The sequence below is a fragment of the Carassius auratus genome, linkage group LG28B (assembly GCF_003368295.1).
Source record: "Carassius auratus strain Wakin linkage group LG28B, ASM336829v1, whole genome shotgun sequence".
Classification (NCBI taxonomy): domain Eukaryota; kingdom Metazoa; phylum Chordata; class Actinopteri; order Cypriniformes; family Cyprinidae; genus Carassius; species Carassius auratus.
In genome coordinates this window covers 6,342,215-6,414,112 of record NC_039293.1, presented here as the reverse complement: position 1 = coordinate 6,414,112, position 71,898 = coordinate 6,342,215, and the positions used below count along the sequence as shown (strand labels likewise).

The 71,898-nt window shown below is 39.8% G+C and overlaps 4 protein-coding genes across 5 annotated transcripts in view; 2 read left to right on the top strand and 2 right to left on the bottom strand.

Moving 5' to 3' along the window:
* LOC113067882 (interferon-induced very large GTPase 1-like) overlaps positions 1-18,992 on the bottom strand; it is a 19,338-nt gene extending 346 nt beyond the window's left edge. The window contains exons 1-6 of the mRNA XM_026240377.1: positions 18,474-18,992; positions 17,392-17,500; positions 16,236-16,298; positions 16,105-16,137; positions 13,516-13,583; positions 1-5,018 (exon numbers count right to left, since the gene is read on the bottom strand). The exon at positions 1-5,018 is cut by the window's left edge and continues 346 nt beyond it. Coding sequence (XP_026096162.1) covers positions 192-5,018; positions 13,516-13,583; positions 16,105-16,137; positions 16,236-16,298; positions 17,392-17,413 — 5,013 coding nt within the window. The 5' untranslated portion in view covers positions 17,414-17,500; positions 18,474-18,992 and the 3' untranslated portion in view covers positions 1-191. The remainder of the gene's footprint in view (positions 5,019-13,515; positions 13,584-16,104; positions 16,138-16,235; positions 16,299-17,391; positions 17,501-18,473) is intronic.
* A 12,375-nt stretch (positions 18,993-31,367) lies between these two features.
* LOC113067881 (caspase recruitment domain-containing protein 10-like) lies at positions 31,368-45,942 on the top strand. Its single transcript, XM_026240376.1, has 24 exons — positions 31,368-31,502; positions 32,929-33,150; positions 34,520-34,657; positions 35,428-35,614; positions 36,058-36,196; positions 36,290-36,460; positions 36,536-36,655; positions 37,345-37,470; positions 37,581-37,748; positions 39,004-39,099; positions 39,189-39,225; positions 39,490-39,530; positions 39,619-39,707; positions 39,848-39,894; positions 41,349-41,466; positions 41,578-41,734; positions 41,820-41,943; positions 42,112-42,352; positions 42,831-42,897; positions 42,996-43,098; positions 43,175-43,333; positions 43,527-43,633; positions 43,717-43,832; positions 43,947-45,942. The coding sequence occupies exons 1-24, from the start codon at positions 31,496-31,498 to the stop codon at positions 44,149-44,151; spliced, it is 2,985 nt and encodes a 994-aa protein (XP_026096161.1). The 5' UTR covers positions 31,368-31,495; the 3' UTR covers positions 44,152-45,942.
* A 922-nt stretch (positions 45,943-46,864) lies between these two features.
* LOC113067880 (alpha-2-macroglobulin-like) lies at positions 46,865-55,083 on the bottom strand. The gene is made up of 34 exons (XM_026240375.1): positions 54,814-55,083; positions 54,491-54,677; positions 54,265-54,421; positions 54,125-54,177; positions 53,991-54,011; positions 53,717-53,882; positions 53,548-53,632; positions 53,322-53,436; positions 53,111-53,231; positions 52,910-53,019; positions 52,657-52,827; positions 52,357-52,584; positions 52,052-52,264; positions 51,831-51,980; positions 51,483-51,608; positions 51,315-51,408; positions 50,757-50,898; positions 50,427-50,652; positions 50,228-50,351; positions 50,025-50,146; positions 49,900-49,951; positions 49,730-49,813; positions 49,470-49,646; positions 49,273-49,348; positions 49,045-49,201; positions 48,682-48,756; positions 48,429-48,591; positions 48,173-48,357; positions 47,873-48,094; positions 47,679-47,800; positions 47,501-47,582; positions 47,332-47,415; positions 47,147-47,252; positions 46,865-46,967 (listed from the first exon to the last, which is right to left on the bottom strand). The coding sequence occupies exons 1-34, from the start codon at positions 54,954-54,956 to the stop codon at positions 46,927-46,929; spliced, it is 4,380 nt and encodes a 1,459-aa protein (XP_026096160.1). The 5' UTR covers positions 54,957-55,083; the 3' UTR covers positions 46,865-46,926.
* A 1,735-nt stretch (positions 55,084-56,818) lies between these two features.
* LOC113067879 (trinucleotide repeat-containing gene 6B protein-like) lies at positions 56,819-71,507 on the top strand. Of its 2 annotated transcripts, XM_026240373.1 has the most exons (20): positions 56,819-56,960; positions 57,609-57,676; positions 57,790-57,811; positions 58,931-59,278; positions 59,363-61,234; positions 61,318-61,473; positions 62,531-62,706; positions 62,794-62,868; positions 62,951-63,103; positions 63,233-63,364; positions 63,452-63,574; positions 65,308-65,412; positions 66,140-66,329; positions 66,608-66,727; positions 67,064-67,198; positions 68,025-68,111; positions 68,210-68,413; positions 68,498-68,562; positions 68,803-68,942; positions 69,088-71,507. In XM_026240373.1, the coding sequence occupies exons 2-20, from the start codon at positions 57,632-57,634 to the stop codon at positions 69,497-69,499; spliced, it is 4,560 nt and encodes a 1,519-aa protein (XP_026096158.1). In that variant the 5' UTR covers positions 56,819-56,960; positions 57,609-57,631; the 3' UTR covers positions 69,500-71,507. The 2 variants fall into 2 exon arrangements, with proteins under 2 accessions (XP_026096158.1, XP_026096159.1); XM_026240374.1 differs by lacking the exon at positions 68,025-68,111.
* The last annotated feature ends 391 nt before the right edge of the window (positions 71,508-71,898 follow it).

Below are 71,898 nucleotides of genomic sequence, written 5' to 3'. Positions count from 1 at the left end.
TCTCTACACTGTTCTCTGATGTACAGTATTCTGAGAACTGATGATTTAATGTGAGACTCACTGGAGTGAGGAACAAAGTCACTTCACATTGTGTTTTGTAAAACAAAGACCTAAAACATAATTTACTTGTTCATCTAAATTTAAATGTATTCATCTAAGGCTTTTAAACAAAGTGACTTTCAAATGAGAAACTAAATGTATTTATCCAAACTCTCTAGAGAAATCTCTTTAGTGTATTTCTTCCATTCATCTGGGATCTTACCCTGTCCCTCAAATGTTTTACTGTAGTGTTTTTCCAGATCTTTCTGGAATCGACACACAAACCACTTCCAGTAGGGCAGTTCAGAGAGATCAGAGGTGATGCTCCACCTTGCGTACTCTTCTCCTGCTGTTCTGTAATCTCTCCAGAGGACTTTTTGTGATTCATTGGGATAAAAATACAGAGCACTGTTTGCTACAGCTGATGTGCAGATATGGATACACAGGTAATCTGTATTATAGAAATGTATTCCGTTTAGTCCACTGACACGATGAAAGGAAACACTGTGATCTCCATCATGGTTTTCTATGGTGTTGGTGCATATGGCAGTACAGAATGGACACTGAACCCAACAGCACTGACAGAAGTGATCAATCAGAAGCTTATCTGGTCTGAACTTATAGTCCAGATTTACTGGAAAAGTATTAAATCTATTGCTTATGTCTGACATTGTTGCAGGAAGTTCTTTCTCCATCACATCTTCTATAAGTTTCACGTCAACATCATCATGTTTGACTCCACTGAGGTCTTTTTCAGAGAAGATCAGCTCATCTGAGAGTTGCTGTGTGAAACTCTTCAACCACAAACTAACATCTCCACTGTTCACTTTGACATGTTCAGTAGATTCATCTCCACTGCTCACTTGAACATGTTCAGTAGATTCATGAGCTGCTTTCATGATCTTCTGCTGCAGGAGTTCAATGTTCTCCTTCATCTTTGGTAAAACACTGTCACTGAACTGACCAGTGATGTACTGACTGACTTTATCTCTGATGAAACTCTTGAAGTGATCTCTGGGATTATGAATGTAGTTCATGTATTTGTCAAAGTCCTCCTCTTCTGCCAGTGTCTTCAGGATGTGTTTCTCCAGATTTGATCTGTTTCCATTCAGAGATTCACAGTTTGATCTCATTTCATCTGCCAGATCTCTTGCGGTCTTCTTGTAGATGCTCTGCTCAATGGGCTCTTTCAGTTTCTGACAGATAAACTCACCAAAAATGGCAGCTGACGCAGCTCCACGACAGTATTTCTGGAAAATACTATAGTACTCTTCCCTTCTCCTCTCCAAATAGAGAACAGGATCATTGGCTTCCCTGAACAGTCTGTGTTGGTCAGTGATCTTCTTGTTTGCTCTCTTACAGATGGAAAGAACCAAATACACCAAGAACTGTTTCTTGAACACATATTTCATTTGTCCTGTCTGATGTTCTGTTACTCTTGTCTTGATGTAACCTGTGAGTTTTTGAATGCAGCTGATGTTGTAGCCCAGCTTTGAAATGTTAAATGACTGAATCATTTTGTCTGTCTGCTGAACAACATCTGTGACTAATGATCTGATCTGGGCTTCATCCTCTGAAGACAAACTTTGATCCTGCCCAAATGATGCGTTTACTGTACGGCAAGGATCCTTTACAGGGTCTCTAATCTCTCTTTTTGTCGACCTTTTGATAATAACATATTCAGAATACCTCAACACATTGAAAATACTGTCTTCAATGCCCTCTTTTATCTGTTCTACAGTGAGGTATCCCTGATGCATGTCACTGAGAAGCCTTTTTACATCTGTTATTATGTCAATGTCTTTGATTGCAGGACTTTCTCTGATGATATTCTTTACACTCTGTTCCCAAAACAAATCAAACTCTTTTTTCAGTGTTTCTTCGTCTTTTGCTTTCTGTTTCAGTTTTAAGGCAAGTTCTTTGCTCTTTTCATAGAGAGTATTTTCATAATGTGTCCTCTGATCATCAATCTTTTTCTTCAGGTCTCGCTGCTGAAGAATCTCATTTAATTTTCTCTTTGTTTCTTTCAAAATGCTTTCCTGAACATCTTTGATTTTGATTTCAAATGATGATTTCCAGTGAATCAGTATATTTGCATCATTGTCTTTGTCAAATAATTCTGACATTGATTTTTCAACTTCTTCACTTGTCTCCTTCAGTTCTCCTTGAAGATCAGTTTCTTCAATCTCATGAATTGCTTCATTTTCTATTTTGTTGTGCAGTTTGTTCTCAGTTTCCATCATGGCACTGCGTAGACTCCAGGCCCACTTGCTGTATTCGGTCTCCAGTTTCCTGTAGGCTGAAATCTCCAGAGAATTTCTGAAGCTGAAGACAAATCGCTCCTTCAACAAAGCCTCCCAGAGATTTTTAATACGATCTTTTAAGTCTATCAGCCTCAATCCATTTGATTTTAAGGCATGAGACATTATAGTTTTCTTCAGTTCTTGAATGTTCTCACAGTACTTTGGGTTTGGTGGTGCCATTGGTGGACTGCCCTCCCAGAAATGAGCAAAATACTCCACATCATGCCGAACATCAAATCTAATGACATCACTGAAACATTCTGCATCATAAACTTCCTCTTCAGCAGCGAGTTTCGTCATCTTATCCAGTGTCTCCTGCAGTCGTCTTCTTCCCTCCTTGTTTTTCTCTCCAGCTGTGACGTCTGAAACGTTCTGATGCACAAACACACAGCTGGGATTCAGTCTGACCTTCTTCATCCTCATGAAGGCCTGAACAATAATCTGAAGTATGTCTTGCATCTCGGACGGGTTTTCTCCAAAAATGTTGATTAAGGTCAGATTTGCAAGACCTACAACAAATGTGGCCAATTCATTGTCATGATCTCTTGTTGATCTTCCAGCCAGTTCTAGAGCACAGAGACCCTCAGTATCAACAACCAGAATATAGTCAAAGTTCATCTGTGTTTTCATCTCATCTGAGACTCTGACCAGCTGCATGAAAGCTCCTCTGGTGCATCTTCCAGCACTGACGGCAAACTCAAGTCCAAACATAGCATTCAGCATGGTGGATTTCCCAGAGCTCTGAACCCCTAAAACTGACAGCACAAAGACTCGCTGGTCTCCCAGTTTCTGGACGAGTTCATCTAGAACAGCAGAGATCCAGATCACAGGAACATGAGCAGCATCTCCATCCATCAGCTCCAGAGGAAATCCAGAGATCATCATCTCTGCTGCAAGACTCGGGAGAGAAGAGAAGTCAATCTGCAGGTCTTTCTTGTTCTTCTTCACTGATGAACATGACTCATAGATCTGACCAATCTCCCTAATGATGTGCTCCAGACCAAAGGCTGCAGCTTGAAGATCCTCAGATATTCTCTCAAGTGCAGTTTGTTCAGTTGTCATTTGCTCAAATTTGACATAATTCTCTTTCAGTCTTTCAACTGTCGACCACTTTTCATCATATTTGCTATGTATAGTAGAAAAGTCAGCAGCGATATATTCATCCAGGAATATTTCAAGCCATTTCAGAAAATATATATTTTTTGTTACAGCATTTGAACAAATTTCATTAATAAAGAGCTTCATGAACTCACTGATGTCAGATTCATGCTGCTGTTGACGGATCTTCTTCAAATCTGTTTGTTTTCTACTGATGTCAATTTCTATCTCATCTTTTTGAGGACGATGTAGTTCTTTGTTCTTCTGACTCCACTGATACCACAGTTTCCCCTGATATGGAAAAAATGTTTCTTTGATTTCTGTCAGATCTTTCTTCTCCAGTAAACTCATCATCTGCTGTGCTGCTTCTCTTCCTTTCCTGCAGTCTTCATCATCTTCCTCATCTACTCTGATATTTGAGTGTTTGGACACATCTTCAAGTCTGAAAGTGGAAAATGTTTCTGAGAGACAATCAGTTATAGTTCTTCTGAGCTCTTCAGATACTTCTGACTGATTTCTGCCTTTCAGACCAATTTTGAATTTCCCTTTCTTCATCTCAGTAACAGTTGATTCATCCTCAGTAAAAAGACAAATGAGTGGCTTTTTGTCCTTGAACAGGTTTTGGATTACTGTTGCACTTCTGTCCTTTCTCTGAGTCTGTGGTAGAAGAACAACAATGACTGAAGCCATTTCAGTGAGGATCTGCAGCTGTTCTTCATGGTCTCCTGCGTCACCGTGTAGATTACAGAAGGCAACACAGTCAGTGAATTGATCTGTGTTTTTCCCAGAGGGGCAGAACCAGGCGATCTCCACCACTCCATCCATCAGGACTCTGGATCTGCTGCTGCCTGGACAGTTCCTGTGGAAGAACGTGTTGTGTTTCTCATTGATCAAACTGTTCATCAGCTGAGACTTGGATGAGGACACAGAGCCAAACCTGAAGAAAAACACCATTGGAGTTTCTGCCTTGTGGACTGGCTGGGTTTGACTAATGGTCTCATTTTCATTGTTTCTCATCTTCCAGCTCTTGCTGATTTGTCTGAATGTCCAGAGAGGAAACTCGATCTGTTTTGTGATTGGATCAGGAACAAGCAGAGGCAGAGCGTACTGACACTGGGACAGTTTAGTCACCATCAGCTGCTTCAGGAAACCATCAGCACAATGAAACACAGCCATCTGAACATCCATTGGGTGAATGAGATCAGATTGACATGTTCCTTTGTTTGATGAAGATTTTTCTTTAAAAAAATGATCAAATATAATGTCCTCATCTTCAGTGTTATTGTCTCTTTGTTGTACTCGAACCTGTTCTTTGGCCTTATTAATATGAATGTATCTTGCTCTGTAGTTCATCAACAGTAGTTTTTTTATAAAAGTCTGGATCAGCTCTTCTTCAGGACAAGACTCATGAGACCGTAATGAATGTTCAGTTATCTGAAGAACATCAGCAGCTCTCAGTTTATGATGGTGTCTGTCTTCAAGATGAAGTCTGTGAAATAGAGAATAAATGGTTTTATTCTCTTCTTGTAGCCATTGATCTGGTCTGACTCTGGTTCCAAAGTCCTTGTCTTTTTTTACCTGTTAGATAAATAAACACATTTTAACTGATTAGAATTTTTAAAGAACTGAATAATACAATTAATCTAGACTAACCATTCTTACAAAAAATCATTGTCAGTTTATTTATTTTGTACTCTCATAGTTTTTCTCAATTACTTGCATGGTAGAATCTGTTCCAAACAACGAATACCATAATGCTGTTAACTATAAAATAACTATAAACACTAGTCCTGGACTTCATTTTGTAGTTGCAAATCTGCTAAGATCCTTAATCATGCATTTCAGATCATATATATATATATATATATATATATATATATATATATATATATATATATATATATATATAGAAAGACTATAGAAATATATAGAAATGAAAACTATAAACACGATTATCTTACACTAGTTAGTAAAAATGTGAGTGGAGTGGAGTGACATTGTCACGCTGTCAGTCTCTGTTTTCCTGGGTGTCCACTAGTGAGCTCACTTCTCCTTAGGTACTTCACCATAGGCACTGTAATTCCTCTAGTCTGGTCCTGTCTTCACAGTAATTGCACTCCTGTTAATCGCACAGGTGCAGGCATCTATTGTCATTAGTCTCCTTATAAATACCTGTCTTTACCTGTTTTTTGTATGGAGTCCTTACCCTTCGTGTTACCAATGTTCTCGTCTCTCGAGACTTACCCTTGCCTTCTCGTCCTCCGAGTTCCCGTCCCGTTCCTTCCGGTTCCCTCTTTTGTTTTGTTTGTCTCCTTGGACTGTTTATTTTGGATTACCCTTTTTGTTAATAAAACTTCTCTCCTTGTGTTTCTCTGTTGCACGAACGACACAGAAGGACTCCATCCCTGAGATCCAGCGGTATGTCTGCTCCAATTTCCTCCTCAGCCATCAAGCGGGAGAGAAATGGTTTTGAGGGTACTCGCCAGGTTGTGTTCCGTGGAACCAGGGGAGGTCACCGTGCAGGATTGGCGCCAGCTCAGTGCCAAAGCACAAGATGGCCGCCAGTCCAGCGCCACAGCACAAGATGGCTGCCAACCCAGCGCCAGGAGGCAAGATGGACGCCAGCATAGCGCCACAGTGCAAGATGGCAGCAGAGATATTTTTTGATTATTTCTCCAGGCTGTCAAAAATCCTAGAGATTCTCAAGACTGTTCACGTCACATCTGCGGAGCCAGCACCACTGCACAAGATGGCCTCCAGCCCGGAGCCACTGCCGAGTCAGGTGCCCGTTGACTTTCCCGAGTTGAGTCAGTTTCAGGTTGACCCTCCAGAGTCCAGTCAGGTGTTCATGGATCCTCCAGAGTGAGGGTTAGTCACCGTGGACCTTCCAGAGTCAGGGTTAGTTACCGTTGACCCTCCAGAGTCAGGGATAGTTCCTGTTGACCTTCCAGAGTCGAGTCAAGTGTCCATTGTATTATTCCTGCTCATCTCGGCTGCACATTCTACCCGGCCAGTCGGAAGTGCTCACAGGCGGCGTCGAGATCGTAAACAAAGGCAGGGGAAGCGCGGAGGTCTAAGAGGCAAGCTAAAGCTAACACCGCACCGGCTCTCTTTACCCAGCATTTTCCTCGCTAATGTGCGGTCACTGGTGAACAAAATGAATGAGTTACGACTCCGTATCACCTACCGTAAGAGACTTTTGGACTGCAATGTCATGGTTTTCACAGAAACATGGCTACACAGCGACGTACCCAACAATGCTATTGAGCTAGCCAGATGCTACACATTCCGGGCAGATAGAACGACAGATGATTCCGGCAAGACAAGAGGTGGTGGATTGTGCATTTATGTCAACGAAGCTTGGTGTACGAACACTGTCATTGTTGGGAGACACTGTTCAGCTAATCTAGAGTTTCTCATGGTTAAATGTAGACTTTTTTATCTGACACGGGAGTTCACTTCCACCATAATAACCGCAGTCTATATTCCACCAGATGCTAATGCCAAGCTTGCTTTGAACGAACTTCATGCAGCCATTAGTAAACAACAAACTGCTCACCCGGAGGCTGCTTTTATTGTCGCGGGTGATTTTAATCACTGCAAATGCCACACCAGAGGAGACAAAACTTTGGATCATGTTTATAAAAACATTAATGGAGCTTACATCGCGACCCCCCTCCCCCACCTCGGGCAGTCTGATCACCTTTCTTTGTTTCTCACCCCTAAGTATTCACCCCTCATCAACCGTGTGAAGCCATCAGTAAGGACCATCAAAGTGTGGCCAACTGAAGCAGACTCTTTACTTCAAAACAGGTTTCAACACACTGACTGGAGTATGTATGTTCTCAGGCTGCCTGTGGCTCTCACACGGACAATGATATCTACACCTCCTCTGTACTGGATCACATTAACTCCACCATTAACAGTGTAACAACAGAAAAACAGATAACAACAAACCCTAATCAGAAGCCATGGATGAACAAGGAGGTGCGACTCCTGCTGAAAGCCCGCAACACTGCCTTCAGGTCATATGATGCTCAGGCCTACAGTAAATCCAGGGCTAACCTGAAAAGGGGCATCAAAAAGGCCAAGTCCTGCTACAAGCTGAAGGTAGAGGAACACTTTTCCAACTCTGACCCCCGACGCATGTGGCAAGGCATACAGATCATCAGTGATTACAAGTCAAGCAACTCCACTCCAACGGTCACGGACGTCTCCTTCCTTAACGAGCTAAATTACTTTTATGCTTGCATCAACAGCGACAGCAAGGAGATGGCCACCAAAATCTCAGCCTCAGCAGACCACCAACCTCTCAAACTCACCTTCACAGATGTCCACACTGCACTGAGCAGGATCAACGCACGCAAGGCTGCTGGCCCTGATGGCATTCCTTGACGTGTGCTTAGGGCATGTGCAGAGCAGCTTGCAGGGGTCATCACAGACATTTTCAACCTGTCCCTCACCCAAGCAACTGTGCCAACATGTTTTAAGTCCACATCCATTGTGCCAGTACCGAATCACTCCTCCCCAACGTGCCTAAATGACTATCGCCCCGTAGCACTTACACCCATCATTATGAAGTGCTTCGAGTGACTGGTCCTTGCACACCTCAAAGACTGCCTCCCACCCACACTGGACCCACACCAATTTGCCTACTGCAGAAATAGGAGCACAGAGGATGCAGTATGCACAGTGCTGCACTCTGCACTCACACACCTGGACCACAACAACACGTATGTTAGGATGTTGTTTGTTGACTTCAGTTCAGCATTTAACACCATCATACCCTCCAAGCTGACCACAAAACTTAGAGACCTGGACATTAACACCTCCCTCTGCAACTGGATTATGGACTTTCTGACCAACAGGCCTCGAGATGTTCGGTCAGGCCACACCCACTCCACCACCATCACACTTAACACTGGCGTACCACAGGGCTGTGTGCTGAGCCCATTCCTCTACTCCCTTTACACCCACGACTGCAAGCCTGTGCATGGATCCAACTCCATCATTAAGTTTGCAGACTACACCACGGTGATTGGCCTCATCACAGACAACGATGAGACTGCCTACAGGGAAGAGGTACAGCACCTGGCCACATGGTGCGCTGACAATAACCTGCTCCTTAACACCAATAAGACTAAGGAGCTCATTGTGGAATTCAGGAAGAAGGAAGCACTCATGACCCCATCCACATTAACGGGATGGTTGTTGAACGTGTCTCCAGCTTCAAGTTCCTAGGAACCACCATCTCGGAGGAACTGTCCTGGGCCACAAACACCTCCAGCCTGCTCAAGAAGGTTCACCAGCGCCTTTTCTTCCTCAGGACACTGAAGAAGAACCAGCTGTCTTCATCCATCCTGGTGAACTTTTACCGGTGTGCGATCGAGAGCATCCTGACCAGTTGCATCACAGTCTGGTATGGTAACTACTCAGCTGCTGACTGCAATTCACTGCAGAGGGTGGTGAAAACTGCCCAACGCATCACAGGGACACCACTTCCTGCTCTTGAGGACATCCAGAGGAAACGCTGTCTACGACGGGCTCGCAGCATTCTCAAGGACTCCTCTCACCCTGACCGTGGACTGTTTAACCCCCTGCCCTCCGGGAGGCGCTTCAGGAGCCTCCGGACAAGGACCACAAGATTCAGGAACAGCTTTTTCCCTAAAGCTGTCTCCTTGCTGAACTCTGCCCTCTGCCACCCCTCAACACCCCCCCACCACACACATAGACTCCTCCCCCTCTTCAACACTCTAACTGATTTATTTATATATTCACAACAAGCAAAAAACAGTAACTTGTTATTACTTGCACTACTGTCTGTTCATCCAGGAACACTGTATAATCCATTTGCACATTGAAATATTTTCACATATTGCACTTTACTGTCCATTGCAATACTGTAAATTATGTTCATAATTCTGCCTATAGTGTACATACACTTTTACATAATCCATCTGTATAGTATGTTCATAGTACACCTATCTGTATATCATGCTAATAGTATTTAATATCTGTAAATTATGTCCAAAATACTTATATGTATAGTTATTATAAATATTATAGACCTTGTATATTCTGTACTTACTGCTTATTGCACTTCTGGTTAGATGCTAACTGCATTTCGTTGCCTTGTACCTACATGTGCAGTGACAATAAAGTTGAATCTAATCAAATCTTATCTAATCATTGACTTTCCAGAGTTGAGTCAGTTTCCGGTTGACCCTCAAGAGTCGAGTCAGGTGTTCACCCTCCAGAGTCAGGGTTAGTCACCGTCGACCTTCCAGAGTCAGGGTTAGTTACCGTTGACCCTCCAGAGTCAGGGCTAGTTCCTGTTGACCTTCCAGAGTCGAGTCAAATTTCAGTTGACTGTCCAGAGTCAAGTCAGGCCCCTGTTGACCCTTTTGATTCGAGTCACGTTCCAGTAGATTCCCCAGAATCAAGTCAGGTTCCGGTTGACCCTCCAGAGTCAGGGCTAGTTCCTGTGGACCTTCCAGAGTCAAGTCAGGTGCCCATTGACTTTCCAGGGTTGAGTCAGGTTCCGGTTGAACTTTTTTTCCCAGAACTTTTTACCCCCTAGACCTGTTGCTTTCTGCGTTTCCACTGCGGTGTAAAGTACCGGGAAGATTAGGCAAATAGACTGGTGACGTAGGTCTGCACGCGTTTCTCAATACAAAGTACCGCTGATTTAAAAAAAAAAAAAAAAAAGTATGCTGATTTTGGACGTGCATCCTCGGTAGTTCAGACGATAGTGCATTCGACTCTGGAGTGTGATGTCCGCGACGACGCGAATCCTGTAATTTTCCAATCTGTATATTTACAATAAAACAAAATAGGATATCAAATACCACTGCCTCCTTTGGTTTTCATTTAAGCATAATAACAGCTGCAGAAATGTACTTAGTTAAGGGATATGTGTATATGCAGCCATTACAATGAAATATATATTATATAAATTTGCCTTTTTTATTTTCATTTTAACATATAGATAAATTGAATACAGACCAAAGAAAACCTGTTAGATTTACCCTGCAGCTGAATTATATTTTATGTTTAACCACTAAAGACACATCAGAGCCAGCGGCACATATCAGAAGGTCTAGCCGAGGTGAGGCTGCTCTCTGCGGATACATGAGGACTGAGCTCCCGCTGACCGTCTCTGAGATCGGCGAAACACATTTTTAAATAGGCGCTGTCTTTATAAATAAACCATAGATTTGAGTTTTAAACAACTACATTCTCGCCTGAAATACTTTCAAAATTACATTTCATGACACAATAACAGTAATATTTGAAAATGATCCGAATAAATGGTGTTTGAACTCAACCAATGCTGCATGAACTCAGATCGCTTTGGCTTCTGCAATTTTCCTCTCAGTATATTTACAATAAAATGAAATAGGATATAAAATACCACTGCCTCCTTTCATTTTCATTTAAACATAATAACAGTTGCAGAAATGTACTTAGTAAAGGGATATGTGTATATAACCACTAAAGAGACATCAGAGCCAGCGGCACATATCAGAAGATCTATCCGAGATGAGGCTGCTCTCTGCGGATACATGAGGACTGAGCTCCCGCTGATCGTGTGGAGCTCACCATCTCCGAGATCAGCGAAACACATTTTTAAATAGGCACTGTCTTTATAAATAAACCACAGATTTGAGTTTTAAACAACTACATTCTCACCTGAAATACTTTTAAAATTACATTTCATGACACAATAACAGTAATATTTTGAAAATGTTGATAAGAATAAATGGTGGTTGAATGCAACCAATGCTGCATGAACTCAACCAATCAGGATGTTTAACGCCAAAGTCCCGCCCCCGAAAGTTCCGGAACTTTGAAACAGTACCACCTCGCCAGCAGGGACTTTCTGAGGGGCATTTTTTTTACCCAGAACTTTATTTAGTTCCTGGTTCCTGCGGGGGAAACACACAGAGTACTAGGCCAAAGTCCCTAGTTCCTGGGTAAAGTTCCTGCGGTGGAAACGCGGCATATGTAGTTGTTTAAAACTCAAATATGTGGTTTATTTATAAAAACAGCGCCTATTTTAAAATGTTTTTCGCCGATTTCGGAGACGACGAGCTCCATGTGATCAGCGTATATTTAGTATTGCTCTTAAAATACTTAAAATTACTTCTTATACAATTAGTCAATTAATCGATGTAATAATTGGTAGAATACCAATTACTAAAATAATCGATAGCTGCTGCCCTACATGGCTGCTAGCCTCCTCGTCTCCACTGAGTCCTATCAGTATACCAGCTCCACCAGGCTCCCTCTTCTCTCCGGCTCTACTTTGGTCAGTCATCGATCTGCCCTTGCCTCGGGACAACTCTCCTCCGGCTTCATCTCATCCCTCTGTCCCTCTGGCTCCATCAGGCTCCTCCCTCCCTCCAGATTCACCTTGGTCCTCTGTCGCTCCAGCTCACCACCTGGCCACCTTGGCCCTCCGGATCTTCTGCATCACCCATGGCTTTCCAACTACATTCTGGGCTCCACCTCTGTCAGTTGGCCCCCTGGACTCTTCAGCACTTCCTCTACCATGGCTTATCCCTCCATCGGCTCCACCGTGGGCAGCCTTCTGGGTTGTGGCCTGGGTCCCACCTGGTTCCTCCTGCTCCTGGCTCCATCCTCCTTCAGCTCCTGCCTGGCTCCTTCCTTCATCAGCTCTGTCCTGGCTCCTCCCTCTATCCTTCCTCCCTGGTCATCTCCTCCACCTGCACCTCCCTGAATATTGTATGTTGTCCTCCTCCGGTTGTCCATCCATCTTCTGCAACTTTCCTCCGGGAGTGTCATCCCTTCTCCATCTTTTTTCCATCACTTCGCCATCTCCTATCTCAGCACAATTTCGCACCTTTCCGGGAGGGTAACTTCTTTCACAGTTCCTATCTTTGGACTTTTCCTTGTGTGCCATATCGCTTGTGTTGATTGTGTCATTCTGTTCAGGAGTGTCTAGTTACAGTAATTATCCTAGTGTGGTTCATGTATTTAAGTTGCTCCCTTCTGTTCATTGATGTCAAGTCTTGTAAGACAATACCTCACATGTCACCAACCTGCCCTTGTCTTTATTACTCAATTTGTGGATTATTAAAGCCTATTTGCTCATGATCACACAGAGTGTGACAAACTCATTGTTGCCTGGTCGAGATCAGTTTGTGAGTAAACACACATGCTCTGAGCTTACATGGTGCTGTCTATTAAACCAAGCTGACAAACAGTCCACAATGTGTAGTTCAAATGACTAGCACTGTTTTGTTGCATTTTCGCAGAGTTTATTGTTCTATGTTTCTCATACTCAACAGAAAAGAAAGTGCATAATCAGAGTGTTAGAGATCTTTGTAATGGCACCAGTGCAACCTATTCACTGCCTTGCACAAATATAAAGTCAGGACTTTTTTTTTTATGAATTTATATTTCACTTAACATTATCATGTCTAAATAACATTAAAATGTCTTTGTACAGTAAAGTTGTTACTGTACAAAGCACAGTAGACTATTTCTTTCTATAATTGCACTACTGTTATTTTGCAAATAGTACATTGTTTAACAATACTATTGCACACTCATCCAACTGTATTACCACTGTTCTCACGTTCCTGCTGTTCATAATGTATATATAATCCTTCATTGCTCTGTTCATAATGTACATACAATCCCTACATTGCATTCCTATTTATATTCTGTATATTCTCTGCTCAATACTGTATATAGCAACTCCACTGTACATTCTGTATATCATAGCTTCACTTACTCTGGACTTTTATGTATATAAAACACTATATTCTTGCACTTCTGGTTAGATGCTAACTGCATTTCATTAGCTCTGTACTTGTACTCTGCATAATGACAATAAAGTTGAATCTAATCTAATCTAAACCTGTAGACTCTGGTATCGTAGTAAAATAATTAAACAGACTTCTTTAACACATTTATCACAGTTTTGTTCATGTTTTATGCTTTCTTATATTCAGATCTTTGAAGCATTTTGGCCCAGTAACACATTTACCATGAAAACTGCATTGATAGACTATGAAAAAAGGCAGTAGCTGGTTTAATTACTCACCCCATGTTTTTCTTCAGTCGCTGATGCTGTTATATCCTTCATTCTTTCTTTGATTTTGGGTTCATTTTCTTAAAGGTAGCACAAAGAAAATGTGTAATTTGAAAGAATGTCTTTAACAGCTTAGAAAATTAATATTGCAAAAAACCATGCTTTGTTACATAGCTTTTGTTTAAATTAATGTTTAAATTAATTGGTTTTCCAATATATTTTAGTTTAGGGGGAAATTCTCTCTATTAACTAGGTAGTTATTAGCATGCATACTTTTAGCATATTGGCTGTTTATTAGTACTTAAAACACATATTAATGTCTTATTCTGCATCATATTTTAGATCCCTTAACCCTTCCCCATCCCTAAACTTAGCAACTACCTAACTATTAATAAGCAGCAAATTAAGAGTTTGTTGAGGCAAAAGTCATAGTTTACAGTTAGTCAATAGTGAGAACTGCCCCTAAATTAAAGTGTGATCCACTATTCTAATTCATGTGTATTTATTAGAAAAAAAGTCTTTAAAGGGGGGGGGGTGAAATGCTATTTCATGCATACTGAGTTTTTTACACTGTTAAAGAGTTGGATTCCCATGCTAAACATGGACAAAGTTTCAAAAATTAAGTTGTACGTTTGAAGGAGTATTTTTGTTCCCAAAATACTCCTTCCGGTTTGTCACAAGTTTCGGAAAGTTTTTTTCGAGTATGGCTCTGTGTGACGTTAGATGGAGCGGAATTTCCTTATATGGGTCCTGAGGCACTTCTGCCGGAAGAGAGCGCGCTCCCGTATAGCGAGGCTGAGCACAGACAATCACTGATCTGAGCGATTCACTGATCAGAGCAAGAGCGTCGCGAAAAGTCACAAAAGAAGTGTGTTTTTGGTTGCCAGGGCAAGACAACCCTGCACAGATTACCAAAAAAAACAGCATTAAGGGACCAGTGGATGGAGTTTATTTTTACAGAGCATGAACGGAGTTGTGCAAGTGTTTTTGTTTGTTCCCTGCATTTCGAAGATGCTTGTTTTACAAACAAGGCCCAGTTTGACGACGGATTTGCGTATTGTTTATTTCTTAAGGATGATGCAATCCCAACAAAAAAGGGTCACGATTGTGTGTTGGAACCGCAGGCGGGGAGTAAAACTGCTTAAAATATCTCTGCCTCCTTGTTAGTGCGTCCCCTCCCATGCCGAGACCCGGGTTCGAGCCCCTCTCGGAGCGAGTCGTTGCTGCTGCTGCTCTCGTTCAGTTTCAGCCTCTGGATCTGATTCTGGATCATAAATATACGGCTGAATCTGACTGTTTTGGATGATGGCTTTTCCCTCACGGTTATGTCACAGTTAGTTTCCACATGCTCTCAACGCAAAAGCCTACTGGCGCTCGTGATTCTTTAGCTCCGCCCACACATCACGCCTCCAGTCGGTCGTGTTTTTCCGGGAAATATCGGTACAGACTGTCTTTCTCTTATGAATATAATAAAACTAAAGACTTTTTGGAGTTATGAAGGATGCAGTACTACTCTATAGGTACTCTAGATTAACAGGATATTGAGTGAAAACGAGTATTTAAGTTTTGTCTCTTTGTCGCCATTACGGTTTAAAACATCAAAGACGAACGGTGGCATGCTTGTATTTCCCATGAAAACCTACCAGTAACACTGAAATTACAAAACATTATTACAAGCTTACCATTGTGGATCGGGCTAAGGTAAGGAGATAGTTTTATACAATGACTGGTTATGTACTGTACTTTTATTTTGTATAATTTCTGACCAAAAAAAAAAAAAAAAAAAGTTGCTGCTTTAAATATAATTTTAGTATTAGTATTTAGTAACTGATTATTAAAGGGATAGTTAACCCAAAAATGAAAATTCTGACATTAATTACTCTCCCTCATGTTGTTCCAAACCTGTGAGACCTTTGTTCTTCTTTGAAACACCAATTAAAATATTTTTGATGAAAACCAAGAGCCTTCTGACCCTACAAATTGAGCAATGCAGCTGAAATATTCCCAGACCCAGAAACATAGTAAGGTAAAATAGTAACATCTGTAAAAGCCCATGTGACATCAGTGGTTCAATTGTAATTTTCAGAAGATGTGAGAATACTAAACAAGGTGTAGTGTGCGTTTTCTACTTCAGCAGCAGGAACATACATCATTTGTGGTACTCTCAATAATGGCGGAGGATGGTGACATGGAAGAACTCTTGAATAAAGTCTTAATTTTTGTTATCTTTGCAAACAGTATTCTGGTAGCTTTGTAAAATTACGGTTGAACCTGATGCCACATGGACTATTTTAATGATGTCCTTGCTACCTTTCTGGGTCTGGGAACATTTCAGTTGCATTGCTCTATGTAGAGAGCTCTCAGATTTCATAAAAAATATAGAACAAAGAAGATGAACAAAGGTCTTACAGGTTTAGAACAACATAAGGGTGAGTAATTCATGACAGAAATCATTTTTGGGTGAACTAACACTAAGTCTTTGTTGAATATTAAAGAGCTCAATATTTCTTTCAGTAAACCAACATATAAATGTATCAACATTAGGTGTCAGTCACAGCTCATTAAAACTATAAAAATATATCACACTATTAATTTACTTACTGTAAGGGAAATCCAAATCTGGACTACGGTCCACTGCAAAACACAACAAAACACACACACACACACACATATGAAAAAGAAGTACATGCAGTTTAAATCTATAAACTGTTGTGTTTCATTCAAATGCTTACTTTTGGGGCGTCCATCCATGCTCTTGCTCCTATTGCGTTTGTCCATAGTCTTCCTCTCACTCGCTGCAGAGAGAAAAGCATTACAGTAAAGCTAATTAAATAGCCAATTATTATTTAATTATTTACTGATTTTGGCTCAAAATTTTAAAAGAGCTGGAAATCTCACGGGAGTTTGGTGTGTTAGTTTTGGATATACTATTCAATGTGTCATGGCAAGGGTACATCTTAAGAGAGAGAGAGGAGAGGTTGTGTGGAAAGGCCTTTATGAAGATTAACATACACCATCTGTTGTTTGGTATTATTTAATATTTAAACATTGACTATAGTCATTCAACATTACTGTGTAATTGACAGCTATCAATTTGAACATTTATTAGACTTAAAAAAATATCAACTTCTAGTTTAAGTGGACTTCACATCAATCTTCACATTATTCACACTCATTATAATAAATGTCATATTTACCTGTGCCCTTCAGCAAGTGGGGAATATACAGAAATATTGCTCATTAAATATTTTTCACACTGTTAAACTGGAAAAAAATGGCCTGCATTAACACCCCAATATTGACAGCTTTGCACATGCAGAGATGAATGAGCTTAAGCATGCAGTTGACTGAGTTTTAATTTGTTGAGTGCACGCCCCCTTCTCATAGACATCATGGGAAAGTTTCTAGTTCAGTCAGATATGTCAACAGCAAAAATATCTGTTGTTTTTCTGCAGTTTAAACACTAATTGTTTGCTGACACGAGTGATGATTCATTTCACTCAGTTGTTATGAATGAGATGATTACTAATTACTGATTGGTTGTTAAATATCATAACCATGTTTAAATAAAAACAGAGGCAACAAATTAAATATAATTTTGTTTACAATAAATGCTGTTGTTTAGCCTATAGTGCATGGTTCAATTATGGGGACACTCATGCAAAACCCAATCACACTCAGTAGACTTATTGTTTATATTATACATATATTATAAAAGATAATAATAATAATAATAATAATAAATGCAAAAATATTGAGCAAGCACATTAATGTATTCTGTGGACCCCTGAAGCTCTTTTAGCTGTTTATAAATTAGACTGTTGATATTTTGATGCTGAATATGGCCAAGATTACATTAAGAGGACTGATCATGAAAGTTTAACTCACATCTGCCTTCTCTGTCGGCCATTGTGTCGTCCACTGGTGTTGTGAGTGTCTGTATGCAATGGGTCAGCTCATCTGAACGTCTTTCAGGTCTGTCTCACTGTTCATCACCCTGTGGGCATTTACATGCATTCACATTCATTTCAGGTTGTATCAATATATGTACTGATTATACAAAAAAAAAAAAAAAAAAAAAAAAATTAAGAAGTGATAAAGAAAAGAGATAACGGTTTTTGTATACTGTAACAGTGTTACTAATGTTGCATACATGTTTGTTTTATGCTCTGATGAGAGGTTACAATTTCCCCTCTGGGTAATTTTTAGACTGTTGTCTATGAGAAGCAGCATTGTAAAGAAAACAAGTCACATGCAAAACTGGTTTAGGTGTATGGCGTATGATTTCAAAGCAACTGCAGACACTTCAGACATTTGTTTGAATACGTCTATTATGTATATTCTGCATTAGTTAGGTCACCTGAAACTAAAAACACTTCACAAAACATCCCATGAAATTGTAACTTTGGATTTTAAAAAAGTGCATGGTATCTATACTTACATTATATTGAGGGTTCCCAGATTCAGTCATTGAAATGACTAACTCACTAAAAATGAAGAACTCTGACATTTCTTTTACTTTTTTACACCTACTGTATGTAAAGCTGTTGTGAAGGAATCCATATTGTATAAACCACTATATTGAAGTAAACCTTACTACATCTGCAATATAACAGCCTACACCATGTTTATTTACCACAATTATTTACACTGAACTAGCAGAACAGGTATTTATGCCTCAGGTGTTTAGTTTTGTTCACACAAACTTCAGTAATTGTTAAATACATGTTTTGATCAAAAAGCAACATATAAACGCAAGCTGAATAAAAATTACATTTTAAAATAAATATATTTAACTTTTGTTTGGGATTTTGCACATTGTTACAACATAAATTTTGTCATTGGCATAAGGTAAAACAAAGTGAAACTGAAAGCTTCTACCATTAAAGAGCAATTATATTTATACATTTTCCATAAACTCACAATCAACAAAACAACAATAGTAATAAATGTCATAAAATAAGCTGTACCTTGTGTTGAAGTGTTAGTCTGTTTATGAACAAACAACACAGTCCTCTTAAGCGTGAGTTCAAGTGTGTGGAGTGAATGAACTTGTCCTTTTTTTTGTACACTGAACTAGCAGAACAGGTATTTATGCATCCGGGTGTTTTAGTTCTGTTCATACAAACTTCAGTAATTGTTAAATACATGTTTTAATCGGTGAAAGATCCAAAAGCAACATAGTAATATAAGCTGAATAATAATTAAATTAAGTAAATATATTTTGCTTTTGTTTGGAAATTTGCACATTGTTACAACATGTCATTGGGCACAGGGTGATGTAGAACAGGGAACAAACACACAAATACACTGCACAATCAGCTACTGCCAATGGAATTAGAAGAGTCTCCTTTCTCCCATCTGTGGTCTTAAAGCTATAAGGGTCAACAATGCTCAAACTTTCTGGACCCATTTCCTGTCAAGGAGGAGAGCTGCTAAAAACCTAACGATGTCAGCATAACGTGATTCAAGAACTCTGAAGAGTTCTGAAGTACTCCCGCTTATCAGAAAACCTAATCATAAATGTAACGTTGATATTTGATTTGGTTTATTTTCAGCTGTGCTGAAATTAAACTTGGAACAAATAAAATGTCCAAATTCTGTATTGTACGACACTATGGAATTTATTAAACAAAACCCGCAATGCAGGCTAACTGTCACTAATTAAAAGTATATGTTCAGCTAATTGGCAGCCTCCTACACATTGTGATTGGGCTGACTATCAGTTTTTCAAGGAATACAGCTTCAGGTACCTCCAGGTTTTCTTCAGGGGTCTAACAACGGGATAAGGCGTCAGCCTTGATATTCTTGGATCCGGGTCAATAGGAAATTGAGAAATTAAAGTGGGTAAAGAATAGTGCCCATCGAGCTTGGGCTCATTCCATCCACTTGTGGCCGCGAGAGTCCCGAACTTAAGAGCATATTTCTTTACAGTCATCTTTCCTTGTTTTAGATTTAAAAGTTTCTCACCAATGGATGAATCCCAGGCGGTTCTACCGAAAATGTCTCTGAAGTGGTCAACAAAGCTAGAATATGACTGGATGATTATTTTGGGTCCAAATGGAATCGGCCCATTGTAGTGCTTTACCTTGTAACTGGGATATTAGGAAGGCTACCTTCGATCGTTCGGTGGAGTACAGGTGCGGTTGCATCTCCAGGACCAGCGAGCATTGGAGGAGGAATCCACTGCAATCCTCCGCCAAAAACCAAAGAAGGGCGCCGGTTTGGTCATGGGGCTGGTGTGCACGGAAGGAGAGGAAGAGGTGGTGCTGTTTCCGGAAGTGCTAGCTGGTGAAGAGGGTGATGGCATGCTATTGATCGTTCGATGCAAAGCGGCAACGAGGTCCTGGAAGGGGTCTGGGAGGCTTATACTTGTGTCGATCGGTCTAGGTCCGGTCTTCTGTTACAGTATATAGGGACCGGAGACAGATAATGACAGGAAATGATGTTTATTTGACACAAGCAGAGGTAACGGTGAACAATGGTGAGTCGTACTGAAGGTGAAGAGTGAGTAATGGGATAAACAATTTAAACAATTATTCTGTTAAATGGATCTGTTATTTTTTCTATACAAAATATTAATGTTATAATACAAAAATAATACAGATAATATGAACATCTGGCTGTAGATCTGTGTTTAACTAAGATTTGATTAAAGGTTTAATTAAGCTACAAATCCTGATCATTGTCTTTTGGTTTTGTAAATGCATATGCACATATAAGCAACATAAAAATATAAATGTACTTGTGAAATATGTACAGGACAGATTAATTTGATTCCAAGTTTAATCGACAAAACAAAGAAATTTACAGCTGAATGTTTGCTCATCTGAATGATGTTCATTTATAAAGAAAGACTTCAGATGACTTCAGTGTGTATAGCAGGTCTCTTTCAGGTCCTGGATTCTTATTTCCAAAATTTCCATGAACCAGCTTTTAAATATCATAACTGCCCTTATCAGAGTGCCAAAAAATTCTGAAAATCTAAAGATCCAGTTGTCTTCCAGTGACACCGCTTCAGTGTGGAAAGGTCTGAAAGAGATCAACTACGAGACTCCATCCCCCAGCACTGTGGAGAATCAGCAACTAGCAGATGAATGAAAGAGTTTGATTGCGGGTTTAAAAAAAGCACCATTAAAATCTGCAGCAATTAAATGAAGCCCCTGGATCTTGTGTTCTGGAGTGGGGACCATCTCGTTTGGTTGATGCTACAGAGCTCTGAGCACCAGAACGGCCAGGCACAGGAACAGTTTCTTCCCTCAGGCAATCACTCTTATTAACACTTGATAATAAACCTGGAACACACAACACTATTTGCTCTGGTGTTCATACTTTAATTTCTTCCTCTGTCTCAGTGAAGCTGTACGGTGTCCTGATGTGTCTAAAAGATGAAGATCTCTGACGCTCCTCTTCAGGTCTTCCTCCTCCAAAGTGACGTGTTAGCATGCTAGCAGCCTGCTCGAACCTCCTGGGCTCGATAGTGATGTCAGGTCCAATCGGACGCCTGACTGAAGCATCTCTTGTCTGACATTTACAATACATTTACCTTTTCTGTCTCAAAGATAGAGCTCTGCTGTCCTTCTTCCTCAATCTCCTGATCTTGATGGCTCTTAATGAGGCAGCAGGAGCTGTCAATCAACTCCAGAACCTCACTCATGAGGTAGGGACCAAGGTCCACCATAAAGGACGAGAGCGAATCAGATCACGTCATCAAGACCTCGCTGTTCTCGAGTAAAGAACTCCGTCCACTGTCTTCACTGAGCAATTCAGTTTCTGCAAAGCATTGGTCAAGTCGGGATAATCGAGGCAGTGTGAGGAAACCAGAATGAAGACCTGCAGGAGAAGAAAGGAAAAATATTGTGTTTCTGAAGTCACTATAGATAAGAGTGCCGGCCAAATGCATAAATGTAATGAATGTCTGCATGTGTCTGTTTTAATTACAGGGAGCTACATGAGCAAAACCCGATAAACAGCTGGCCATCAAAGTCACATAATCTGACACTTTTTCACATGTATCTGCTGTACTTACAGGAGATTTAGATTGACTCCTGTATTGTGCTCACTGTCCAGTAGGTGGCAGGATGAGACGTATGTGCAGTGTGTGTGTGTGTGTGTGTGTGTTATATTTAGTCTTTATGTCAGTCTTTCAGATTTGGTTTGGGGTTTCTCAGAATAAGGGAAATTCCAGAATTCCAGAGACATTAAACACACATACCACTGAAAACATCACAGCTCTTTCCTTCTGAGCCTCCCTCATATACTCAACTGTGTGAGTCTTCTGCAGGTGTGTGTGTGTTTGTGCTCAAACTGATCAAAGGTCATTCAGTCTGTCTGTGTCTTTGGTCATTCCAGAAGACTGTTTTCTCAGCGTCTCATTTTCAAGTGAGAAGTTTTTTAAATACTGTGTAAAGTTAAAAATAGCTCAACTTTAGATTACACAATGTAGCAGATCAACAACAGTTTTATAGTCTATACTTCTATATCAACATAGTTTATATTTCTACTTCTGCGGCATAGTTTTATTTGATTTTTTATGATGTTTGTGTGTGTATTTGTGTGTGTGTGTGTGATAGTGATAACTAAAAAGAGAATTATACAAATAACTATAATAATAATTATAACAATAACTATAAAGATATATATGGTGATGACAATAATTATACATTTAACTTTAATGATAATAACTATAATGAAAACAATAATAACTTTATGCATATAACTATAGCAATAATTATAAAGATAATTAGTGATTACTTCACCAAAAATTATAACAATAGCTATAACAATAACTAGAAAGACAAGTGATAATAACAAAATAATAATAATAATAATAGCCATAACAATAACTATTATAAAAACGAATAAAATATCTATAATCCCTATTATAAGAATATCTACAGAAATAACTACACACTACATGTCTAGAGTGTCTCAAACTCCATCTCTGCATATTGCTGTTGAGTTTGGATTTATAACGTTCATCTGGGAATGCAAGGAGCACCATCAATAGCATACTGCATACAAAAACGGCTTAACGATTAATTAGCAATTTCAAGCTCAAACCCTCACTCTGAGTTTACACATTTTATGTCTTTGATTCAAGAAATTACAGTGGCTGTAGCAATTATGTCATAAGGAAATGGCCAATATTAAAGATTAAGTGGAAATTTGAATTAAATATTAAGTCAGTATTAAAGGACTACATCATGCTGAGAGTAAAAACAATCGTCAAGCCATTGGCGCCCTCTGCAGGCCTTTGATGCAATGCATAATGTGTGTTAGTTCTATTGCATTTAATACATTATGTATTTTTTACGATTAATCTGTAAACATTCAGGACTGTTGACTGAGTACTAGATTATCAAAATAATTGTTAGTGACAGCCCTAAATATAACAGATGTGTTTGGTGTCTGTGTTTGTACCGTAGGAGCAGAGCAGCTCGTCCGGTGAGCTGGTGGAGGAGGGCATCAGTGCCCTCATCAGGCCGTCCTTCCTCATGTTGAGTTGAGGCAGAGAGATGCCGTTTTTAACGATGGGCGGCGGAGGGGACGAGAAGTCCTGTGAGTCCTTCGTATGTGCTGTTACGTTCTCGACAAAAAACGTGTCGGTTTGGAGCCAGAGGTTGAATCAGGATAACATAGGCCATTGCTGTTAATTGATCCGCCGTAGTTTCTCAGAAACAAAGTGTCACCGAACACATCCCCACCGTGGCCTACGTGCATCGTGTGGCGGACGTCACCGAGTGGTGGACTGATCATGTCCTCCGACAGGTCAATCTTAAACTGATGTTTGCCGTGAGACGTGGATCCCAGGCCTCTGATCGCCGGCAGCTTTCCCAGACTCATGACGAGAAATATGACTTAAATGATCCTCAAAACCAAATCCAAAAGGTCTGTCTCTAAATATCAAGTTGATGATGTGCTTCTCAAATGTAAACAGATGCCAGATGTAAATGCAACAGAATAAATAGTAAATTAATGTCAAATAATCATTAAAAAGATAACAAAAAAATGTCATTGATGGAAAAATTGAGGTGTCAAAAAAAGGCTTAAAAAATGCTAGTTTAACAAACTAGCGATTAAATACCCAGATAAATAAAACACAATAAATGCCAAACAAATGTCAAAGAATCCTGAAAACAAATCCAGAGAGAGATGGTGGAATACCATGTCTATAATAACACTGGGAATAACATTTACATTACATTTATTAATTTAGCTGACGCTTTTATCCAAAGCGACTTACAATTGCTATAAATGTCAGAGGTTGCACGCCTCTGGAGCAACTAGGGGTTAAGTGTCTTGCTCAGGGACACATTGGTGTCTCACAGTGGATTCGAACCCGGGTCTCTCACACCAAAGGCATGTGTCTTATCCACTTATATGTAAATATAAAGGCATTAATTAAGCAGAACAGCACTTTTAACTAATTTCTAATAAGCTAATAAGTGTTGTTCTGTGATCTGATCAGATTCAAACTTTAATTTATAATTGAAAATTATAATATCCTGCAAAAATGCCACTGTTTTAAAAAGTGTCGTTATGACAAACTCAGGCGAAAGATATGAATGCCATCAAATCTACTAATAAATACTGACTACAAGTGCACATTTGTTTTTAAATGTTCACATGTCTGTAATATATATATATATATATATTTCAAAATAACCTGTTAAAGCCTAATAGGACTTACGAAGAATGTAAACACCTGCTAGTGAACACAGAAAGCCTGCACACTCTCTATAAGTAGAAAAAAATATGTTTCATACACAAAATGTCTTCAAAAATTTTTTGCATGTCACCATCATTTTAAAAGAATCACTGAATCTCACTGTTAACTCATTAGTGACTTCTTCAGATTTACATGATGCAGAACTTCTCCCAAACAGTCCGTCTAAAGCACATCAGATTGTGATCCGCCGTGTTTTGTGTGTGGCTCCAGAGGAGTCTGCACGGCTGGGATTGGCCTGGATTAGCTGGATCATTCATCCTCTATCTCTCTCCTCCTATTCTCTCTCTCGACGGACCGTCTCAATCCATTTAGCCGCTCATCAGTCAGAATTGTCCTTTTAAACCGTGACGTGTGTCCTGAGAAAGAGAGTCAAACACCGGACTTAAGTATACCAGGTAATCTTTATACATATGCATACACACATATACATGTATGTGTGGATATGGGAGGTATGCATATGGTAGTATTTCTTTTACCTATATTTCTTGTATCTAAATTTAATATTGTTCTTAATTATTTTGAAATTTAATTTTCTAAATAATTAATTAGGAACCACATTAAATTAAATAATATAAAATTAAATAAATATACAAAGATATTAAAATAATGTGAATTCTGGGGAAACATGCTTAATTTTCATGAAACTACAGAATAAATTATCTCCTCACAGCCCCATTTACACAGTTTAAATTACAGGTCAAATATCCATCCATCCAGACTGTAATTGATGGAGTTTAATTACACCTGTGTGTGTGTCTCTACACACACACACACACACACACACAGTCCAGACTGAGGAAGTGAGTGGGAAGCGATGGAAACATTATGTGTTTATCTCACACTGCTCTCTCATTCATTCAGGCCATGCTTTCTTCTTCATGTATTGTACTTTTCATCATGATTTTTCTCTGCATAACAACACCCTGGCAAGTTATCAACACACTACCATCAACCTTAAAATATTTTCAGCAACATCTTAGCAATCTGTTTCATAAATACCAAATAAGAAATATTTACAAATAGAAAAAGATAAACTGCGTTCACATTTCACGCCAAAATCAAATCAAATAAAGCGAAGCCTATTAGAAGATTTTTAACAATCAAGTTAATTTATGCCTCAAATCTCATTCGAATAACTGTAATGTGACGAATTATTTTGTCTAGACACCTGTCTGTCTTTCTGTAGGAATAGACACTTCACAAACACGTATGAATGAAGCAAGTCAGAATAACGTGTCGGTTTATTTATAACCGTTCCCTCAGTCTTCAGTTTAGCGTCAAACCTTTAGTTTGTTTACAATAACAGAATAAAATAACGAAACTTTCACATGTCTCTACTCTAAACCTTCTGATAATTTGTCCACACAAGCCAGTTTTATTTTTCTTGGACGTTATAAACATTTCAACTTACCTCTAACCGCGAATAATACTAAAGTTGTATTGCGTTGATGAATAAACTCCAGACCAGACGCGCAGAGAGACGAGGACGCGCATGCGCACGCACGGAATCATTAGAATCACAGGCACGCGCCTACCTCACATTTGAAAAACTGAGTTTTTGTTCTCTAAACAGTCGGGGAAGCATAAATAAATTCAGATATTTTACGCTAAGCTTGTGAACGTATAAAATGATCTAACTTGAAATGTTAACACGTTCTTGAATGTAATTCCTGGAGATTCACTCTCGAAAGGTGCAGGATGAATTACATGGATCATTTCTGTTCCAATCCTGGATCACCCTTGACCCCACATGATCTCTTGACCTTCAGGGACATCCCTCCTCTAAACCTGAAGCTCCCAAACACAGAGGACCTGTGGTCCAGCAGCGAGGAGGTGAAGGAGGGGGTGTTTTCTGTGCTAAGGGAAAGATATTTGTGGGCAGAGTGTGTTTGCAGTGCCGATGTATATATATTAGAGAACATTATGAGAGAATAGATAAATTTACCAAAAGAATGCTTGTTCCTAACTTTGAGAGAACCTTGCCAGCCAAAGTTCTGAGAACGTTCCTCGTTTCCTGGGATGCACAAACCGACTTTTAAAAGTAACATTTCCATAATGTTTAAAATATGCTCAAATGGAACCCTAATGTTTTCTCTAATATTCACAGAAAATAAAATAATGTTTTCATAACAGAAACATTAGCAAAACTTTTTATTTTATTTTTATTTTTTTTATTATTCGGGAAGAATGTGTTTGCCTGGGTATTAGTAAAGGTTTATTAGGGTAACAAACCCACTCCTCAAACTCATGTCTCTTTTTTATTCTACTCCTTTCTCCTCTTTTCCCTCTGATTCTCATTCTCATTCCATCTCCAAGTAAAACACTCTCCAACTGAGGGACTGAAGTCAAAAAAAGTTTTTTTTGACGCCGGACAAATGCTCCCACTGCAAGGACCAAATGACATCCTGCACCTTCTCAGTTTCTTTGATACTGTCTGCACTTCTTTTTCTCATTCTCTCAAATATCACTGTGTAGATGTTTGATCTTGTTTCTGTTCATTTTTTGTTTCTGTTTTCTCTGTTTCAGAGGATGAGTCTTCCGCTCTGATGCTTGTGACCCTCAAAGACCCCCAGCTTCTCCAGCTGCTGTTTCTTCTCAAAGTCCATGAGCGCAGACACACCAGACCCTTGAGCCAAACACTCTCACTGCCCACACTGGCTTCCCACAACACTTTTACAAACTTCTCACAGCGTTCATGCAACTTTTAATAGTGTCTGCGTACTGCCACTCAGGGTTTCTGAAGCCTCAAGCTCTCCAGACGTCACATGAGTCCAGTTATGCTTAGACATGGTTTTGCTGGATTCTTCTGCTGTGGGTTTATGTTTTTGACGATCCCATCTTCCCATGCAACATACAGACTGATAAAATATAAATCACATGTTGTGCTAGATGCATAAATGTAAATCAGGAGTCACTCAATCTTGACAGCTTTTAAAATGTGTTGATTTCTTGAATCTGCAAAAGTCTGTCAAATAATTAATTGTGATTAATTGCATCCAAAATGTTTACACACTATATGTATGTGTGCTGTGTATATTTATTATGTCTATATAAATACACACACATGAATGTATATATTTCAGAAAAATAGCTTGTTTATTATATAAATTATAGGAATATAAATACAGACATGTATATGTAAATATTTTCAAAATATATACTGTATATATTATGCAAACAAAAACTTTATGTGTTTTTATGTGATTTGTTTTATGTGATTAATCATGATTAATATTTTGACAGCACTACAAAAATAATAGGCGAGTTTTAAAATAAATAATTACAAATAAAAAATAAAAGAGATTTGGATTTTTTTTAAAAAGAGATTTCTGTTAAATAAAATATCTCCTTTTGAAGTAGACTTTGAGCTTTGTACCACTGCAGATCTTTTTTTTATGCTCAAACAGCAACAACACGAAAAGTGAAAAAGCATCTTAGGACCCCTTTAAATAAAACATTCATTATGTGCTTAAATCACTTATACATGAGGAGTTTGTGTGAGAGTATTTGAGGTGTTTGATGTGTCTGCACAGGTTTCAGGTTTTCCCGCCCACTCATCCATGAACATGAAGTCATGCAGAGATGGAAAGAATGATTCTAATGACGATGATCGTGGTTCGGGGAATTTTAGTCATGGATGATTCAGGAGCAATCCCAGGATTCCCACACAAAAGTATTTTACTGGAAATTCATTTTGGATAAGTGTCTGCTAAAGGAATGCATGCTAACTGTGTAAACAATCTTTAAAAAGCATCACATATAGACGTTTGGTGGACCTTGTGTAAATCATGATAATTTGAAATTTATCTCTATGGTTCATGGTTATTTAGCTATAGTCCAGGAATCTGTTGTACCTCCGACTGACTGCAGCTGGTGTTGGACAACCGGGGCGCTCGAGGAAGCAGTTCTCATGTTTTTGAAAACCAATCACTGCAGAAGGAAGCTCACAATCAGAGCACATTTCAATATAAATGGCGCTTTATTTTAGCCTCCACAGCAGAATTCTTCAGCTTCCTGAGCGCCGTCTGTTTAGTTTTCATCAGTTCAGTCCTCAGCTAACACTCACTGTACAGTTTGCATGCGTGCTGACTGGAAAACTGCACATATACTAGCTTAAAGGGATACTCCACCCCAAAATGAAAATGTTGTCATTAATCACTTGTCAGCATCATCAACATGTCAGAAACATCAGAAAAACATGCTCTTTTCTGTTTCTTCTAAGCAGTGAAATGGTCATGTTCCTCTGATGATGTCACATCCTATTCAGCTGTCTATCAATGACACAGCACAGATTAATGTATCTGAAAGGAGTCATAAAGCGCCATTCTTCTGCAGAACAAAGCTCTGATTATGTTGGGATCAGACAGAAAGAAGCTGCTGGATGCTCGGCTGCCCTTCATTGGATTCCTGCTTCACAGAACTGCTGGGATGTCTCTTGATCTTCTGCTTCTGGTGGAGCGTTCGGTTTTGTGGCTTGGTGGCACAGAAAGATGATTGAGCACAAGACAGACGAATGAACAGAAGAAGCAGGATGAGACACTATATACTGTCAAACACTGAGCTGAACATCTGAAACATTACAGACCTTCGTCAAAGTGGCGGCTGTGATAGATGTACTGTCGTTTAACAACATGCCAGTTGTTCGGCTGATGAAAAATCTTTCCAAAAACTTTCAAGAACTATGTTATAGACAGTTTTGAAAGTTGTCACAACTTTCAATATCAACATGGCATCTACAGAAGACTTTACAGACAGTACAGTTAGCTAATATACAATTTGCTAATTTATTTGATTGAGAATCAAGCATATTGAACAAACAAAAAGTATTATAAAGGAAAAAAGACAATCAATCAGTCAATAAAGTTCATTAATTATTAAACCATATGCATGTTAAATGACTTTGTTCATATTTCTTTCATGCTCTCACTTTTAGATTAGATTAGCCTACTGTTACTGATGTATTAATGTCAGGTCTAATGTGTTCAAAACAAACATATTGCTCACACCTTTGCACTTCATGAACAAAACGATGTGCAAATATAAAAATCAAATAAAAAGATAAATACTATCTATTTGTCACCATTCCATTATAAACACCTCAACTTCACATCAGCTTCTACAAAATTAATCTGGTTGTAAGATAGAACGATAGAACGATAGAACGATAGATAGATAGATAGATAGATAGATAGATAGATAGATAGATAGATAGATAGATAGATAGATAGATAGATAGAACGATAGATAGATAGAACGATAGATAGAACGATAGATAGATAGATAGATAGATAGATAGATAGATAGATAGATAGAACGATAGATAGATAGATAGATAGATAGATAGATAGATAGATAGAACGATAGATAGAACGATAGAACGATAGATAGATAGATAGATAGATAGATAGATAGATAGATAGATAGATAGATAGATAGATAGATAGATAGATAGATAGATAGAACGATAGATAGATAGATAGATAGATAGATAGATAGATAGATAGATAGATAGATAGATAGAACGATAGATAGAACGATAGAACGATAGATAGATAGATAGATAGATAGATAGATAGATAGATAGATAGATAGAACGATAGATAGATAGATAGATAGATAGATAGATAGATAGATAGATAGATAGATAGATAGATAGAACGATAGATAGATAGATAGATAGATAGATAGATAGATAGATAGATAGAACGATAGAACGATAGATAGATAGATAGATAGATAGATAGATAGATAGATAGAACGATAGATAGATAGATAGATAGATAGATAGATAGATAGATAGATAGATAGAACGATAGATAGAACGATAGATAGATAGATAGATAGATAGATAGATAGATAGATAGATAGATAGATAGATAGATAGATAGATAGAACGATAGATAGATAGATAGATAGATAGATAGATAGATAGATAGATAGATAGATAGATAGATAGATAGAACGATAGATAGATAGATAGATAGATAGATAGATAGAACGATAGATAGAACGATAGAACGATAGAACGATAGATAGATAGATAGATAGATAGATAGATAGATAGATAGATAGAACGATAGATAGATAGATAGATAGATAGATAGATAGATAGATAGAACGATAGAACGATAGATAGATAGTAGATAGATAGATAGATAGATAGATAGATAGATAGATAGATAGATAGATAGATAGATAGATAGATAGATAGATAGATAGATAGATAGATAGATAGATAGATAGATAGATAGATAGATAGAACGATAGATAGATAGATAGATAGATAGATAGATAGATAGATAGATAGATAGAACGATAGACAGAACGATAGATAGATAGAACGATAGATAGATAGATAGATAGATAGATAGATAGATAGATAGATAGATAGATAGAACGATAGATAGAACGATAGATAGATAGATAGATAGATAGATAGATAGATAGATAGATAGATAGATAGATAGATAGATAGAACGATAGATAGAAATATAGATAGATAGATAGATAGATAGGTTAGATAGATAGATAGATAGATAGATAGATAGATAGAACGATAGATAGAACGATAGACAGAACGATAGATAGATAGATAGATAGATAGATAGATAGATAGATAGAACGATAGACAGAACGATAGACAGAACGATAGATAGATAGATAGATAGATAGATAGATAGATAGATAGATAGATAGATAGATAGATAGATAGATAGATAGATGTCTCCCTCCAGTGGATCCTCCTCATCCTCACAGACACGCACTAACAGGTCACTGAACTCTCTGACCCGTCTGGAATGTGACTAATCGCCGGAAACTAGTTACAAATTAACACGAGATTGCTTCACCAAGCTCTCGATGGAACCCCGTGGTTTTCACCGTGACTTTCATATTTTATTGCGTGGCTCAGGCATTTTGTGTTTCCCCCGATTTTTTTTAACGCTGACTGGACTGACTGATATTTTTCTAAAACAATTAGACCTACCTTAAATCGATTGGTGAAATGAAACAGTGTGGGTGTCGAGACAGAAAGGCTGACGAATGTTAACGATCATGTCAATATAGCTTCGACTCCTGAGAGAGAGAGAGAGAGAGAGAGAGAGAGAGAGAGAGAGAGAGAGAGAGAGAGAGAGAGAGAGAGAGAGAGAGAGAGAGAGAGAGAGAGAGAGAGTCGCCTCGCTCCTTCACATCTGGTTTTGTCTGTCTGAAGTGTCGCTGTTGTTTTCATTTCTCTCATCTCGATCGTTCCTCAGCTGAATTATGACCGGTAAGACCTTTAACTTTTCTAAATCAACGAATGAATCAAATGTTTTGATGTTGTTCTTTGTTGCTTTTTAAATTTTATTTTGTGTTCTATGTCAGTTAATGTATGTAATGGGAAAATATAATGTAGGATTTAAGTTGAAACTAAACTCATAAACTGGTTGTTGTTTTCACCAGCAGCCTAATTATGAAGATAAGGCACATTACACTGAATTAAACATGATGATTTTACATGCAAAATACTTTTCTGTACAACTTAATTAATGTTTTATTTATAACTTTGGATTAGTGTATTATTAGTTTTGTGTTAGCTTTGTCTTAATATCACTGTATTATTAACAGATGTTTGTAATGCAGCCTATAGTATATGTGCTTGTGTTAGTGTACAGTGATCTGTTGTTGTTCCCAGAACTGGATTCCTTCACTGTGAGACATTCATTGAGATTCCTGCATGTGTTTGGACCTGCCTGGCCTGAACACACACACACACACACACACACACACACACGAACCCCTCAAACACACCCCTAATCTTCAGCATCTCTCAAGAGCAAGATAGCTTGTTTGGAAACAGTATACTCAGTGTATTTATTGTGCTTCTACACAAGAAGAATCACAAATGAGATCTTGTTTATGCCTCAAACCGGGTTCAGGTTTGCAGTTCAGAGTTAGAGATCTCTACGTGAATTCTTTTATAGCTCGGCACCGTTACTGGATGATGGTTGTTTGGGTGTGTTTCATTCATGCGGAGGAATTTTAGAAGTACATAGACAAAGGTGATGATTAAATGAATCGTAACTGATATCTACGCCAAGTCTCCTGAGAAACCATTTTGGTGTGCAGGTACACACAGGCCTGGATGAAAACACAGTTTTTGTTTCTCTGATTATCTCTCATGTTCAGTGAGAGGTCTGCATGGTACTGTCTGCATTCCCCAGCTGTGAGATCTTGTGCTTTTCATGATTGAATTTACAATCTCACATCTGTGTTTATGATCATGTGGATTTAGGATATCACCTTCATCACATGTGTTCACTTAAATCTCATGAGAAAACATGAGATTGGTGTGAATGCAACAAAGTTATTTTTATTTCTTATTAATTATTTTTTATAATGTGATTATTTTAAAAGTATGCATGAAGAATCACCTCTGAACATACCCATGAGTGGAGCATAAATATGTTACAAAAACATACATACAGTTAATAAGATTGTACAATATACACAAGTTCACCAAAACACACTGAAAAGAAAGAAAGAAAGAGAAAAAAAACGCAGAAATTGCTAATTTCGCAATTACAAAGAAACAGCAAGTAACACATTGTAAACTAAAGCAACCACAAAAACAGAAAACAGGCTCAGTTTCTTTGAGGAGCAGCTGCTTGGTGTAATGATCATGAAGCTCATAAACGTGGTGTGTTGTCTCGCAGGTGAATGGCTGCTGGGAGATGAGAGTTCGCTCATGTCTCCGTCAGAGGAGGAGAAGTACGAGGAGCTGTGGGAGCGAGTGGAAGGAGTGCGACACAAACTGACCCGCATTTTAAACCCGGCGAAGCTGACGCCGTACCTGCGGCAATGCAAGGTGATCGACGAGCAGGACGAGGACGAGGTGCTGAACTCCAGTCAGTATCCACTGAGAATCAGCAGAGCCGGTGAGACGCACAACATCACACACACACACACACACACACACACACACGGAGAAGTGATGGACACTGTCCAAACACAAGCCAAGGGACTTCAGTGAAGAAAGAAACCAAAAGCCAGAGAAAAAAAAAAATATATATATTCAAGGTTAAAACAGTGCGAGCATGACTGTCAAAGACCGATTTTAACCCCCAAAAATTCTGCTGAGTGTGAAAATTTGAGTCATAGATAAAGAAAAATTCTATTGCAAGTGTTTGTTTTGTATTATACTACTCTGGACATCTTAAAAAAAATTGGTGAAATTATTGAACCAGTGTCTAATTTGGTTTTGAATAATTTGAGTCAGCTTTGTAATTTAATGGCAAATGTGGGTATAAATGGAAAACAAATGGACTAAAGTATCCAAATCCTGCCAAAAACACAAACAACACAAGCAGTAGAAATTCATGAAATTCATTCACGATACAAATCATTGCAAAGCAACTTTACCAAAAATGAAGTAAGCATTGAAATAAGTACTTCATATTTGATGATTTGTTGAATTTATCTGATGGTTTACACTCTAATGAAAATATTTTCCATTGCTTTATAAAAGTTTGTGCATGAGTTCTTACTGCATTTTCACCATTTCCATTCAAGAATCAGAAGAAAATTATTTTGCATTTGTAGACTGCATCTACTAGACTACACTTTTTGGAAAGTTTTTTTTCAGATGGTTTGTAAAAGGTGTTTATGCATTTTACAATGTTTTGACCAGCTGATTTGGTCAGTGTGTTTTCATAAGAGTGAATCATTTTGCACTTTAGATTCCATTTAATAGATGACTCTTTTATTCAAACATTTACAATTGCAAATGGTTTATTAATTTAATATGTCCTTTAAACGTGTCTTTTCGACATATTTCAGTTGAGTTCTGATTGCATTTCGTCGTCCGCATTTTTTCTGAGATCTTCATAAGATCTTCATTAAAATTTCTCCCATTGGTAATGGAGGGTAAATATTTCAGAGCTTGTAATAAGAAAGTACAGCCGCATTGGGAAATTCTGCCATGTCATAACATTGCATTCAAGTTCGTTCTTTGAAAAAGCTTCAGCCTTACTTCCCTTACATTTTAGTATCTGGAAGAGTCAATAAGGAACCAGATAAGCTTTTCCTCATGTGTAGTGCAAAGGGTTGTAGGTAATATTTAACCCTTTTACCAATGTAATGATCTAGGACGTACTAAACTAGTGTAATATTTATAGTATGTGAATCTGGATGCAAATGTTCCCATTTAAAGAGAATCGGAGAAGGAATCAATGTGCAGTGGAATGTGATTGGTGGGCGGGTGTGCCTCTGTCAGTGTGCAGTGATTTGATTGGCTGTTGTGCTCAGGGCGTTTATTGGATATCCTGAGGGGGCGTGGCGAGCGCGGTCTGCAGGCCTTCATGGAGTCACTGGAGTTTTACCATCCAGAGCAGTTCACTCAGCTGACCGGACGACAGCCGACACAGCGCTGCTCCATCATGCTGGGTGACTACCACTGAATCCACAATCCTACACTTGCACACTACTCATACTATTTCTTTAATGTTTGTGAAATCGCCTCATTTCACTTGTCATTACATCACTTGGAGTGTATATCAATTTATTGCTTTCTGAAGTGAATACAGTAACTGTATATGAAATGGAATATATCATAAATTTCTTCTTCTTCTTTAACTTTTGTATATTTAATATGTCATCCAGGCATTATTTGCATACTATGCACTTTGTGCATACTGTATAATTCAGAGGTATGGCAGCGTAATAAATGAACAGAATAAAATTAAGCAAGTTTATGCTTAAACCGAAAACATTTCCTCAACATTAAGTGGGTTTATATTGAGTTTATGCTAGAAACAAACAAATGTTGCACAATTATGTGGATTTATGCTAGAAGAAGAAATTTATGAAAATTATTTAAAGTTTTGCATAACACAGCAACAAATTCATTCAAATCAACTGGTTTATATGGAGTCCTTCACATGACATGCAAGAAAAAATAAGTAAATTGTGCACACAATTTCGTTAAATTGGATAAAAAGTGAGTTTCTGAGATTTTTCTTAAAAATTAATTAATTCTGATATATTTATTAGGAAACAAGACTTACTGCTAGTTTTGCTTCTTGTGTAACTTGATTTGAGAAATATAAAAAATATATATATATATAGAATAATAATAAAAATACAATAACAAATGAATCAGCTTGCAGCAGCTCTAGCGGTTTGCTGATGTTGTGTGTGTGATGTTGTGTGTGTAGATGAGGAGGGTCCTGAGGGTCTGACTCAGTTTCTGCTGCTGGAGGTTCGTAAGCTGCGAGAGCAGTTGCACTGCAGCCGTGTGTGTGAGCGGCGTCTGTCTCAGCGCTGTCGTGTGGCCGAGGACGAGCGTGGCCGAGCTGAACGCAAAGCACAGGAGCTGCGTCAGGACCGCATACAACTGGAGAGGTGAAGAAAACACACATATCCAATTTCTTCTCAAACCTAGTGTATTTAAAGCAAGTGTATTCTTTCTTTTCAGCCAAAGTCAGTATTGTATCTGGTCGTCAATTTTTAATTCTATGCAAAATGCAATATTCGCAGAGTTATAAGGTCATGTTTTCTACCTTTTTATCAAAACAGCGACAAACGGCATTCTCCCATTTTGCAGAATGTGATATATCCTCTCAACCAATCACAGCACACCATTCTATTCAATCTAGACAGTAACGGCGCTTTGAATACACCAGGCATCCTAGTTTTCCTCATCTACTTTGTAATTTTTGATCAACAAACAAGGGCTGCACGATTAATCGCATGAGATTGTCATGCACATCATAAATATAATTATATATATAATCTGCCAAATGCATAAAGGTAGATCTGTTTGGATGTGTGTGTTTATGTGTCAGGTTGAGGCAGGACTGGGAGTCTGGCAGTCGTGAGTTGGGTTTGCTGAAGGAGAGACATTTGGAGCAGGCTGTGAAATACTCGCGGGCATTAGAGGAACAACGCAGAGCTACAGCGCGTGAGAGAGAACTGCTCACAGAGGTAGACAACATTAATCAACATTTCACACTCCAGATTCACACAGTTCATGTTAGGCTCAAAGTGGGCGTGTCCATGTGGTGATGTCACTGACAGGTGGAGCAGCTCAGGAAGAGATTACAGGAGGTGGAGAAACGAGCTCACGATGGTCCCGCCCCCGTGCTGACTCATCACACGAGCAATGGGGTGTATGACGGCGCCCCCACAGGACCGGTGGAGAAACCACCGCTCCCTGTGAGAAACAGAGAGCTTAACTCTGGAAATCAGGTAAGAGTCATGTGAGGGACCCTGCTGACACTTACCAGAGTGTGTGTCGGTCGTCTGATGTACCGTGTGTTTTAGGCTCTGTTGGACATCCTGAAGCAGGACCGGCGGGAGGCGGCGGAGCAGAGGCAGGAGCTGAGCAGCACCATCGCCCGACTGCAGGCCGAGCTGGAGAGCTCCGAGACTCAGAGAGAGAAAGTAAGAGCAAACCTCTGTGTGTGTGTGCTATTCATCGGCTCAGTGTGAAATCACATACTAGCATCTCACTCATCTTTTGCCAAATATGAAACTTAGAATGCCATTCTGAACTCAGCCTTTGTTTTGTGCACACTGTAAAGTTGGATTTAATGTGCAAATATAGTGTAGTTGGAAAATGTTCTCATTAAAGCTCATTACAAAATGATTTGTATAGTGTTTAATACAATAGAAATGCTTCCATCAGCTTTACAGTAATAAACCGGAACAGTGTTCAACACTCAGTTCATTCAAATCTTCAATTTCAACTATTAACCAGCTCTAAAGAAGATTATATAGTGTCATAAAGTTAAATTATATAAAACGTTATACAATTATATAATATAAAACTATAATACTATATCAGTGATACAAAAATAATAATATAAATGAACAGATTTTATGTGCGTTGGAGTCTGTGAGTCATTGTCACTAATAAAAACTAATTTAATAATTAGTCTTAAACTTTTTCAGTAATACTGTATGTTTTTGTTACTTTTTGTAACTGGATAAGCTATTCTGAAAGTTGGCAGTCTATTTTCTAACCCATGTTACTGAACCTATGGTTATCAATCGATGCATGCATGTTTCTCACCTTATTTATCTATTTATATACATAAATGCAAGAGTACATGTATAATGTGTTTGTGTAGTTGGCGTCTCAGTGTGAGCAGCTGCAGCTGCGTCTCAGGACTCTGCAGCTGGACTGGGAGACGGAGCAGAGCAGGAGTGTGTCCTACTTCAACCAGATCATGGAGCTGGAGAGAGAGAGAGACCAGGTACCGAACACACACACACACACACACACACGCACACACACACACGCACACACACACACACACACACACACAAACATGTGCTTAAACACTTGTGTGTGTGTCTGTTCAAGGCGCTGCGCAGTCGTGACAGTCTGCAGCTGGAGTTCACCGACTGCCTCCTGGACAAGAACCGTCTGCGCAAACGTATCGCGGAGCTACAGACCAGCCTGGAGCAGCTGCAGAGAGAGACCGAGAGAAGCAGAGAGCTGAGAGAGCAGAGCAACACCTGCATGCACTGCGTACGTCTGCATCACTACACACTACACATGGCATGCTTCTGTTTCTCAATTATCTGAAAAAACCCTACTAACTCCCAGCATATACTATACTAAAGCATACTATATGCTATATTGAAATATTGACTATAATGCATAGTGCATTGCACTGTAACAAACTATCTTAGTACCATTCTATACTGAATAGAACTGTACTGTAAATTATACTTTACTGTACTGTACTATACTGCACTATTTACTACACTGCATTGTACCATAATGCACTATTCAATACTGAACTGTACTACACTTCACTGTACTATACTATACTACATTGTACTACATGGTACAATACTGCACTATACTGTATTGTACTACACTGTACTACACTTCACTGTACTACACTATACTACACTGTACTACATGGTACAATACTGCACTATACTGTATTGTACTACACTGTACTACACTTCACTGTACTACACTATACTACACTGTACTACATGGTACAATACTGTACTATACTGTATTGTACTACACTGTACTACACTTCACTGTACTACACTATACTACACTGTACTACATGGTACAATACTGCACTATACTGTATTGTACTACACTGTACTACACTTCACTGTACTACACTATACTACACTGTACTACATGGTACAATACTGCACTATACTGTATTGTACTACACTGTACTACACTTCACTGTACTACACTATACTACACTGTACTACATGGTACAATACTGCACTATACTGTATTGTACTACACTGTACTACACTTCACTGTACTATACTATACTACACTGTACTACATGGTACAATACTGCACTATACTGTATTGTACTACACTGTACTACACTTCACTGTACTACACTATACTACACTGTACTACATGGTACAATACTGCACTATACTGTATTGTACTACACTGTACTACACTTCACTGTACTACACTATACTACACTGTACTACATGGTACAATACTGCACTATACTGTATTGTACTACACTGTACTACACTTCACTGTACTACACTATACTACACTGTACTACATGGTACAATACTGCACTATACTGTATTGTACTACACTGTACTGCATTGTATTGTACTAAAATGTACTATAGTTAGCTACACTGCCCTATACCATACTATACTACACTACACTATACTGGACTGTATTATATTGTATTATACTGTACTGTTCTACAACAACACTTTATACTTTACTATACGTTCACGAACATGTGTGTATGTGTGTGTTTCTGTAGTCCCACCTGTCGTTGTTCAGTGAGGATCAGTGTTTCGGCCCGTGTTGTTCAGTTGATTTGAGTCCCAGTCCACTCACACTCAGAGCTCATCTGAAGGTCAGAGTTCACACACACATAAACACACAGCTGTGTTCTGAGTGCACGTGTGTGTGTTGTTCTCTCATGCTGTTCCTGTGTTTTTACAGTCAACCTCTCGAGCTCAGATCTGTGAGCAGTCTGAAGGTGAGTGTTACTGTGTGAACAGTAATAGTATGTATTTAACTGACACGAATGAGAACAGAATTTGATCTGAATTGAACTGGAAAACAACATTGCTTTCTTCTGTAGAGCTGCTGTACTGCTGAGACTGATTCATAATTGAAGAATTTTAAAACATTAACACTGTTATTGTGTTATTTTGGTACTGTGAAGTGGCTTTGAAACAGTCTGCATTGTGTAAACTTGTTGATGTTAATTATTTGACGCTGTTGTGTGTTTGTGTCGCAGACTCCTGCTGCTCTAATTCAGAGGAGAATCTGCTCACGCCGGTAAATACATATATTATTTGTATATGGATGATGCAGTGATGATCACATCCTGTGTTTGAATCTCACTGTGTGTTTTGTGATTGCGCAGGAGTGTAACACTGAGAAGGACATCAACAGACTCTCCACATTTCCCTTTCCTCCCTGTATGAACTCCATCAACCGCAGAGCAAACGTAGAGTAAGACAAAACAAACACTGCACACGGAGTTAAATACATGAATCTACAGCTGAAGCTTTAGTTTACAGAGATCACTAAACTAGTGAAGGACGACTCCTGATTCATGATTCACTGGCGTCTCACTGTCTGTGTGTTTGCAGGTTTGATCTGAAATCCTGGGGGAGCGAAGAGAACGAGCCACACACAGGTGTGTCAAACAGCTCTCTGTCTGTCTGTGCATCTCAGTCCAAACCTGTCTAACTGTTAGAGGTGTTAGAAAATCAACAACATGATTCTCTGATGTGTCACCATTCTTTGTTCAACGATTCTGAATTGATTCTAAAGAACTGCAGAACTGATTCATTTTTAACCACATTTTATAATTGCAACTTTTTATCTTGCTTTTGTATCTCACAATTCTGAACGTTTTTTTCTCAAGTTGTACGCTCAGAGTTATGCAAACAATGCCAGAATTGTGAGATCTAAACTCAAAAGTCAGAATTCAGATTTTCTCAGAGTTTATATATCGCAACTCAACTCAAATTCTGAGGCATGAAAGCAGTAAAAATGTTGTTGATTAAAAATAATTTGCTCTGTAATGGATTCTTTTTTTAAAGTCATCTGACACTGACTAAATAATAATAATACTAATAATAATACATTTTATTCGTTTTTCTAGAACCCAAAGCGCTACAAACAAATATAATACAAAACTACTATAAAAGCAATACAACGTAGAAAATATAGATAGTAAAATACTCTTTACAGTACAACACAATAAAATAATGCTGACAGTCCATAAAAGCGTTTGATTGATTTAGCAGGTAAGCCAATGAATAGTGCATTACAGTAGCCAATCCTGGAAGTAACAAATGCATGAATAAGCCTTTCAGCTTCAGGTGGAGTGAGGAAAGGCCTAATTCTTGCGATGTTTCTGAGGTGATTGAAAGCAGATTTGGTAATACACTTAATGTGAGAGTCTAGTGTCAGATGAGTGTCAAAAATCACTCCAAGGTTACAAGCCTGAGCAGATGGAAGTACTACAGTCATCCATTATCAAATTCAGAGTGCTACCCTTGAGAATAGCCGCTGGTGCCAATGAGTAGAACCTCTGTTTCAGAACAATTCAATTTTAAAAATTTATGGTGCATCCACGTTTTTATTTCCAGCACAAACTCTGAAAGAATTGTTGAGGTGAAAATTGGATCAGACATGGAGCTGATGTACATTTGGGTGTCATCAGCATAAAAGTGGTACCACAAACCATATTTCCTAATAATTTGTCCCGAAGGAAGCATATACACACTAAACAATATAGGACCCATTACAGATCCTTGAGGAACACCATAATAGACCTGTCCAAATTGCTATACAATACATACATTACAAGTTAACCTAATAAGTGTTCAATAGCAGTTTTTGTGTTATCTTTGGTATTAAATTGGTTTTGAGAATCATTGCAGCTGAAATGTTGGAGTCTTGTCAAAACTGACCCATGTTTTGTATTGTAATGTAAAAATGTCAGATCTTCACCTTTAGAAGCAAATTGAATCCTGGGACTGGTGAAGATTCACATCTCTTCCTTCTTTATGTCTGTGTTCAGTTTGTATTTAGATTGTTAGTAATGGTGTGATTGTGTGCGTGTGTGTGTGTGTGTTGTAGAGGACTCAGACTCGTGTCTGTTGAGTTCGTGGAGCTCTCTGCCATCTCAGCTCTTTCCTTCTGACTTGATCAACATGACTCCAACTCTCCCGATCAAACCTTCATCATCCTCCCCACGGTACGAACCCTTCATCAGCGTTAACATGTTCTTCTCATGTGTGTGTGTTCTTCATGTTTTTTATTTATTTATTTATTTATTTGTCTCATGTTCTTCTCATTTGTTTCTCAGCTTGTCTCTGGCGCTCTCCTCCTCACTCAAAAGCGTCAGTCTGGCCGATGACATCACTATCATTGGAGGAAACCGGACAGGTGTGTTTGTGCAGACGGTCAGGGAGGGTTCACCTGCACAGATCTGCGGCCTGAGGGAGGGCAGTGAACTCCTGGAGGTGAGAGAGACAGAAAACTGTTTCCTGTCAGACAGGAAGTGCCTCCTTCTCTGAAACATATTCAGATCACGTGCTCTGTTGTCAGTTGAAACAGGGGTTGTTCGGCGAGGGTCATGTTCGTCTCAGTCAGTGTACGGCTGAAGTGGCTCATTTCTCACTGCAGTGGTGGACAGAACCAAACGCGCTTAAACACACACACAATCCCGATGGTGAGACGCAAACACATGCTCCATCAGTTTCTAAAAAACCTTCTCAAATCAAGTGTATGTGCATAAACTGATCATTTGAAATTGCATCATGCTCAGATGAAAACCTGAGACTGTGAAAGTTTCATTTTATTTTCTATAATGATGCAGTCTTTTCCTCTCTCGTCTCAGGTTATTCTCGTTTACTCGCTGAGCTCTCATCTCCGTCTTTCACCGGTGCCGACTCCTTCCACGTGCGCGTGAACCTTGACCTCTCTCACCATGGCGACCCACCGTGTCTCCAGGTTTGCTGTGACGACGTGCTGCACGTCACTGACACGCGTTACAATGGTAAATATCAGTGGCGCTGCATCCGCGTGGACAAACACACGGGGGCGCCACTGCAGGCCGGAGCCGTGCCCAACTACAACAGGTACATGATGCACTCAATACATGAGAAATACATGAAGTATTTAAATAGCATCCCTTTAACTCTAGTGACTAAAAATCTATGAAAATGCACATAATTGGTGCTTGTTTGTCATTCTGTTCTATATCCTATCCTACATTTTGTCATATATATATATATATATATATATATATATATATATATATATATATATATATATATATATATATATATATATATATATATATATATATATATAGATTTTAATTCTATAATTAAATGTTTGTTGTCATCATCTCCAGTCACATAGTCTGCTCTAACAAGACAACAACTGCTGACAATATTGAATGAATATTAATTATTAAATAACCACATCACAATTCGGCATACAAAAACATTGGGATGAAGAGCAATCACATTCATATTCAGAAGATGTGGATATTTGATGTTAACCATCTGTCTGGTGTCATATCAACACGTCAGACTCGTGTTTTCTGTTCAGGGCTCAGCAGCTGCTGTTGGTGAGGCTTCGAACGATGGCGCTGGAACAGAATCACTCCAGGAGGAAGGTGTCTGTCTCTCTGTCTCTCTGTCTGTCTGTCTGTCTGTCTGTCTGTCTCTGTCTCTCTCATAGACACTAATCTGTTTGTTTCGTGTCTGTTTGTAGTTCTTTAAGAAAACCTCTGAGCGCCTCCGGCTCATTAAAGCGGTCGCGGCGAACTATCGCAAGAGTGGCTCATCCAGTCCGCTGCTCTACACACTCAGTAACCGTAAGCCCCGCCCACTCTAACCTTGAACCAATCAGAGTGAAGATTGTGAGTTCTGAGTGTGTGTCTGTGTGTGTAGGTCATGAGGAGCAGCTGATCCCGTTCAGTCTGGTTCAGATGGTTGGGGTCTTCAGCAAACGTCCGGTGGTTTTCTCCCCATCTATTCTGTCCCGCGGGATCATCGAGCGACTACTGCAGCCGTCAGAATCCGGTCTGGACTTCAACACCTGCCATCCAGGTACAGCAGCACACCTCCACTGATGACACTAGAAATAACAGCCAGGAGTTACTTTGTCTATTTGAAAATAGTTTGGTTTTAACATTTTTTTAACGTGTATTTGTTAAAAATCTTGATACCTTTAAGTTCACAATTTCAGTAATTTATTATACATTTAATGGATTATTTTCCCCATTGTTATTATCGTGTACAGAGCCAGTTGAAAGCTGTGTTCTTCAGGATAAGAGTGTGTTCCTCATAGACTCCACAGATCAACCACTGGGAATCAAACTACAGAGTATTCAAGAGGTCATTAACCAGGTAAACATTAACACACACACACACACACACACACTGAGAGTCACAGCTGTGTTTTAAAACTTTGTGTCTGTGTGTGTGTTCAGGACAAACACTGTCTGCTTCAGCTGGGCTTGAATCATGTGGAGAATCTCCTGAAGCACAGCATCTATCCCATCATCATCTACATCAAGCCCAAAGACAAGAAGGGACGCAAGTTCAGGTTCGGATCCATGTCCGTCTGTCTCTTGACACTCTAGTCAGACAAAATCTGCCCAACGTTTAGCTCCTGATGTCACACAAACATTAAACCCGATGAAACCTGTGTGTGTTTCAGGAAGCTGTTATCGGGCCAGCGAGAGGAGGACCTGATGGAGGCCTGTCAGATGGAGGAGCTGCAGCTGGAGACTCTTCCTGTGATGTTCAGCACGGTGGAGCCGAACACATGGAGCAGCACGGATGAGCTTCTGGCTGTCATACGCAGCAGCATCCTGAGCCAGCAGAGCGCCATGGTGTGGCTGGAGCAGGAGCGCCTCCAGTAGAGACACATCCTGACATACTCCACATGGTTCATGAACATACCTTTCATATACTCCGTAATGTGAATCAACTAACTTGAATTTTTTTTTTTATAAAAATAAAAATAATGGTATATACATATAGCATATATATATATATACATATATACATATATACACACACATATATACATTTAAATGAGTTAAATGCAGGCAATTTTTTTTTTTAAGTTTAATGCGTAAAAAATATTGTAGGTTATATCCTTTCATATCAAAGCACAAAATAAACTATGTGCATGCAATGTCGTGGTCAGGTAAGTCATGAAGTTACCAAAAAAGAAGTGATTAAATCTGTCTTAAATCTGTGCATGCATGTAATTTATTTTATATAAGTCACATTTAAGAACATGTCACTGTCCTGGAGCAGCCCAGCACTGTCTCCCTCATCTAACACATCTAACACACCCGATTTAACTCGTCAGCTCATTAATAGAGACTTTAAGAGCTGAAGTGGGTCAGAAAAAAGAGTTGAGTGGAAATATGATTCGTCAGATCCACGTCACGTTCAGCAGCAGCAGCTCTTAAAGAAACAGCAACCAAAACAAACTAATAATCAGCTGCTGTGATGTCTGTTAATCAAAGGACAAAGAAAATGAAAAAACTTTTATAACTTTAAGCATTCATCTTTATTTAATTTAGAATTTAGTGTTTGATTATTTCAACTTCTTGATATTTCTGCTGTTTATTATAATGGGTTTATGTGAAGATTGTTTTAAGTTCACTTAAATGTTCAAACTGATATCCCTCAATGATACTGTAATGTTGAATAGCTGTAGTCAGTGGTTAAATATTGGGGGGGGGGGGGTTACAGAAAAGTCAGTATCAGTATCATTGATACTGGCCATCAATCATAAAAGAAGTACCATTAAACAAATATATATACTGTCTTTATGTTGATTGTACATTAATGTGAAATGTGAAGATTGAATGTGAAATTATTTCAATATGAAATTATAAAAAAGCGTGTGCGATTTAATACATTTTTATTGACTGCAGTAATTATATATAAAACGACAAACAATATACAACTGATGCTGGAGAATAGGTTTTATGCACATGTTATATATTATCTTTTTACTAAGCACTTTTTTAAAGTAGTTTTTATTTTATTTTTTATCTGTATTTATTATGATCTCCGACCAGGAGAACGGCACGGCTACATTCATACAGTGTTTAGGATCGACTACCATCAGGTGTTGCTACCATAGAAAACATTTCTGATATTGATCAAATCTGTGAACCATCTGTTAAGTGTATATCTATCTATCTATCGATCTATCTATCTATCTATCTGTCTGTCTATCTGCTTGTGTTTCTCTTAATCAATTCAATAATTCCCGGGGCCCATAAAATGTAGTTTGTGATGACTGTAAAGCAGCTCATGTTCAGAGCTTCTTGCAGATATCAGAGTCATTTCCAGCATCAACCAGCTCCACTCGTGGGACCTTTGGCTGAGAGGAAAAGACCATCTTTTAGATTAACACTTACATCTGAAGGAGCTTCCAGCCCCTTGGGATTTTACATGTCATCTTAAAACACATACAAACTAGGGACATATCTGCTGTGAAGCCTGACCCATGAGAGGCATGTTTGTACTTTTGCCCTCTTTTGCTTCTCTTGTTTTAAACACGTCCTCTATTAAACAACCAAAGAACACTTTTTACAGACTCATATTTAATATTGGTATTTGATGTGTAAATTGTTTTTTTTAACAATATACTTTTAATAAAACATTTGCAAATGGTTGTAAAAGCATTTTCCTGTGTGTTTGGGCTGAGTTTTGTTGTACTTTAAAGTTTTGACCAGCAGTCGTCAGCAGCGTGGCACATTAGTCAGTCGTTTTGCCAAGCAAGGGTTCTTATTCTCTTACACTAAAAAAAATTGAGGATTGCTTCTCAATCTATTCTCAATTTAGTTTGCAATTCCATTCCTTCAAAGCCTTCCAGCCCTGATCTCTGTAGAGCAAAGATGAAAAAGCTAAAAGGAGCCCAACCAAACACAAGTCTCCCTCAGGCGTGAAACTAGACGTGAATCAGCTTCTCTCTCAGAAACCCCACACAAGCTCTTTCTGATCCATCATCCAGTGCTTCATGTAATCTTCTAGCAATCATCTGCACTAATAGCAGCGTTATCAGAAACATTCATTTTCATGCAGTGGAAACGTCTTGATCGAATAAAAGATTTAAAATCATTGTTTGCAAATGTATTATTTAACAGTAGCAGTATTTAAATTCCATTAAGTGACTCTGTGCCTCTTTGCAGGGATGGATTGGGACCAAAAATTGGTCTTGGCATTTTGGCCCAGACCGGCCCACCAGATCACAAATATCACCCGTCCTTCTGCCCTGAATCTATACCAACTCCTCCTCTTTAAAACTACTAATGCCATGTAATGTGTAAGCTAGAGTCAGTGAGAGTTGAAACATTAAATAATGCTGTTTTTCCTCTCACTCAGCTTCTCTGCACCTCCTTTGCGTTTCTTCATGATTACAGTAGCTGCTTTACCACTGTCGGGTCAGATGGGGCTAACAGCTGAGGCCAAAATAGCATTTTCAATACTTTAAAGCAAACTCTGAGTTTTAATGTCAAGTAAGCCTTTTAGGAAGAAATGTATAGGTCCTCTTCCAAAACAAAGCTGTAGTGGATACATCAAAAAAGTCACCAAAACAAATTACATGGTATAAAATCAGCTTTATTTGAGTAATGCTGGAGTCATTCTCTAACTGGTACCGAATCAAATCATGGACAGGGACTTTTGTAGGTGGTCTCAAATGCATCACCTAAAAGATGAACATAAGGAGTTGGATCATGTTCAAGAAATTCAGCCGAAGCAAGGCATGACCAATGGTGTGTTTCCCAAAAGCATCATTAGCCAACTATGATCCCAAGCTCAACTGCACTATTGATAATTATGACCATATTTGCTTTCTGGAAACACCCCAGGATGATGAATACATACTTGGCTGATAGTAGTCATAAACACGGATAACCCCTGGCTTGAGATTTTCCACTGCAAGAACCTGTCTCAGCTGCAGATTGTAACTCATGGGGAAGCATTTGGAAACCTGCAAAACAGAGGATGAACAGCAACACACAGCACATGAGAGGTCAGTTTGTGAATATGTCCAGTGTACACAGTCTCACCTCTTTCAGATACACCAGGACATGATCATCTCTGACATCAACGCGCTCCACAAGCGGGGCAAAGGAATTAGGTGGAGATCCAAGCTGAGACGAAAAGATCATAGTTAACTACACTATTACAAGAAGCCTCAAACATCTCATGACTTTGCAAATCTTAAAAACACCGAACCGGTGACGTATCTGCCGTGAAACCCGACAGGAGCTTAACGTCTACTATAACCATGTTAGTGCTTGACTTTGGGCCATCGTATCTGTAGGGTGTGGAGATAAAGAGGTTTAGTCATCAAGAAAACAGCTTCCCTTAGGAGGAGTCAAACAAGAGCTGGTTTCAAGAAAGTTATTCTTACTTCACCATGAAGTTCAACATAAGATTGGCTCCAAGTGGTTGGCAGTCTCCAGTCACCTTCGCTTCGACACTCAATGTCCTGGCTACTTTATTGGGTGTTGGGATGTTATAGAAACATGCAACCTATAGTATGCAGAGCAAAGAACACAGAATTAGGCCATGCACCACAGAAACAGAGAGAGTACAGATACAGACCTGCACAGACACACAAGTGGATCCCGTTGCTTCAATCCTATATATGCCTGGAACGCTCTCCAGTTGTTTTTCCTGATACAGCAGCCTGTTGTCCAGAGTCACGTCAAAGTTATGAACATCTCCTCCTACCACGGAGGACTGTACAGTAACTGTGCTGGTACCATCCAAGCTGAACACTTGAGTGGCATACATGGACAGAGCCTGAAGAGCCACCACTGTGTCCTACATACAGTAACAAGCACCAGAATAAAACCTCCACTCAGACACAAATGATTGTGGTCATGTTAGCCGGTCAGTCACCTGGGTGGAGGTAAAGCCTCCATAGGGATTCTGCTGGGCCACAAGCCAGTTGACAATGCGGTTAGCATATCCCAGATTAGCCGTCGTGAGAGGCTGTACAGCAAGAACCGCTAGCAGCACATATGAGCTGATCTCCACCGCCAGAGTATCACCAGAAGAAGTCTGAGACCAGTGGAGCTTAGGGCCTTAGGAAAAGACAAAGGATAGAAAGTTGATGCCAAAGAGCCTCGAACATCAACAGGCTGGTGAATATTACCTTCAGAAATGGCAAGGTTGTTCAGGGTGTTTAAAAGCTGTGCTCGAGTGCTGGTCTCTCCTGCCAAACTGAAGGTGTAAGTGAGGAGAGCGGTGGCATAAGTGTTTGCCAGATCGCCAACAACAGGCCTCAAGCATGACAGCGCATTGGTGATGACAAGATCCTGGAGAAAAAAAAAAAAAAAAGATAAACACCTGTCAGACCAGGAGGATCATTTACAAGGAGCTCATACAACTACTGAAGATGTTTTTACCGTGACAGGGACACCGAGTTCAAGCAGCGATGCAGTGATGTAGGCGGTCATTGTCACATTATCATCAACTCCACCCTAAAGCACAACAGCACATGGATTAAAACCACTCTGACAGACTCTATGGCAGTGAACCTCAAATCGGTCTCGCGAGATCCACTCTCCTGCAGAGTTTAGCTCTAACCCTAAATCACACTCCGGAGTTTGCTAATCAATGTCTTCAGGGTCATTATAGAGAGAAAAAACCTTCACAGGAAGGTTTGTTTGATTAAGGTTGGAGCGAAACTCCTCTGGAAAGTGGATCTCACAAGACCGATTTGAGGATCACTGCTCTATGGGGTACATGCCATTTGAGAACATGCATACCTTCATGTCATTGTGGTACAAAGTCCCCCGTTGCGTGAAACAGCCATTTGAACCTTGCTGGCTTATCAGCCAGTCCTTTGCACTCTGAAGGACATTTGGATCGATGAATACAAAGCGTTTCGCTAGACCAAAAGACCTCAGGACAAAGGCAGTCAACCTGGCCATGAAAGTTTCATGACAAACTGATTTCCGAAACCGAGGATACTCAAAGAACAGTGTGATATTCACCATGTGTTTGATTCATCATAACCAAATGTGCTGTATGAACCGTCAGGGTGCTTGTAGTTCAATTGTCCTTGGTATCCTGTTCAGGTCAAATGTTGCATGCATGGTAGCTTAGAGTCGGACAGATTCAATAGTAAGTGCAGGACAGAACGTCCTTAGGATTTAGTCTCCCCAATACACAAAATGCATCTCATCCATACCGCTCTGAAGGTAGCCGGTGGCAGTCTGTCGGATGGCTGCGGTGAGTTGACCGGTGACTTCCAGATACTGCAGGATGTAAATATTGGGAGCAAGAACAATCATATTTTGTTCTCCACAGCCAAATGGCATCTGTAATAACCGATCCAGATTCTTCAGTGCACGGCCCATTATGTCCCCTATGGGAAAGTAAAGAAACTCACATCAGAAAAAGTTGTCCTGGAAAATATCACATCAGTTTCTACTCCGTGAAATTCTTTACCAAGGACTGAAACGGAGCATCTGGCTGATCCCTGGATCACATTTGTTGGAAATGTCAGAATAACGTCTTCAGAAAGAACACTTTCTGAGATCCAAACAGAATAGATTAGCTTTGAGCGCTAGGCTAGTGTTTGAGAGAAAATGTTTGGGAATCACTGAGTGCAAACAAACCCTTTGGACACAGTAACCAGCTCTGGGCATTTGTCCTCTCAACTCCTTCAGGCTAAAAAAAATAAAATAAACACCACATCAGAAGAGAGGCACGGGCTCAAGGAATCGAACTGGTTAACACTTACTAAAACAAGTAGACTTCGAGTGACTACATCAATGCGTCCTCTCTCTGGCACAGTCACAATCTCAGTGCCACATCGAGTCTGGGATTCTTCAGCCAAAGCACTGACCGTCACATTGACAGATCCTGCAGTGACCGACAGCTAGTGAGCAACACCTCACATACTCGTATGCTTCAAATTTTAGAAACAAATGGACCAAAACTGACCAAGAACAGAGGCTAAGAGAACCCACTTAAATGTCTTTCTCCCATTAGCACAGAGACAGGATGAATATGGCTCTTTAAATGGTGTAAGTGTGAAGGCGGAGCTCGTAGCTGGAGTTACTTTAACCTGCCAATGAAAACCAGTAACATGGCGCAAAAACACAGGACCAATCTATGTCCATCTATGAAAAACATGACAGACCATGATGCAATTGGACAGATAGTTGAATACAGTGGCCTTCAGCTCAAAAGACTCTCCACGGATGATGGAATAAGGCAGGGAGAGCTCCAGGAAGAAGGGCTGGAAGACCGTCAGTTTAACAGGAGGAGCCAAACCGAAACCTTTGGAGGACAAGCAAAATGCCTCGGTCTCCCATGTTGTGATAGTGTCAGGAACCGTGAGAGGAACTTGTGTGGATCCAGTGTCTCTGAAGGTTAGCCGAAGACAGAAATAAGAGGGGACAGGAGTTAAATTATTTGGTAGATGGCATCAAGTGTCAACTACTGATTTAACACAAGTTGTTTCACCAACCCCACTTGAGCAAGTTGCCAGATCCATGTTTCTGGAAAGTAAGTCCTGACGGTAATGACAAAAGGGGAACTGCTCCGGTCTCCACTAACTCCTACTGCAGCAAAAGCCATTTCAGGTTTTAGAAAGGCAACAGGACGACCACCTTGCATAAAATGGAGAGATAAGCCATTAATACGAAGACTGACACCCAATTGAGGTTTATCCATTTTCTAATGTTGAAGAACACCCAATATTAGGAGGTGAATCAGTGTGCGTTCATGCAAGTGACAGTAACTCAAACAACGGTGACTTAAAATTGTGCAGTGTGAAATCGGCATAAGTACATTAAGTGGTTCTTGAATTGATTCACAAATCTTGGATTATAAAAGTCCATTTAGGCATTAGTCGTGTATGCACATACACAAACATATACACACACGTAAATATTAGAGTCATATTAAACTTTAAATAAATGTATATCTAAAACCCTTGCATAATCTTGGGGATTGCTTCCTTATCTTGTAGTTGTACTAAATCATATGGCTAATTTTAGCTAGCTAAAGAACCTAAAGGGCATACCATAGAAGTAGTTGCGATAGTAATTCATGTCTCTGTACTTGAGGCACTGAGGGTCTCGGACAGGCAGATTTGTTGCGATCTTCAGTCCCACACTCTGTCAAAGCAACAGATCAAACTACGAGTCACATTCAAAATGGATTACTGACTGATGTGCAGACCATTTTCTACCTTGAAAGCGTCGTAAGCTTGGTCTGTAGGAACAGCTCGACGGGGTCGAACATTCAGGCATTCCTGTTCGTCCTCGACACCAAATGGAAAATCTGATACCCCTTGCACTGGAAGTAAGCCGAACACCTGAGAACATTTTGGGGGGGTGGACGTGAACAAATCAAGTAGTTTTAAGTCATACATCTGTGGAATTCTATCCTTTAAGTTATGCATGTTAATCAAGAGAACTGAAAGATGGACAAATGGTCACAGGATAAGAGGAATAAAACTTAAAAACCCAAATCAACAAGACCAACTGATACCATGTGTCAGATTCAAATCTACATTGTTTAGTAGGAAATCTGATACCGCTTCAGCACTCAGACGTCTTCCTGGCTCCATGATCAGGACACTCTGATCAACAGCACTGAGGCCACACAGGGATCCTGCTTGAGCAGAGACCGTCAAAACATTTCCCTCACCAGGAACAGCTGTAGCTGGAGAGAACTGCAGAGAAACCTGGAACAAGAACCAACACAAGCTGAAGGACAAGTCAAGGCATGCATGTCAAGGGGGGCGCTACGTCATACCTGGTTTTGGAAACACTTTTCTGTGTCAAAGGATGCACTAGCAGCAACTACGTTTTCACTGGGTAGAATGCTGAAGACCAGAATCTGCGCTGCTGGAGGCATATCTACACTGACAGACAGCTGGAATGACACCGCACCACTCATGATGCCATTAGAAGCCCAGGCTTGAACCCTATGAAATCCATGAAGGAGAATAACTCCTTTGGACAAGACCTGACAAGAAATGCAGAGTGCATAATGTGTCAGACAAAGACAAGCATAGCAATCAAAAGGCAAGGAACACTACAAAACCAGTGTCCACTCACCATATAGATGATATCAGTGCTGAAGTCACCAGTCTCACCAACAAATGAATATTTGATGGTTACTGGATAGTTGGCACCGCATTTCAGCGGCTGCTCAAGCTTCACTATTGTCAGTTCACTAAACGTTGGGCTGTAGGGGCTGGCAGATTGAAAAAGCTTTACTATTCTTCTATCTGAAGAGAAGTATGGCGATCTGTAGCCATTAACAGCCTCTGTAGTCGCACTGGCCTGAGGAACAATGAATGGAATTGGTTCCTGTGACAAGTCTTCATTTAAAATAAATGAATACATAAAACTTACCACCAGACTAAGATCAGCTTTAGGGACATCAGCTGTGTTGAGGGAAAAATCGGCAAGTCCATTCTGGTTTGTAGTCACATTCAAAAGCAGTTTGTTGGGCCATTGGCCATTATCCAGGAGATAGACTGCCTTGCTTGCAATTGGTTCCCCATTGAAATAAGATGCTGAAACCTTATGGAAAAAAAAAAAAAAAAAAAAGTTAGGAAAAAACCAATATGAAGGCATCTGTAACAAGTGATGAACTCTTACTTGCCTTTCCAGTAATCAGTGATCCATGGTCAAAGAAATCTGGGAGCTCCAAAAATTTGACCTTACCAACTTCAAATGTAATGGACACGGTTGCGGATTTTGACAGCAGCACATCTGGAAAATGATACAACAAACATGAGGACACCAAATAAATACCAACATCCTCCAAACCCGTGCAACTGCTTCAGATCAGCCAATAGCTCACCTGTTCCCTCCTCAGTGACGTTGGCAGTAATAAGAAACACATCTTGCAGATTATTTTCAAATCTAGTGGTGAAAAACACTGACGTACTGAAGGAAAGGGAGGCACAGCCAGTGTCCTTCATCTGGCAGCAGAACATACATAGTCATATTTTAGTCAACTGCATGCAGAAGAGATAGAGAATAACATATGGGTTGTTTGGCAGTAGTTATACCTCAGCAGTTTTATTGATGCACAGACGAGTCACCCCAGGAACCTCAACGTATGGATATGGCTCACGGCACACTTCCACCAATACCTGACCAGGAACAGGCTGCCCATATGTGTATCTGTGCAGTATTTTAAAGAAACTCTGCATTATATCCCCTTTGAGTAAAAATATCAAGAACAGTCCAACAAGAGAAGAAACATGTCATCAAGTAAACAGAAGTGTCACTCACTTGCTGCAAACCTCAATTTTCAGCCACAGATCTCCAACGCTGTATATCTGTGGTGCGTTTATGGTGACATCAAACTTGGGTAAAACTAAACCAGAAACAAAGCACTTTAAATTAAGACTTCACATCTGCTGGTGTACCACTGCAGAATGTACAGTACATGAAAACTTACCATACTTTTTCACCTCGAAAACCTGGGAGGTCATCCGGTCACCAATAAAAGCCCTCAGTGTGTACATCCCGACCTGAGCTTCAGGGTTTAAACCGTGAGAAAGCTGTAAGATCCACTGCGTTGAGGAAACATTTGTCCACTGACCGATTCGGTTGTTCTGATTGTCCTAGTCAAACAATTAACAGGTCAGAAGAGAAACTAAGTGTACCAAGAGAACATCCAGAAATAAAGCAGACCCATCTAATCAAATACTTGCACTGGAGCGAATTCTCACCTCCACAACTACCAGACTGTACTGTAAGAGACAATAACATTAGACATTAACTTACAATTATGACAAAGGTTGGGCATCTAAAAATGACATGCATTATTTTGCAATTTGTCTGCAGCAAAGAGGTTAGGCCTCACCATTTGATCAAGAGGGACAAATTTAGCATCCATTGTCACAACTCGGAAATTCACTGCAAAAATAAGACGTAAATGAATGTGCTAATTACACCAGGCACTTCAACATCCTGATATTCCTCCAAGGGTCATCTGCAGCTCACCAGATTGTCCTGGATTGTAGATGGGCTTGTCTGTTTGGATGAAGGTCAAAGGCAGGGAAGGTCTGAACATAACTTTCCTCTCTTCGGTCATTTTGAAGCACTTCCCTTTAACTACCACACTCAGTTTCCACACGGTCTCCACATCTACACAAGGAGCCTGAGGGGAAACGTTAAATATACATCAAACTGGACAAATGCTTCACGTTTAACATGATCAGGTTCAGACCTGGAAACGAAAGCAGCGGTAAATTGCTGCAGAAGCATATCTCTGCTGCACAAGATGAGTTGTTCGGTTTTGATCATCAAGCAGAGAAACGGTCATTGTGAGAGACTCATTGGGTTTCAGAAGAATTGCACACAATTTGGCATTAGAGCCAGCCTCGATCACTGCAGGAAAAGTCACCAAGAACCACCTGTGGAAAAAACAGAAATAGAAATTCAGAAGCCATAAAAAAGCCAGGTCAGAGCACGTTGTGTAGATACACATGCACCTAGAGCATAAGACAAATCAATAAAATTGTGTCTACGCTAAAAGCTAGTTGTACTTACGGCCCTGATCTCTGTCCATCAACAGCAAACGGCTCCAATCTTGGTCTATCAACAGCAATCGGTCTTAAGCTGTTTCCATCAACAGCAAAGAAGAAAAGGGCTAAAAGAAGACCTTTCCGAACACAAATCTCCATGACAGCCATGAAGAGCAATCAGCCAAGTCCAGGTGTCGAGTGAGTGTCTCCTTCAGAAACCCAGCTGAACTTCTGCCACAGTCTACCACTGTTCACTGCTCTACAGCTTCTCACAGTCCGTCTCAGTTCTAGTTCAAGGTTCTGGTCTGAAGAGCTTGATTAACTGGTTCAGGTGTGCTTAATTAGGGACCAAACTTATAAGCAAGCATGCAACATATTTACCATGTTTTATTTCCCTTGAGTAGTGTTTAACTCTCTATAACTAGGAAATTTACAATGTTTTATACAATAAACTTTATATTTTAACTATTAAAAATAGTAATTTCCCATTCACTCTTTGATGATTGCATATAAACATGTCAGCTATGTGCAATCTAAGGGTGTGTTCACAACATCTATTTTAACCCTTTGATGTACAACATGGGTCTAAATTGACCCAGCTGAGTTAATTTTTTTTCTTTATCTTTGCAAGAAATTAAATCCATCATTCAGAATTCCAGGAATTCCTCAATTAACTTTTTTTTTTTTATCATCATCACAAGTTCTTATTTATATTTTATACGCTTTTTGAATAAAAGTTTTGGTGTCACTGCCCTTCTTATGCACTGTACAACATGGGTCTAAAACGACCCGTATTCATTTCTTGTTATTTCAGTGATGGATGCGAATTTCTTTTGCTGAATCTCTAAAAGTTGTATAATTGTATAATTTATTATTCCAGATTTTTTATTCCTACATCAATTTTACACACATGGGTCAAAAAAATGACCCTTAGGGAAACTGATATTTGCTTTTTTTTTTCTTTTTTTTTTTACAAGTAGGAACATATTCAGTGCAGAAAACTTTTCACCTGCCCCACATTTCACAAATCAACATGGCTGCTTTTTGTATAAAAAAGCATTTTTATTTGTAAATGTATTAGCACAGAAAAAATATTTGATATACTGTGGAAGATAACAGGACATATATTTGAATGTTTGGCTAAGGTAACTTTGACCTTGAAAACTATTACTAGTGAGACAGAGAAACTTGTCCAGTACTAGCTTGTTGCTAACATATTCTGTTTTAGCTAACTAATGTAAGCTAGGTCAACAAAATAAAAGTCAAAATAACACTTTGTTATATACAAGCATATATCATTGCTGTCAGACAGAAACCTCATATCTTAACATTTCATAATCATTTCATTATTATTTTTTTGTCATAAATCAGTGCTATCGGTCACCATTTATATCTGTCAGTGTTTCTGAAAAGTATTGGTTTTGGAGAAGGTTTCTGTCTGACAGTGACAATATATAATCAGTATAACACTCTTTATCCAGAGTGTTAATGTGTCTGATCCCAGTCATTCTAGATTAACGGCTGAAATGTTTGTAGAGATGCTGCAATGATGAGGAAGATGAGGCCATTCTTAGTCTTGATTCAAAGTCTGAAATATCTGTAAATATCTATAAATATGCTAACGTGCCACAGGGTCAGTCTGGAGCTGTGGGTGTAAATCCAGCTCTCTTATATGAAGAAGACTCATCTGATGACACTGAAGACTTCCTCTGAAGAGGAAACTCAGACCCAGTCCAACAGATAAACATATTTAAAGTGTTACATTTGTTGGTCTAAATTACTGTGATGCATTTTTCAAGATACTTTGACGAATATAGAGTTCAGAAGAACAGCATTTGTTAGATTTTGTTTTTTTACGAATGAAGTACATACTTTAGTGCATACTACGTAGACGTTAGAGCGGAAATCACAGCGCCCTCTGCTGGTCCGTCAGAAGAGTCCTCATTACATGATCAAATATTTATGATTATATTTATGTATGACAGCCGTCTGTGACATGCTTACATCTTTAATGAACATATTAATCATTTTAAAAGAGTCAGTATTTATTATAACTCTTGTTTAGCGGTCGGTGGGAGATGTGTGTGTTTATGTGTTTGTGTTTATGTGAGCTGATACCCGGATGTTGATCGGCGCGCCGTCAGTGCGCAGCTGCAGGCCGGATTGACCGAGGTGAGCAAAACAAACCCAAACATTTGCAAACTCACTCAACATATATCACACTAGCAGCAACATAAGCATATATACATGTGGAATAACATGTTAGATTAATGTTTGGAAGTGTTCTTTATTATGTTGCGAGCGTATCTGTCGGTACTGAATTTAGTTTTGATCTCTTGATCCGCTTAGCATCGAAATCCACTGAATAATTGAATGTATAGAAGCCTTACATAAACTAACGTGGGTTGAAATGATACAAGTAACTCTATACTATTTACTTGGAGTGCTATTAAAGCATATTTTCCTGTACGTTTTAATGTTTGTCCGTAAATGCGCCATAATTAGCACGTTAGCTTGGTGAGTTTAAGCAGACAGATTAATAAAAACCACTTTATGGCACATATCAACAGTGATTCATAGTTCATTTCAGGTAGTGCATTGGTCTATGAAGTACATTGTACAGTTTAATGCTGTGCAGAGTGTCTGTGTAAGAAAGTTTGTAACCATTAACACAGAAACATAATAGAATAAAATATTTATTGTTTCATTACTGGGCTGGTGTAAATAGAGCCATTTACAACATGCATTGGACTTCATTGGCATGAATATATGTCATATAATTAACCACAGAGGTGCAATGTGATGTGTGTCATGTCATAGGAACAGGAAGGGAGCCGCAGTTCATGGAAGACAGTCACTGTACCACAGGAGACCGCAGTCATCAGGAGGTGGCCTATGCTTTTACTGGATTTAACACTGTACATACTCAAGAAAACATACATTAGCTGTATATGAATGTGCAATCATCTAATGAGGAATTGTTATTATTTTTTTATTGCAGGGAACTGAAGACAGCACTAAAGGTTGGTATTTTATAATTAACTTCTGTATACTCAGTTGTGAAATAGTCACACATGTACACTATCATTCAAAGGTTTCATGGTCAGTATGATTTTATAATGTTTTTGAAGTTTTTCCAAGCCTGCACTGATTTTATAAAAAGAAATATAGTATAGTAACTAATATTGTGAAATAAATTGTAATGTTTAGACACGTGATGCTGCACGCTGAGCAGAGCGAGAAACTTCAGACCCAGATTTAGCAGACAGAAAATCCTTCCATGCTACAGAGCATCATTCACATCGGTTTCTGTTAAATTCTTTCAAGCAGACATATTTATTTCTATAAATAAATTTAGAGTAATCTTAATGGCTACTAAAGTTTTTCAGTCACGAGCAGTGCGTGTATTTCTGTCTTTCTTTTGTTGCCTGATTAACATCAATGATTTGGACAATAGCAACTAATTTAGGCGGCTGTCCCTGTAAAACTAAATGCACTGATGCATATTCTCCCTACTGTTTACATTCAGTAAATATGAATACTCGTCAAAACAGACAATTCACAGTTTGTATGCATCTGTGTCTGCGCTCAGAAAACTGGACCGAATTGAGTTCTCTCTTGCGTCGTCAAATTTATCCATATGTCTGCTCTTCTCTTACTCCCACATACTGACATTTTCAGTGCAGCAAGGCTATGTTAGCATATGTCCTGTTCGCGTCTAACTTCCTAACCAAGCATCAGATTCGTTCTGAATGAATCTCTTCCCAAATCATCCCTCCTTAACCTTTCCATGCACCATGACGCTTGCATCCGGAGTACCACAGTGTTAGGAATCGTTAGTTGTTTTCCCTTATGAGGATTCACACTTCAGGCACAAATAAACTCAAATAAAACTGTTTATTTTTTTTCTATTATGTTTTACCTGAATATTTTTGGTTGCCAATAGTTTGGTGCATCATTAGTTTGAATCTCTTTTCTTACTTTCTAATATGTTAGTTCAATGTTTGAAACAAAAAAATTATCCGTAGGTTTGAAAACATGAGTGAAGTTTTCTGGCAGTATGTAGAAGTAATTTTAAGAAATGCTGTCCGTTGCTATGTATAATTGACTGCATTTCTTTTCAACCGCTGTCCTCTTGTCAGAATCGGGCTCATCTCTGTCTGCCGCATCCATTTTTCCCCTTACCTGTGCTTCATCTCGACTGGGTCCCACCGAAAAAACCTCTCCCTGTCCTATTGTCGGGGGTTTGCCGGACCCCCCTGAGGGAGGGAACAATGCAAAGTGGACCGCTGTGGCCAACGGACAGCCCCCCTCCGTGGTGTCCCAGCGCTACATGCCCCGTGAGGTGCCCCCGCGCTTCCACAACCAACAGGAACCAAAAGTGCTACTGAAAAGGGGCCAGCCACCATTGTCCTGCATGCTGCTGGGGGGTGGAAGCGGAGGGGACCCTGTGCCCCAAATTCCCCTGCAGGAGCAAGCTGATGCCTCAGGTGGGTGAATTAAAAAAGATATTGGACACAGTTTTATTTGGTGGCTTTTATTCTTTTCTAATGGCATGAATTTTCCTCTTCCAGATCCAACAGTAGATTCTGTATCTCTGCACTTATCGTCAGACGCCTCTGCCACTCCCACTTATGCAAATTACACATGGGGGTTGAGCTCAGGACGTCAACCCTCCACTCAGGGAATGGACAAGGACAGTTCTGATGTAGAGAAATGGCCTAGACCCGAAGACTCATGGACTAGCGATCAGACCCCACATTCGGCCAGGTCAAAGATGGATGAGTCTGATGTCCAAAGAATGGACAGTTCTTCTCAACTCTTTGAATATGCAGAAGCCACTTTGGAAGGAGGTGCATCTTCTCAGTCTGAGAATAAAGAATCCATTAAAGGAGTCAATCAGCAGTTCAATTACAAGGTTTCAATGCTTTCTGGAAACCGGGAGGACACTCAATGTCTAAAACCAAATTCCAACCCTGATGACCCTAACGGAGCAAACCACACTACTTCTGAGGAATCTACTCATACACCCTTGAGTCCTGCCAGTGCAGTGTACCAGACACTCTGCAAGAACGAAGAGCGCATTACAGGGGATTGGTTGGAGCTTCAGGCAGGACCAAATCGTGGTGGAGATGTTGGAGTCTCCAGTTCTGTATTATGGGATACAGAAGAAGACCCTGTTGGGAAGAGAATTGATGCAGTAGGTGGAAGTTCAAGTGAAGGCACTGGCACCTCTAAGGGAGTGTGGGGCGGAGACACGGTAGGTTCAAACAACCAGGCAGCTACAGGATGGACCTCAGACTTAGCAGTTGGAGCATCAAAAGAGTATGTTGGAGGGATCTCTGAAGTAAGCACAGATAGTTTACAGGACTCTTCAAAGTTTGCAAACAGCATGGAATCGAGAGATGACAATCAGAAAGCAGTTGGTGATTTGGATGGGTCTGAGGAAAAATCGACTGGCAGAGAAAGCAATGAGGATAGGATGCATGCCTCAAATCTGGTCCAAAGCCCCTCTAGAAGTCAGACCCTCCAACCAGAAGAAGCCTTACAGAGCATCATCAATCACACTAACCTGGATCCTAAAGTGCTGTGCAACACAGGATGGGGAAAGACTCAGATCAAGCAGAGTGTCGCCTGGGATTTTGAGGCAGACAGTGGGAATGTTGGCTGGGGTGGAGAAGTGCACACCGACCGCAGTAAGGAGGGCTGGCAGGACTCTCGGGATCTATCCAGCTCCAAAATGCAGAAGCAGGAGGTTGGCCAGGTGGGTGGAGCTCAAGGATGGCCCGGGCATGGAGACAAGAGCATTGGGATTGGTTGCAAAGGGAGTGGTTGGGGAGAAGACCCGGAGGTTGATGATACTTGCAAGAAGGGGGAAACGGGGTGGAACCAAGGTGGTGGAAGTGAGTGGACTCCATTACCTGAGGGTGGAGGCTGGAATGAAGAGAGAGGCCGTGACTGCAAGAATCAGGATGAAGGGTCATGGGGCAGCCCGGAAGAGTCGGGACAGCGGAGTGGTGGCTGGGGAGGCAGCAGTGTCAAAACACAACAGGGATGGGGCGAGAAGCTTCTTCCATCACAGATACCAAACAAACAACCAGCTCTTAAAACCCAAAATCAAAAACCACAGCAGCAAATGCCGGGATATCCAAAGGACTTGCAGGAACAGGGTCGTCCAGGAGACACCAATGATCAAAGTAAAGGGTCTGGCTGGACCTGTGGGCCCATTCCTCAGGTGCCTTCAGTTGAAGAGCCAAGTGGGTGGGAGGAACCCTCGCCACAGTCCATCAGACGGATAACGGAAATTGACGATGGCACAGCTGCATGGGGCGATCCGTCATGCTACAACAGCAGGAACGTCAATCTGTGGGATAAGAAGACCAACAGCTCACAAGACCAAAATCAGTCATCTGGAAGACAGGCTGGAGCTCTATCTAAAAAGTCTGGTAAGCAGGCAGCAGTGCATATTAAAGTAGTTAAACGGTTTCAAACCAGAAACATCATTCATTAAAACACATTCACATTGCAGCTCCTGCAACATGGGCACGCAGCAGTGGTCCCCCCGATCCTTCTGTGGACAGCGATGCATCTACCTGGGGGAAATCGTTTGATGGTTGGGGTGAGTCCAGTGAACAAGGCAAAGGAGGAGAATGGAGAAACTCGCATTCCCATTCTACTAAATCTGGTAAGAGCCTACCTAATTGTACATGCTCTAGGGTTACCAAGACTGCTGTACCAAATGAGAAAAACTATGGAGAATTATGTGAAACCTTTCATGAAAACACATAATTTGTTCATTATCACCATGCATTGTTTATGGTTAAGGCTAGAAGGGATAGGTATGGCACTACTGGGCCCGAGTGTAAACAAGGCACAGCACTTGTATTCAATGTCATCTTGCTGGATCTGAGTCAGCGTCATGGCACTGTCATGAGCGTGTGTCTGCAAGTGATGCAGTAGAGACGAAATGTGCAATAAAGTCGTTATTTTTGTTTTCTTTACACAAAACGTATTATGTAATGCTTACTATTATAGTAGTAACCTTGCTGTCTAAGGGAGGATCAGAGAGCATATACATCAGAGAATATAAATTTTTGGGGGAACTAACCCTTTAATATACTATAACTTCTGTATACATGACCGTTCTCAAGTGTAAGGTGCTTTCCTTGTTTTTAATGCTTGGATTATTTACCCTGCACATGTCTGCGGTGCATTATGGATCCGACATGGCCACTCTAGTCAATGCTTGTGTTTATATCATCTGCACTGCAGCACGTTTTAGAAGCGGCTCAGAAGTGGCTTTCCATACTGCTTTGCTAAAGATACACGCATCTGTGTCCTTTGGATAACAGTAATGGCTAATGCAGTGGCTGCGTTATACATACTCCTACAAGTATCCTCTACCTTGACTTCTCGCGAGAGAAAAAAATTACGTTTTAGTCACATAACATTGGTTAATAGAAAAGCCGTCATTTTGCAATAGTTTTTATTCTGTTTTATCGACATTGATGAAATACCGCAAAAGTTTTGCATACGTCTGTAATGGGAATGCAGCTTGTGATTGGTTACAATGTTGAACAGAAACTTTAATGGCAACGTTTGATGCAATGAAGTAAAGTAAAATATAGGCCTAATGCTGTGTAAGACTTTTTACAATTAATTAACTGACAAAATAATCACGATTATGGCTGCCAACTCTTCGAGTGTGCCACTTGAGCTGATCTTTTATATTTACTCTTAAGGCTCAAAGTCTATGCAAGAGGGGTGGGGTGACGAAGGCTCCAATGTATCGCGCCACTCCAGCTGGGAGGACGAGGACAGTGGCACTGGTGTTTGGGGCAGTCGGGGATCTCAAAGCAACACATACAACTCTGGGGGCTGGGGCCAAGGCCAGGGCACCAGGAGAATCAACACTAAGGTATATTGGGGGCTTTTTTGACCTCGCCAAGACTTTATGACTTGGGGAAACGATCAACTCCTAAGTAAACTTTGGTTTGTCTCTTAGAGCCCTCTTAAAGGAAACAGTGGGGACTCATGGGTGTCTCCTGTGAATCGGCAGTTTTCCAACATGAACGTTACGGTAAGATAGTTGTTACCACTGTGCTGGTCTGCTCTTGTGTGTTGCTGCAGCTCTGTAGAAATATGCTCAATATTTGTGTCAGGATGAAGACTCCAGTATGGGTCACGACAGTAGGCAAGACAGGAGAGGAATGAATGATGGTGAGATGCGGAGAGGCGGCAGGACTGGGGGAGCTTTCCGCTCACAGCCTTCCAAAGAGATGCCATGTGGGGAGACCGGACCTTACCTGGACAAGGTACTGAGACACTCAGCTTATTAAGCAGCTTTACCTTATGGAATCCCATTGCAGCTTCCATTTTATGCTGGTTAAGTACTCTTTACTCTGGTTAAGTAACTGTTGCTCCTCTTTGCTGTTGTTTTGAAGGTTGGAGGTCATGGTATGTTTGGTGGTGGTGGGATTCCTCCAATGAGAGGTATGCATCAGGCTGGTGTGCACCCCTTAAACCCTTCTCCTGGGATAAGAGCACAAGTGCCTCACCAGTTCCTGCCTCCTCAGGTCAGTTTGTGTTCTTGGATTTAACTCTGGGATAAATGGATGTTTATTAGTGCATAGTCATATCATGGATCCTCTGTCGTTCTTCAGGTTCCTGGGCCAATGTTAAAGCCAATGGCACCACCTAGTGGAGGCATGTTTCCCCCACAGCTTTCCCCCCAACACCTCGCCATGCTTAGTGGCATTCATCCACACATGCAACAGTTTCAACTAGTACGTATCACATTGATTTACTAAACAAGGCAAGGTAGCATTAGAGCGCAATTCCATAAATCCACCGATGGGAGGGGGAAATTCTGCAAGGGATTTACTAACAATGTGCACATAAAAAACACAGACACAGCCAGATAATTTCCATAATGACCAGTGCAGTCTACCTAGAGCAGTGCAAATTAATGTTTGCTTTAAGACATGCTTTTTTTTGTGCATTAAATGATGGCGCAAATACCAGTGATTTATCAAATGTTAGTAAATTGTGTTGCATGATTAATTTCTAAGGGTTATTTCACCTCAAAATGAAAATTATGTCATTACTTACTCACCCTCAAGTCATTCCAAACCCGTTATACCTTTGTTCATCTTCGGAACCCAAATTAAGATATCTTTGATGTAATCTGACCCTCCATAGACAGCATGCAACTGAAATGTTCCCAGGTCCAGAATAGGAGTAAATACATCTGTAAAACAGTCTATGTGACATCAGTGGCTCAATTTCAGTTTTGTGATGCTACAAAAATACTTTTTTTTTTCAAAAATTGGAAGAGTTCCAAACTACTGCACCTTTTTTCACTGTATCAAGTACACATGCTGAGTCACGCAAACAAACCATGTTGCATGCACGCACAGACTTTCAGCAACACACTTTTTAGTGCTGCCCTTGATTTTATAAATAAAATCGCTTAATCGCTCATGCGCTACATTATCTTTCTCAACAAGGAGCTGGAAACATCGTTGTTTCTAACGGAATTTAAGCCACGGCTTCACTGTGAATAGAGTTAATAGGGAAACATGGCCAGATGGTGGTAATTTATACATACACAGTCTCTCTCTCTCTCTCTATCTCTCGATCTCGTGTAAATAAACACTTGATAAATGTAACTTTTCTGAAAATAGAATATTGTAGATGAGATCGTCAAACTGCAAGTTAATTGGTGTTTTCAGAAAAAAGTGCGTTTATCCACAGTGGAGAGAGAGCATGTGCACATGGTTGCCAGGTTAACATAAATAAGTTACATACTTGCAGATATTTCCTTGTTGCTAAATGTTAAGTGCAGTTTACTGCTGCACACATGCCAACATATAGATACAGGGCTGGCATCATCAAATCTCTGCGATGATACATCGTTGTATTGATGTATCAAATGTACACTAACTAGCACTAATGCATTGTGATACTCTCAAAAATGGTGGAAGACGTAACTCGGGGGAGAAGAATGGGTGAGTAAATAGTTATTTTTGTTTTCTTTGTGCAAAAAAAAAGTTTTATCGTAACTGAAATTGAGCCACTGGTGTCACAAGGATTGTTTTATCGATGTATTTACTATGGACCTGGGAACATTTCAGTTGAGTTTCTGTCCATGGAGGGTAAGAGAGCTCTTCGATTTCATCAAAAATATCATAATTTGTTCTCCGAAGATGAACAAAGGTGTAATGGGTTTGGAACGACATGAGCGTGAGTAATTAAATAATTTTCATTTAGGGGTAAACTAACCCTTTAATACTCTTCTCCCATAAATTTTGTGTCTAAAAGGGAAACTCCTACAATTGTGTATTAGATAAGGTCAGGTTAAAAAATAATGGTCCATGTCTTTTCAGCACTGATTATTTTAAAGCCAAAAGAAGGTTTGCGCTGGTGCCAGCTGTTAGTAAATCTGGCCCTTAGCAAATATAACGTAAGGCATTTAAAAAGTTTTATTTGAATGTTTTATATACATTCTCTATCTCAGGCCTGTCAGCTTATATTGCAACAACAACAGCAACAGCAACAGCAGCAGTTTCTGAATCAGAGGAAGTTTCCTCCTCCTGTGAGACAACCGCACGACCCGCAGCAGGTACAGCAGAACCGCTCAACCAACGAACACCACAGTGACCCCTACTGACTCAACCCTGGAAAGCCTAATCAATCAGTTTAATAAAGACATTTCTAAGGCTTTTAAATAGGGCTTCCCCCTAATATTTAACTCACTATTAGTAGACCAGAAGAGGTCATAAAGATAAGAGTAATACACCTTTCGAAACTGTAAAGAATCTACGTTTATTTGTGTGCACTCACAATAACAACAAAACATTGTGCTTTTGTAAAATAAAGAATGCAAACGTGATGTGCTTTCTGCCGTCTCGCTTTCACTTGAGCGCGAAACTCCAAAACTCTGTGTACACATGCCTTACACAGACATTTAAAATATATCTATAGAGAGTGAAATGTTTACTTTACAATTTATCAATTTAAATGGAAAACAAATATTCTCAAATTACGTAATTTATATGAAACATTCACACACGCACATCCACTGCTGCAGAAATGACGAGTCTGAGTCGCCAAGTTCATCTCAAAGAAACCAAGAAAGCACTAGTTTGTCAATTAATTATTTAAATAATAATGCAGCCTTGCTGTTTTCCTTGACACATTCATATTAATTTCTTCTGCCGGTGTGCCGTGGCAAGCCTTATGTGCTTAGATGCTTATTAGGCAATGTAGGCAGTTAAAGGCTTATAATAATTTAAATGATTTATTAATAAACGTGCGATTAGTCCTGTAAGACAACTTCTTCTTTGTAGCTTGCGCGGATCATGGCGATCCTACAGCAGCAGCAGGGTGCTGGCAGTCCTAAACTCTCACCACCACCCATGGGAGGAGGACATGTCCCCAAACACCCAGACGCACATCTCCATGCGCTGGGCATGAATGCACACAGACCAGTCATGGGAGGATCTGAGCTGCACAGCAAAGCCCCTGCTGCTTTCACAGGTGAGGTTATTCTTAGTAAAACGATCTTAGTCATGGATTTGTTTCTTACAAGCACACAGCTTTTGGCTTCACAAGATGTTAATTGATGGACTGGAGTTGTGTGAATTGTGAATTACTGTGATGTTAAATTGTCTATTTAATCGATTAGACATTTGTTTTATTAGTAAAATGTAACTACTATTTAATTATTAGAGAAGAAAGCCCAGAATTCAGGAAAAATAAAAGGTGATTTCATAGGGTCCTGTGGTAGGTGTTAAAGTCTCTGTTTGTGTGTTCAGGGCCGGTCAGGCAGGCCGCTGGCTCCTCCTTCTCTCAGTATGATGTGTTGGGCGGCAGCTGGCACAGAAGCGCAGGTGGGAAAGTCGATGCATCTCCTGCCAACCCCACCTGGCCTCCAGGTAACATTGAAACCTTGTTAATTAGTGATTTGAAATTAATGACATTGTCTTGATTCGTAGGCATAGCCACACTACTGATCAAAAACAGATTTCTTGGTTCTCTGTGTGTGTGTGTGTGTGTTTACACAAAGTCTGGGAAGTTGTGGCCGAATGGTTTGAGCACAGCGCTCTCTCTCTCCTTCAGTACCATGACTGCAGCAGCCCATAAGAGTCATTGATTTAACGCTCTCATCACATTCAGTCCAGCTCAGCATCTGATGAAAGTCACCCAACATCAGCAGCCCCACAGTGTGCAGGTGTTTGACTTTCACATGTATTTTGTGTTGTCTCGCTCAGAGTTTCAGCCGGGCGTCCCATGGAAGGGCATCCAGAGCCCTGAGCCCGAGCCGGACCCCTACATGAGCCCTGCAGGACTGATGGGATCCTCCGTGCTCAGTCACACCGAACATCATCTGCTGCAAGACAACACAGGTACTGAGACCTCATCTCGTCTTCAGACAGAAAGACCCGTGATGACCGCATGATGTGTTTTTAAATAATACAAGTAAAGTATTTTATATACAATTTTACCTCGCAAAGCTTGAAATGATAGTTAGAAGAATAACATTTGTTTTATTTATTGAACCTTTAGACAGTGTTTTTTTAATACATCAGGCTTTTATGGCTCGTATAGTCTGATATAGTGAGAATATGGAGGGAGAAAAACAGCTCTGTTTTATTCAGATGCAAATGAAGCAAACATATGCAATATGTGCTGATATTTATATGATGAAACTCGTGCAATTTGAATAAGTGAGATCTTTATAACAGTTCAGCAGATACTTACATGAAACAATATAAATATCAGTCATCACTCTATATCTCCAGTAATATGCTAGTAAGATGAGATTTAAATGACCCAGGCATATAATGCAATTCAATGCAATGATGATTGAAAGATGAAGAAAATAAACGTTCCTCGAAAAATCCCGATGATCAGTTTTGAGACTAATGATTGGAGGATCAAGCAAAGCCGAGATACTTCATTCCAATCCAGATATTTACTTGAGAAAAATCAGTAAAGATTTAACAGAAAAGAAACATGAAGCACCAGCTGAAGGTGTACATTTGTACAATTACTCTAAAAGAGTTTTTACTTGATAAAAAAAAAAGCATTCACCACCAATTAGGGGATAGAAGCCATGTAGTATTTTTTTTAATTTTTTTTTTATTCTCTCCAGAGGCCTTTGAAATTGGTTTTTGCTATGCATACTTGTAAAATGTAACCATGTTTGACAGTCTGTCTATCTGTGACCAGGGTCAAACTCTCTGAACACCTGTATGCCTTCACCTGGTGCCTGGCCATACAGTGCCTCAGAAACGCCCCTCAGTGCACACAGCACCGGTAACGCTGACTTAAATATATTCATTAAGGTTTCAGTGAAAATGCACTAAGGTGATTTGAATTGCAAGGGCAGTTGGTAACGTTTCGCATGTTTCCAGCTAAATACTCCGAGCTGAAGTCCAGTTGGCCGCCGGAGCCCATTGGACATGGCAAATCATGGCGGACCAATCGGAACCCTTCTCACCTGCCCCGCCCCCCTCCGGGTCTCCCCAGTCAGAAGCAGCCGTGGTCGGGGGAGGGGCCTTGGATGCCCAGGACTTGGGGGGGCGGAGCCAGCCCAGTGGAGTCACCCTTCAAAACAGGTACTGCAAACACACACAGTCACATTCAGATGTGAGGAGCAGATGTTTGTGAAGATCAACCTTTCCATGTCTCGTGATCTTCAGAGTGGAGCGATGGAGGAGCTTCCGCAGGAAAATCATGGCTGTTGCTGCGAAACCTCACGCCACAGGTGTGTACAAACACACACATACACTACTGTTCAAAGATCCTGATGTTTTTAAAAGAAGTCTCTTGTAAAAAGTAATATTTCTCTATTATTTTTAGTTTTTAATTGTGGTTTTGATCAAATAACTACAATGATGGTGTGTATCACCATCATGCTCATGTTTTAGGGGGTTTACGGTATTTGTCAGTGTATTTAGTAAAGCAAAGCATCAGATGTTTGTGATTTCTTGTGGTTTGTGTGCAGATCGACGGCTCGACCCTGAGGACGATCTGTCTGCAGCACGGCCCTCTGCTGACCTTTCACCTCGGCCTGACACAGGGCAGTGCTCTGATCCGCTACTGCAGCCCTCATGAAGCCGCCAAAGCCCAGAGCGCTCTGCATATGTGAGTCACACTGACACAAACACTTGTTTACTGATTATATATGTGATTTGATATGTATAACCTATAGACATGAATGCATGAACTTTATAAAATATTTTTAAAAAATTGTAAATATGACTCTGTCTGTGTTGTGTCTGCTGTTCAGGTGTGTTCTGGGAAACACTACCATCGTGGCCGAGTTCATGAGCGAGGAGGACGTCGCCCGTTACTTCACACATTCCCAGGCCGCAGGGGTCGCGGGGTCACCCGAAGGCTCGCCCAGCTCTGACCTCATCACGCGAGAGGGCGAGCGGCCCTTGAGCACCGGGGCGGATGGAGACGTGGCAGTGGGCTGGCAGGGGCTGGACGTGACGGCTGGCTCCGCGGTGGAAGCCCCGGGACTCGCCCTCCTCAGCCAATGGAGCAACAACGCAGGGGAGGGGGCGGGGAAAGGGGTCTGGGGGGGCGTGGCTCTCGGTTACCACGGTGGCAGCCTATGGGGCACTCCTCAGTTAGAGGATGCCACAGCCGGGTTGTTGCCAGGCAACCTGCTTGGAGGCGGGACAGACAGTTTGTGATTGACAGCAGTCAGTTCTTGAGACGCTGGTACGTGGCGTATAAAGTGTCAACCTGCAAAAATAATGATTGTTTCCAAACATGTGGAAGCCCATGCATTGTTACAGTTTTTCAGTCTAGTTTTCGTGAACATTAAATTTGTTTTAACCCCAAATTTTATATATATATATATATATATATATATATATATATACACATTTATTTTGGGGCCATTAAAAAAATCGCGTTGACATTATTTTTAAGGACAGTTAATCATGTTCTCAGCTAGTACTCATTTCTGTATGTCATATCTCATTTTCATTCTCATATATATGTATGATAATGTGTGTGTGTGTGTGTGTGTGTACTAGGTTTTATTATTTTCGATATAAAGGCATTACAACAAATATAATGAAAAATTATTGAATTGGCATGAGAAATGTGTCTATTTTAGTAAAAAAATAAGTTACCAAAAACAAAGCATAATGCATGGCCTCTGTATGTTTTCATTGTTTTTGCAGTTGTTTCTGGTGACACTAAGCAGCTTTAAGACACTCACATGCAGAGAGCTACATTTCTACTCAAACAATGGACGTGTTGACGGGCTTTTGTATCTGTCCAGTCAGATATTAAACACACACAGGTGCAGTGTGAGCGTCGTAGGGATTTGCTTACAGACATTCTCATCATTGCCAGAGTTAAGCTATCATGTATTTGAATGCAGGGACTGTTCCTTAAGGCCTTCTTAAACACACACACATGCGCGCACACACACACTGCTCAACTTGAATGACTGACTTCAATTTGATGTTACGCTGGCACACGCAGACACCGATTGACGCTTCGACAGCAGATTTATTGATTTCATTAATAGCGCAAGAACATTTGAAGCAGGTAGATGCGTTAAACTCGCCAAAAACAAAACAAATAAAACACCCATCCAAGTTTTATTTCACTCCAGAATTAAAATCATGATTGATGACTGCGCACATTTACTCACACATTCTCATTATTGTAGTGTGGAAAGTGTTCAATTTCTCATTACCGTAACAGTAATATTTCCTGTATAACTGCAATACAATTAGCTCTTAATTTTAATAATCTAGTATCATGATAGATAAACACTTATAAATAACGTCATTTTTCTGCATTAAAGTAATGAGAATTTGGAGAGAAAATGTTTAAAGTTTGGAAGGCTACATTGCTACTTTGTGATTCAGGAGTGAAATTGCTTCCCTGTGTTTTGGGAGGTTCACGCAGATGGTGTTTCGGCTTTTCTGTCGCTCCGTTCCTTATCCAGCGCGGCGTTCCTGTGGATTGGTGTATCTTAAACACATCTGATCTCTCATTCAGACCTTCCACTGTTCCCTTCTTGATCTGTTCGTCAGGTTTGCTGTTACATTTATATGATTCGTATGTTGTTTTTTTTGCTAAGGCGTATACAAGTTATCTTTAAAGACTTTCAAGTGATCGGACGGACGTCTGTAACGTGTGTATGTGTGCACTTTACTGTTTTGGCCTGTGTTTGTGTGCAGCTGTACATTGTTAATTGTGCACTATACACTGCTGGTTGTGTTTCACAAATGTTGGCATTAGCGGGTTTCTGCTATTGGTGTTTCTCTTGTGTTTTTTAAGCGGACTCATGTAGCCTTTTGTATCGGCTGAATTGCAATAATGATTCTACAAGCATTTTTAAGACATGAACGTGTGACGGCGTTTCTGCCAAACTTATCCGCCTGTCCAGAGTTTACAAACAGCTGAAAGACGTGTGTGTTTTTATGTGTCTGTGCTGTTGTTTTTGTTTTAAATTAAGACTTTAACACTCCTTTCAGTGTTTTGTTTTTTGAGCTTTTACAGAGAAAAAGAAGTGAAGAGTTTATTTAAATAAAAGTGACATGCAGCTGTTATAAACACTGAAGTATCAGACCCCTGAATATTTTTTTCTTCTTTTTTTTTTTTGTTTTTGTTGTGGTTTCTGGATTATTTTTGTCATATATGTTACTAACCATAAACAGATTTTGTCTCTTGTCAGTGTCGGTGCATTTTCTGGTTTTCTTTCAATAATTGAGAGTTTCACTCACTTGTGTATAATATATAATTATACAGATTAGTGGTTCTTACTTTTTTTTTTATTATGTTTTGCTTTGTATGATTATAGATGCTCTTTATCTTTAGTAAAACTTACAGTAAGAATCATTTAATAAAACAATTAACATTAAATATTAGTTATAATCGTGCATGAGTTATAAATGTCAAGTTAGGTGTATTTTCAGGTTGCTGACATTTTGTATAATGGAAAATTAGTTAAACAGGCCTGGAATTTATGCAATAATCAAAGCATGCGTCGAAAATGAAAACTGCGCTTTTATTTGATCTCTCTCTAGTACAATATTTTAAAGAAGCTAATGTCTAATTTAATGAA

Excerpts from the sequence above, each read along its gene's own strand:
- LOC113067881 (XM_026240376.1), top strand. Across the intron at positions 36,461-36,535 it reads AGCTTAACTCTGGAAATCAG|GCTCTGTTGGACATCCTGAA; the intron begins GTAAGAGTCATG and ends CGTGTGTTTTAG. Across the intron at positions 37,471-37,580 it reads TGGAGAGAGAGAGAGACCAG|GCGCTGCGCAGTCGTGACAG; the intron begins GTACCGAACACA and ends TGTCTGTTCAAG.
- LOC113067880 (XM_026240375.1), bottom strand. The coding sequence starts at position 54,956 with ATGGCTGTCATGGAGATTTGTGTTCGGAAAGGTCTTCTTTTAGCCCTT. Across the intron at positions 53,633-53,716 it reads TTTCGAGGTGAAAAAGTATG|TTTTACCCAAGTTTGATGTC; the intron begins GTAAGTTTTCAT and ends TTTCTGGTTTAG. Across the intron at positions 53,437-53,547 it reads AAAATTGAGGTTTGCAGCAA|ATACACATATGGGCAGCCTG; the intron begins GTGAGTGACACT and ends AATACTGCACAG.
- LOC113067879 (XM_026240373.1), top strand. The coding sequence starts at position 57,632 with ATGGAAGACAGTCACTGTACCACAGGAGACCGCAGTCATCAGGAG. Across the intron at positions 62,707-62,793 it reads CCAGGAGAATCAACACTAAG|AGCCCTCTTAAAGGAAACAG; the intron begins GTATATTGGGGG and ends TTTGTCTCTTAG. Across the intron at positions 63,365-63,451 it reads ACCAGTTCCTGCCTCCTCAG|GTTCCTGGGCCAATGTTAAA; the intron begins GTCAGTTTGTGT and ends GTCGTTCTTCAG.